Raw genomic sequence first — 71,896 nt, 5'->3', positions numbered from 1 at the left:
TTCTAAACTATAGGGATGTCAGCATGATGGATATGGCAGTTTGTGATACTGGTCTCTAGATGTGTAGGAAATCATTTTATGACCATGAGAAAGAAACTCTTAGGAAGGGGATGATATTCAATACAATGTCAGAGATGAAGCTCTTCCTTCAGGACTATGTTGTGTAACACCATAGGTCGTACACCGTCACTCATTTAGACCAGGAGTTGATGTACCACATGATATGTAAAAATGGTTATATGTGGAGGTTAAATGCATGAAAGAGACAGAGTGATGGCAAGTGGAGGATAAGTAAAGTTGTCGAACCCCACACTTGCCTATCAAATAGGGGGAAGGAAAATCATCATCAGCTCACTGCACGTTACCTTGTCCATTGTATATTGGGGCTTGTTGATGACAATAACAACATTTTGGTGTCTTCTTTACAAAAGTCCATATCTAGATTCGTTAAGTATGATGTGAAGTATGAAAAGGCTTGGCGTGCTAAGCAAATTGCCCTGGCGATTCGATGGGTAGTTGGGAGAAAGTGACCAACAAGTAAATATTTGTAATGCATTGCTACAACCCTGGTGTCGGTGCAATGCATTACTACAACCCTGGTGTCCCGCATCTTATGTGCAATACATTACTACAACCCTGGTGTCCCGCATCTTATGTGCAATGCATTACTACAACCCTAGTGTCGGTGTAGAAAGTGACCAACAAGTAAATATTTGTAGTTTTGCCTTACGTTGTGATTAGAGGTGGCCTAGCACTCAATGACATAGGGTTTATACTAGTTCAGACAACGTGCCCTATGTCCAGTTTGAGTCAGTCGGTGACTTTATTCTTGAGCCTAGGTGCTCGAAGTTTGCAGTGGGGTTATAAACAGGAAGAAGAAAGATGGGCATACAAGAGGTCCAGCTAGGCTTCGGTCGGAAGGGCTGAGAGCGGCAGGAGCTCCGCTATGAGCTAAGTGTTCAAGCGTGTGCTTGAGGATCAAACATGGCGGTTTTGTGATTGTGTACTAGGGAACTTGATCGATCTAGTGAAAATGGAATGACTTGAATGTTGGGAGACAACACATCCCCTTTTATAGATGAAGGGGATGGCCTTACAAGTGAGGGAGAGAGTACATATGCTTCTAAGTCTTGTTGCCCATGCTGGCGGGTATAGGATGATGGTAGGCGCCCACACCACTGTTGGATGCCGATTGCAAGTGGGAGGTTCCGTTGTTTTGTTCGGGTATGGCAAATGTCGGTACCTGCAATACTGTTGATGCCTAGAAGCATGCGAGGAGTTTCACCATGTTTACTTGGTACGGTAAATTCTGGTGCCCACAACACTATAGATGCCTAGAGGCATGTGAGGAGTTTCACCATGTTCACTCGGTACGGTAAATTTTGGCGCCCACAACACTGTTGATGCCTAGAGGCATGTGGGGGGGCCTTTCCATATGGGAGTTTAATGGCACCCACAAGAATGTAGGGAAAATTTTGATGCCTACAACACTGTGTGTCAAGGAGGTTGCAGAGTACTGTTTTTGTAGGCATACAGGGTATGGTCCCTAGTATCGTGGTTTGACTTGTGTGCCCTGCCTTGCTTTCTTTGTTTGTTCCCTGGTCCTTTCCGAGCGGGCGTCCCGAGTCGGTTGGTCCCAGTCGGCTCTGATTGCGCCAGTCGGAGAAGAACAATGAGCGGGTTCTTTGCATACCCCTGGTCAGAGACATGGGGTCAGAGTTGGAACTAGAGCTTCGGACAGGCCTTCCAATCAAAGAGGCCATCTGAAGGCGCTGGAGACCAAAGTGAGTGCTCCGGTCGGAGAGGTGGACCGAAGTCAGAAAACAGGCATTGCTCCTCCTCGGCTAGACCTTCCGGTCGGTGATTGGATCACCTTTTTGGCCTGCTGTTTTGACTCTTGGGCCGGCCCATGAGTTGCGTGCTGCCTGTTTGGGTCGAGCCATTGTGAGGAAATCGGTCCACGAGGGACCCAGGGTTTATGAACCCAACAGGAGACCCCGAGCCCCTAGGCGATTCAGGCAGAATCATCTGGGGGGTTTTGTCTCAATGGCGGGTGCGCACAAGCGCACCCATGGGTGTAGCCCCCAAGCCCTCGGGTAGTTCAGGCAGAGCCGTTTGGTGGGTTTTTTGTGTTGCCAGCGGGGGAAGTTTTTGTTTTGTCAGCGGGTGCGTGTGAGCGCATCCGCGGGTGTAGCCCTCGAGCCCCCGGGTGATTCAGGAAGACTCATCTAGGGGGTGTTTTCTAGTGGGCATGCGTGCATGTTTTTTAGTCGAGATGAAGTCATTTAACCAAGGCGTCATTGCACAGCCAAGGCGGTTAGCTTTCAGGGATCGGGTGAGACAGAGCTCGTGGATCCTAGCATCGATGCGCACCATGGGATCGGGCGAGGTAGTTAGTCAAGGGATTGGATGAGATAGAGCTCACGGGTCCTGGCGTCAGTGCCCACCGTGGGATCGGGCGAGTTGGAGTCGTGGATCCAAGCCTTGGTGTAACACCCTAGGTGTTTAGCTTCCACATTTGCACTTGCATTTCATGAACATGAGCATCACTCATTCATTCATAAGCTTATATCACATGAAACATGATTTCAAAACATTCCAACATGTTGCATATTTCATGTGTGTTGTTTCTTTTATGAAATGATTAGTGTGCAATACTTAAGTGCAACATGTGCAACTCACTTTAGTGAAACATGGTTAGTTAGTACCATGCAACAAGATCATGAAACATGTGAAACATGACTATGAAACAATTGTAACATTTCATGTGTTTTTCATTATTTTAGTACATACAATGCTTGATTCTTGTGTGACCAAGGTGTGGTGTGGCTAATAATTCTCTTAAACAACTTAGTGACACCTAGAATGCCATTTGGAACATTGTTCATATTGATCATGTTGCCTAAATAGGATTTCAAAAGTGGTTTGACTTGTTTTGACCCCTAAACCCTTTTTGTTTGACTGTTTAAAAAGTGTAGCTTAGAGTGTTTGCATGTCTGAGCAACCTAAAACAAAGTTGTAGCAAATTTGATAAGGAACAAACTTTGTTTAGAAGCCAAGTCATGAAGATGTGCACAACATGTTCAAAAAGGACCCACAAGTCAGTATTGAAGGCTGATTCAACACTTGAAAATATTTCTAAGTCCTAAATGCAATTTCAGTTTTATTGAGCCAACTTTGGCTTGATACAACTCGTGATCCTTTGAGAATTAGCTGTTGATTTCTCAAGCATTGTTGGAGCCCTATCTTAGCTCTACAACTTTCATGTACATTGCTCCCACTGATTCGCCATGAATTGAGAGATCAAACACCATCAAGTAACGCTGTCAGTCATCGATGGTTAACTGAATCGCTATTTCAGACACGCTACAGTGCCGACCGATTTTAGAAAACCACCGCCGCGTGGTGGACACCTGTCATCGGCCGTCTGACCATGCTACCACGCGTCGTGGCCGTCTTGGCGTTGCTGGCCACAACATGAACACCCCCATGTGCCTGCCGACCGGTTCGCAGGTCATTTTCTCCATTCCAGTCGCCTCCAGCGCGCGCTGCAACAGAGCTCAGCCACCCCGCCATTATCGACCAAGCCTCGCCATCGCCTAGCTTGCTTGCCGTAGCAAAAACGCAAACTACATCTTCACCATAGCTTCGTCATGTCCTCCTCTACCTCCTCCACCTCTTAGCCGAGCCGATTGGGTCTTGGTAAGGGCGCATTGGCCGTTTCCACCACCGCCCGCCATGACGGGGTCTCGCCAGAGTTGGAGCTCTACGCGGCCAACTACCATCGAGGCTTTCTCGTCCTCTTTTCTTTGCTTGGGTAGCACAATAGTGACCTCCTAAAGCTCGTACCGAGCTCGGTTGAGGTAGCCATCGCTCGCCGTCACCAGTGCCTCGCGCTAGAGCTTTGCCATGCTGCCATCACCAGCGACGAACCACCTCCACTAGGTCTTAGGTCTTGCCACCTGCACCAATCAGTTCCTCTCATCACGTAGAGCACGTAGGTGGCCTTGGTGTCACCGGAGTCCTCGCCATCGGCGAGCAAGACCACTGCCATGCCGTCGCGTGCGCCTCCCCTATTTCGCTGTCGCTGACCAGTGGGTCCGGCTGACAGGTAGGTCCCACGCGTCAGTGACTGTTTGAGTCAAAAGCTAGTTCAAATTTCTAGTTTTGAATGCTGTTTTGTGAATTTTGTATCTCCAAATGTATAGATCCAAATGGTGTGATTCAAATTTTGGTAGGTTCACAGTAAAGTCTAGTAATTGAGAAAAATATGACATGAGCACATGATGTAGAAATTTTGGGTGAATTAAATAGGAACTTGAAATGTGTTTTTGAATGCACGAAAACTTGTTTAAATCATATCTTGCGTTTCTGTGATCCAAAAATTATGAAATTTTGTGGGTAAGCTAGTCTTGCTTAGTAGAAGCTTTGATTAAAATTTGAGAGTCATTGCATGTATGGTTTTTGAGTTATAGATTTTCCTTTTATCATTGATTGATACTTGAGTGAATTTTTGTAAATTATCTAGGAATCCTATGACCATGAAACTTTGTGAGTAGTATCCTAGTACCTTAAGGATGCTAGGAAAAATATGAAATCTATTGCTTGACACTTCTCACTAAGGTTTCCTAATTATGTCATTTTAAGCCATTATGTCCTATCATTTTTGTGTAGGCTGTCATACTTGCTCAAATGGTGTGAAATTTTTATGGTAGTCTACTTAGAGCATGTAGTATCTACTGTAATTTTTGTAGATTTAATGGTGTAGTTTTCATATATGTTGACCATTTCCTCTAATTAATTAAATAAATTAAGAAAGGTATTAAAAGAAATGTTTTGGTGATGAACACCCTACTTTCTGGGGTTCTTGTGAGATGAGTAATAAGTGAGTAGAGTTAGTTTTGTCCAATTGTGTGTTTACATCATAAGTTAGTAATTATTTGTTTGCATTATGTCCTTCTAGACAGATCTGGGGACTTTATAAAGTTCCCCATGATATTTTGGTTTGCTGTGAATGTGATGAATACAAAAGTTGTGGATAATTTATGTATATAGCTCCTGTCAAAATTTGAGGGCATTTGGCCAAGTAGTTTAGGAACTACAGCTGTTTAAAGTTAGGTTCCAATTTTGCCTACTCTCTGCCTTGGGAAGACAGAGTTCTGTTGATTGAGGAATTCAACCCAGTAAAGGTTGGAATCATGCTTTGAGGTCTAAAAATGAATTGTAGACAATTTCATAAGATTTCCAAATTGTCTTGTTTCATGTCATTTGGATTTATAAATCTCTAGTTATGGCTAGTTTACTGTACCGCTACATAGTCTTCATTTTGCTGAAATACAAATGCTTGAGTGTATGCTTGTTGCAATGTTCTCGTTGATTGCTTAGGGGTTAGCCTAACTTGAGAATATGCTTAGGTGCAGGTGCTAGGTCATTAACTGAAGATGAGCAATTATACATTAGGTTGTATAAACTTGGTAAGTAAAGTGATTTGAATAGGGCTTAAGTTGGAATATGCAGACTACAGCGAACATGTGCATTCCCCGAGCATCCCTGACATTCGTCATGTGCATCCATGATATTTATCTTGCGCAATCATGCAATAGGTGTGCCAGAGGGAGTGAAGTTGCTGGAATTCAAGGGAGCCAACCAGGAGGAGGAGCCCGAGGTGCAGGAAACCAACAAAGCAGCCACCGCGGAGGAGTTGCCCAAGTGCCCTGACCACCAGCCTTCCTCTTTCCTAAAAGGCAAGCCCCGGAGCATATTAAGCCTCCTATGTTTTTACAAATACATTGAGTATCTTTTATTAGTTGATGATGCATTAAGTATAGGAATTGGTTGGAACCAATTGTTGCATTATATATCCCTCCTTGTCCAGATATCGCACTGGAATCCTATTTAAGTTCAGGAACGGGTTAAATGCTTAGCCATGCTTAGTGCGGTAGAAGTCAGGTGATTTCCTATCACCTGTGAGCTTTAGGATGAGGTGGATCACGGTTGGCTATATTTGCTATCGTGGAAAAGAACCAAGTTAATAATGAATTAAGACCGGGCAGAGTCTTGTGAAGGTTTGGACATAGTGACTCCATCTGAGTCGTTTAAGGACCAATACGATGTACGTCCTCATGTCATGTTGAACACAGCCTAACACTTAGCTAGCCGGATAAGTCGTTCTGACCATGAAGCCTAGTAGCTCGGTTTAGGCCGGGGACGTGAGCAGGGGTCTATAATCTGGATGGAAGTAAGGATGTGCAGGGAACCATTGGAGTAAGCCCAAGGGCAGGTTAAGTCACCGAGCACTCATGGCAGAGTGGTTCTTTGATTTTGCGGCACTGTTCGGACTCGCAATTTCTGAATTGTACCAACGGTGACTTGTTTGCGACCCTGACGGGGGAAGCAGGGTTTGTATTTAGGAATACCCCTCCAGCTGGATAGGAATCGATTCGAATCGCCGTCTCTCTCGGATAGTGAGAACTTGACTGAGCAGCGGCAACGTAGATTCAATTAATTTAATGATATGGTTAAATGGATGATGATGATAAGGTTGCCACAAAGTATACCAGATATGGTTATTAACGTTTGCACCCTAATAAAATGATTGCTTAGTACAGGTGCAAATCTAGATGACAGGTTAATGGCTAAAAGTCACTGCTAGTTTAGGTTAAGAGTTGATCATTATTACTTATGCTTTTTCGCAAAAAGAAAGTGTCAGCTAGATCCACTAAATTAAGCTATGCATAATCCTTGGTGTCATTTGTTTTGGTTTCCGATGGGTAAGTCTAGCTGAGTACATTCTCGTACTCAGGGTTTATTCTCTCTTGTTGCAGATGACCTTCTATATCAGGGATTCTGTAAGTATTGTCTCCACCCGGCGGGTGATGAAGACTAGATCATGGGCATGATCTCCGTTTCCCTTATCCGAATGCTTTTGTGGGTTGTGATTAGCGAACCAGTATTTGTATTTGAACTCGGGTGTGTAAGTCAAACTATTTGCTTCTGCATGTTTTACAAGACTTGTTTTGTAATAACGATGACTCTGTGATGATGTAATCTATTTGCAAACATTTGCGAAATGTTGTAACATATGATATGTTATGTTGAATTACTGTGATCTTGGCTGTATGCAAGTTGGTTTGAAATCCTTCGAGATTTCAGTTGACTACGGGGTTTATATGGGCTCAAGTTCGAGAATTTGATCGTTTCGGCGATTGTTTTTGTACTTGTGCTCTTATAAATTGGTCGGTTCTATGACACTTGGTGCTGCATGTGCAGCCAAGGTGGATAGTTAGTTAGTTTAGGGATCAGTTGAGACGAAGCCGCTGATCCTTGTGTCGGTGCGCGCTATGGGATCGGACGAGTTAGAGTCATGGATCCTGATGGGGCGAGTTTAGGGTCACAGACCTAGGCATTTTGGAGTGTAGTTGAAGCATAGCCGGATAGGGCGAGTTCGGGGTCCCAGACCTAGGTAGTTTTGGAGTGCAGTTGAAGCGCAACTGGATGCGGCGAGTTTAGGGTTGTAGACCTAGGTGTTTGGTGTCTTGAGCCCCCAAGCCTCGTTGGGCTTTAGTAGGGGTCGGTTTGAGTTGTGTGTGTTACCCCATCCTCGGTTCCTCACAACCGAAGGGCTGAGTTTTGTTGCTTGTCCTGATCACTTGGGCTCGAGTGAGGCGCTCGGTGAGTTCACTACCGGGTATGATCGAGTGGAATCTGGGTCTATCATTCATGACAGGGTCAGCATAGTCCTCTTCTGACATTCCATTTCTCCTTTACCTACAACCCGACAGATGCCTGGGTCATTCTGGAGACCAACCCGGGTGGCCTAATGGCCTCCCCTTGATGGATATTCTGTGGGCTTGGCAAGAGGTTTAGGATCGAACGAGAAGGTTGAGATGACCCTATCTGCCAGACTGGGTGAGGGCCACATGGGGCTCATCTATGTTTTTCTCCCCTGGCTCTGTTGTTGCTCATGTTGGATGAGGCAACTACCGCTTCATGACGCGACATGGAGCATTGTGATGCATTTTGCTGCACGTGCGATGCTTAGTTCCTGAGCCCTCAGGTAGTTCAGGGCTCGAATCATCTAGGAGGCATGGGCGTATAAAATGAATGCACATATGGATGTATGAAATGATTATAAAGAAATAGAGGGGGTCAGTAGTGTTACCTTGATGACTTGAGTGACTGGGTTTAAAGAGCTCCAATCAGAAATGTCCGACTAGGACCCGTGCTTGTCGTTCATGATGGAGTCCGCATGGCCTACATGGGGTGTCCCTTTGCTCCCTCCCTGTCTCTCGGTGTGTTTTTCTGAGCCATTCGATCAACTTAGGAAGCCCGATGGTCTCTCCTAGTGGAGATCCCATTTTAGGTTTTTCCAACTCCCGCCTGGGGGTGCAGAGAGCTGCCTACTTGTGGTGACGCTTTAGTTTTCATGCCTGGTCGTGCAATAGTGGTGGGCCATACCCAGGCCGTGTCTTGTCTCACCAAGCGGCATTCTGTCTAACCAAGCGGCGTTCCGTCGGTCAGTGTGCGTCCCATCGGTCAGGATGTGTCCCATTGTTTCCCATCCACATTGAATAGGGGAAGGGAGAGAGTTTTTCACTCTGATCTTTTGCCCCTCTTTAGCTATCGTGTTTCTTCCTTAAATAGGGGGAGGGAGAGGGCTCTCCGTCGCAGTTCTTTGCCTGTTCTCCGACTATTGTCTCTCCTCCTTCTTCCTCCCCACCGAGAGTGCATGTATGCCATGGCGGTTCCTAAGTGAGAGAGGGGGAGGACTTATAGATCCTTTCATGAATCTAGAGCATGATGTCGAGCTAGAGGCTGCCTAGGGCGGTGCTGGCCATCTTTGCCTGAGAGGGGACGGCTTCCACCGAAGGGGGTGGCGTGCTGGATTTATCTATTATGCCTTCTTTGGGATGGAGCCATGTGTGGCCTTTCTCCAGTGGATCTTCACCGGGCGGGCCTTGTCGGAGGGGAGGTTGCTCCGGATCGTGCCGGTGGAGGGTTCTATGCCTACAGCTGCTCAGGGTGGCCAGTTCATAAAGTTTGATGAGATCTCTTCTAGCCATGGCAGCCATACCTTGGTAGCAGCGTCTCTGCCCAGGAGTTGCCTCGACTGCATGAGAAGGTCAGGAGCTCCATGTTCCTCTACTGAGCATCTATGGGTGCGATGCCCTTGAGGTACCCATTGCGCTCGCTGAAGTCGAGGGGACAGAATCAGGCGGGGCCCACGTAGCGGTGGTTACGTTTGGCGATGTGTGACGTAGTCTCTCCTTTAGCGTCAGTCGATGTCGTCGAGGGGCCACAAGAGTATTTGGATTAGAAGTAGTTTAGAAAAAAATGTAATAGTTGTGGGTGAGCCCTCATGTGAATAGTTTTTGTATTGATGAATGCATCAGTTCTATTTTTGTGAAAGAACCACACTATTCGTTCCTTGTTTTTTATCCTGGCATAACTTTATTTTTATCCTTTTCTTTTTCGCACCTACCCATTAGTTCCGTAGGTTGTAGTTGTTAAGAGCCTAGGCGTGGCCTATGGGGCTCGGCTGTCTATAACCATAGGTCATGGCGGGTGCATTTGGTTGGGAGTAAGAATAGAGTTACGTAGGGCAATCAAAGGAATGGAATGTGCTTCCATTCGGGGACAAAGTTGTTTACCATATGATAGTAAAAAAGAGAGGTAATATTTAGTTTTGTACCCTCATGGTGCCCCCGAGCGACCTAGGCTAAAAATGTTTGGGCTGGGATGCTTTTATAGTAGCAAGTGTTAACTAAAAAAGCGGTAAGACCAAATTTAGGGGAAAAACGACGTAGCTGTTCAATGTTCCAAGTGTTGGTGAGAACGTTGCCGTTGTTGTCCTCTAGTTTGTAGGTGCCCAATTGGATTACTTCGGTCACCATATAGGGCCCTTCCGATGGTAGAGAGAGTTTGTGTTTTTCCTTCGTTGATTGGGTCCTCCGGAGTATGAGATCGCTGACTTTGAGTATCCTCCCCCTGATCTTCCTTTCGTGGTACCTACACAGGGTTTGTTGGTAGTGAGCGGAATGGATGACGGTCGTCTCACAGGCCTCTTTGAGCAGGTCAAGGTCGGAGGGTAGCACTGCCTCAACTCCATAGGCTAGGAAGAAGGGTGTGAACCCTATGTATCAGTTTGGGGTCATTATCAGGCTCTAGAGGATCGCTAGGATCTCTGCAACCCATCGTCCGGCGTAGTTGTTGAGTCGGTCGAAGATGCATGACTTAAGTCCTTGGACGACCATGCCATTGGCGTGCTTGACCTGACCATTAGTTCATGGATGTTTGATCGAGACCCAGTCGATCCTGATGCCATATCCATCACTAAAGTCTAGGAACTTCTTTCCAGTGAAGTTAGTCCCGTGGTCAGTGATGATACAGTTAGGAACACTGAACCGGTAGATGATGTCAAGGAAGAATTTGACTGCCTCATCCGAACGGATGTTGATGATGGGCTTGGCCTCTATCCACTTGGTGAACTTGTTGACTACTATGAGTAGGTGAGTGAAGCCGCCTAGGCCCTTTTTGAGGGGTCTCACCATGTCAAGGCTCCAGACCATGAATGGCTAGGTGATAGGGATGGTTTGGAGCTCCTATGCCAGCAAATGGGTTTGCCGAGCGTAGAACAGGCATCCTTCACACTTATGGACGACCTCCTCTGCTTCTCATAGCACACTGGGCAAGTAAAAACATTGGTGAAAAGCCTTCTTGACCAACGATCTTGGGGCCACATGGTGTCCAAAAATCCTAGCATGGACCTCGAGGAGGAGCTGCTTCCCCTAGTTGGTGGGGATGCACCTCATGAGTACCCCTAAAGGACTCTATTTGTAGAGCTCGTCACTGAGCATGGAGAAGGTCCTAGCGCATCGAGCGATCCATCGAGCTTTAGTCCTTTCAGGTGGGAGAACCTCCTCGAGGAGGTAGGCGAGTAGCGGCGCTCGCCAGTTGGTTTGATCGAGTGCCAATATGGTGATGTTTGTGGGTGACCGTCATGGGGGTACTGGGATTGGAGGCCCCAAGCACTGGCTAGATATTGGGGTGTGTCTGGATCGAACCTTCTAGGATGTGGGTGGATGGCTCATGGACGTCGTTGATGAAGACCCTACTCAGGGATGGATCTCGTCTGGCAGCCAATTTCGTAAGAAAATCGGCGACATCATTGTCCCTTCGAGGGACGTGATGTAGCTCGATCCCCAAGAATTTGTCCTCAAGCTTGCACACCTCTTGGTAGTATGCTGCCATGAAGGGGCTCTTACAAGAGGACTCCTTCATGACCTGATCAACGACTAGCTCTGAGTCACCGCGAACGTAGAGTCGAGTAGCACCAAGCTCGATAGCGATGCGTAGTTCGTTGATGAGGGCTTCGTACTCCATGGTGTTGTTTGAAGCCGAAAAGTGGAGGTAGATAGTGTAGCAGAGCCTGCTCCCGTCTGGGGAGATCAGAACCACTCTAGCCCCAAGCCGGGTGCCATTACGGACCCATCAAAGTACATTGTCTAGTACTCGTGGGTGACGTCCGGGGTCGGTAGCTGTACCTCTGTCCATTCGGCGACAAAATCCACGAGAGCCTAAGATTTAATGGTGGTACGGGGGATGTACCTCATGTCATGGCCCATGAGTTTGAGTGCCCACTTAGAGATCCATCTCGTGGCATCATGGTTGCGGATGATGTCCCCGAGTGGGTATGAAGTGATGACCACGACTTCATGGTCGATGAAGTAGTGTAGAAGCTTTTGGGTCACCATAAGCACGACATATAGGAGTTTCTACACCTAGGGGTACCGGACCTTGGGGTTGGTGAGTACTTCGCTGATGAAGTATATGGGCCGCTAGACCTTAAGTTGGTGTCCTGGCTCCTCGCTTTCGATGACCAGCGCGACGCTTATCGTGTGGTTGCTGGCCACGATGTAGAGGAGAAGGGGTTCTCCCCATTTAGGAGCAACAAGGATCGGTGCTGACATCAAGGATGCTTTGAGGCTCTCTAGGGCCTACTGAGCTTCCTCAGTCTAGACAAAAGTGTTCATCTTTTTGAGGAGCTTGTAGAGTGGCATCCCCCGTTCACCGAGCCAGGAGATGAACTAACTTAGGGTAGCTGGTGAGCCTCTGCACACCCTTGGCATTGCGTATGGGACCCATGTTGGAGATGGCCATGATTTTTTCGGGGTTGGCCTCGATGCCACACTCGGACACAATGTATCCTAGCAGCTTCCCCTTCGAAACCCTGAAAACACATTTTTCAGGATTCAGCCTGATGTTGAACCTTTAGAGGTTCGCAAACATTGCGGCCAAGTTTGTGATCAAGTCGCAAGCTTGAGTTGTTTTGACCACTATGTCATCAACATAGACGGCGATCGTTGGTCTTGGCTGCTCGGCTTGATTAGGATGATCGAACGGGTCGATTTGGTCGGCAAAGCATTGCTGCATGCACGTTTGGTAGGTGGCACCAGTGTTCTTCAAGCCAAATGGCATGGTTATGTAGCAGTATGAACCATACGAGGTGATGAACGAGGTTGTGAGCTGATCAAACTCTTTCATCGTGATCTGGTGATAGCCCGAGTAGACATCCAAAAAGGAGAGGATCTCATAACCCAAGGTGGAGTCGACTATCTGGTCTATGTGTGACAGAGGAAAGTGATCCTTTGGACACGCATTGTTGAGGACAGTATAATCAACACACATTCTCCACTTCCCAGTCTTCTTTTTAACAAGAACGAGATTGGCAAGCCAGTTAGAGTGGAATACCTCTCTGATGAATCTGGCTACCAGTAGTTTGGCGATCTCTTCACCTATGGCCCTACGCCTCTTGTTGTTGAAGTGACACAAGCACTGCTTGGTGGGCTTAGAGCCTAGGATGAGGTGCAGTGCATGCTCGGTGACCTTCCTTGGTATGTCTAGCATGTCATAAGGCTGCCATGTAAAGACATCGCGATTGTCACATAGGAAGTCGATGAACTCGCGTTCCTATTTGGCCGGGAGATGGGTCCTCATCCGAACCATCTTGGTTGGGTCAGTGGGGTTGATTCCCACCGCCTTGGTTTCCTCGAGCGGATGGAAGGTTGTCGAGGAGCTTGATTTGTTGCAGTCTGGGACTACCGGGATCGATGATTCCCTGAGCCACGGGAGCTCAGATGAGTTGATGACCGCAGTGGTGAGCTCATAGTGCTCATGGTCACATGTGAAGGTGTGCGAAAAGGCACTACTCATGGTGATGACGTTGTTTGGTCCTAGCATCTTTAGCTTGAGGTTGGTGTAGTTGGGGATTGCCATGAATTTTGCGTAGCATGACTACCCCAAGGTGGCATGGTAGGACCCTAGAAAATCCACCACTTTGAAGGTGAGGACCTCTGAGTGAAAGTTGGCCTAGTTGCCGAATGTGATGGGTAGGTTGATCTGCTCGAGCGGGTATGCCTGCGCTCCTAGGATCACCCTGTGGAAGGGAGAGTCTGCTAGGTAGAGCTCCAACCGAGGGATGTGCATGATGTCGAGGGTATCGATGTAGAGAATGTTGAGGCCGCTGCCTCCATCTATCAGCACCTTGTTGAGGTGCTTCTTGCGGATGATGGGGTCGATGATGAGCAGGCAGCATCCTAGTCTCACGACGTGGGAGGGATGGTCCCTCTGATCGAAAGTGATCAGGGATTCTGACCAGCTGAGGAAGGAGGGGATGGCCATCTCGATGGCATATGCCTCCCTATAGCGGACCTTGTGTTGGCGCTTGGACCAGATGGCATCGGACCCACTGAAGATCATGATGCATTTGTTAGTGTTGGGGAAACCATCCCCGTCCTTGCCCATCGTGCCTCTTGTTTTAGTTGCCACCTCCTTGCTGTCCCCTTCTTTTGGCCCACCGGCCTATCGTAGGAAACGTTTGAGGAGCTCACAGTCCTTGTAGAGGTGTTTGATGGGGTAGGCATGGTTGGTGCATGGATTGTCCATGAGCTTGTTGAAATGGTCAGGCAGTCCCTATTGGGGCTGCTTCCCCACGTGATCAGCCATGGCGACCAAGGTGGTACTGTCTGATCAGCGTCGATCCTTTTTGTTTTTCTTGCCCCTCTATGTGGAGGGGCCCTCATCTTGGTCTGTGCGCTTGGCCTTGCCTTTGTCCCAGCCCCCATTAAAGACTGCTCCGATGGCTTCCTTATCGGAGGCTTGGTTACTGGCGACGTCAAGCAGGTCATGGGTGGTACGGGGCTTTAGGCATCCAAGCTTGTGGATTAGGGACTCGTAGGTCGTCCTAGAGAGGAATACGCTGATGACATCCACATCGATGACATCAGGGAGGGAGTTGCATTATTGGGAGAACCTGTGGATGTAATTCCACAAGGACTCGCTGGACTCCTACTGGCAACTCTTGAGGTCCCAGGAGTTTCTAGGGCGGACATACGTCCCCTAGAAATTCCCGACGAAGATCCTCTTGAGGTCCACCTAGTCACGGATACTATCATGCTAGAGGAATTCAAGCCATGCCCGGACATGTTCCCCCACGCAGATGGGGAGATACTGAATGATGAAGAAGTTATCATCCACCCCTCTGACTCGGTAGGTGAGCCAAAAATCTTCAAGCCAAATACCGAGGTTTGTCTCCCTGGTGTACTTGGTGATGTTGGTGGATAGTTGGAAGCACTGTGGGAATGGCGCTCTCCGGATATGTCAGTCAAAGGCCCATGGTCCCAGGCCCTTAGGGCTAGGACTCTAGTCATCCAGTCGACGACCGTGTCTGGGGCGCGTTTCATCGCTCTCCTCGATGGTTCAGCGGGGATTCGTGTCGCCTGCTCTCACTGCCACCTAGTGGACGTCATCATCATGCCAGGCTCGATGCCGGTTGCTGATGATGCTATGAGCATCCTAGTGCGGACCGGACCGCTCATGTACTAGCGGTCGATGTGGAGCAGGCGCTAGGTCAGATCGCGACGCAGCAGCTACCTCCCAAGCCACACCTAGTGGCTGTACCGACGAGTGGATGGAGCGATCTATCTGGCGCATCCCTGCTCCCTCGGTGGGGAGAGAGGGCTCACGTTGGAGTCACGATGCAGAGCTTTCTGCCTATTGAATGGCGGTGGATTCTACTAGAACCAAGAGGTTCCGATAGACCTCCCGCTCCTAAGGGTCGACGGGCTCGGGAACGCCACACAGAAGCATTGCCGCAACAGCAATGTTCTAGCTAGCCTGAGCAAACTATGGGGGATTGTTCCCCTCGTTCATGATGACATGTTGGACCTAACAAGCATGACCCCGGGAGCCACCCACCGGGCCATGCGCTTGAGGCGCAACATACTATACCGAGAGCGCTGGGGCAGGTGGAGGCTGGTTCTGCTACCATTGTCATAGCCCCTCGGCGTGCACTCGCGCAGACATCAGGGCCCCCATGTGTGGGTCCATAGGGGTGTGGGTCGTGGCAGACTCTACAATGACTAACGGCTGTCCCAGAGCGTCTGCCGTAGCGCACACTCAGGACAGACGATGGCTAGGTGCCACGTTGTCGATGCTAGAGGCATCGCTCTCACCCTCATCATCTAGGAGTTCGTGGAAAGTGGTAGTAGCATAGCTTGCCATTCCCACGAATTTGGATATGGATGGTGGCAGTGTCCCTGGAGCCCCCGAGCGCACACGTCCGCGGGGGACGCGAGGCCATAGGGGAACCAATCGTATGGTGTCTGTGATGCGGTAAATACGGGCTCTCTGGATAATCGGCGGGAGATAGTAAATAGAGAGTAAATTATAGTATGCATATTACTCACAGCAAGGATTGAGCACAGAGTTTGCTCGGAATAAAGCGTAGATGTCATGTCATCGATGTCGTGCATCTCAGTCAATGGGGGGCACCCCTCCAACGGGTGCTAGAATGAGTGCCTCCTCACGGAGGTGTAGTGCGCTGAACCGGTCAGTGACAAAGTCCAGGCTTCTAAAGAGGAAGGCCTAGGATGGCTCGAAGATAGGTGGAACCCACATCCCAATAGGTGGGAGTGCGGGAAACTCTAGTGAGCCAAAGCAAATTGAATTGCCAGAGCCCGCCATGGCGAGGGTGGCGGAAAGGTGGGTCATTCGATGACTAAAAAGTGTTGAATGTACAACGTCTTCCTCATGGACGGTGCCAACTATCGGTGCAGAAAGTGACCAACAAGTAAATATTTGTAGTTTTGTCGTACGTTATGATCGAAGGTGGCCTAGCACTCAATGACACATGGTTTATACTGGTTCAAGCAATGTGCCCTACGTCCAATTTGAGTCAGTCAATGACTTTATTCCTGAGCCTAGGTGCTCAAAGTTTGTAGTGGGGTTACAAATAGAAAGGAGAAAGATGGGGGTACAGGAGGTCCGACCGGGCTCCAGTCGGAAGAGCCGAGAGCGGCCGAAGCTCCGCTATGACCTAAGTGTTCAAGCGTGTGCTTGGGGATTGAACCTAGCGGTTCTATGGTTGTGTACTAGGGAACTTGATCGATCTAGTGAAAATGAAATGACTTGAATGTTGGGAGAGAGCACATCCCCTTTTATAGATGAAGGGGATGGCCTTACAAGTGAGAGGGAGAGAGTACGTATGCTTCTAAGTCTTGCTGCCCATGCCGGCGGGTACAAGATGATGGTAGGCGCCCATAACACTATCGAATGTTGATTGCATGTGGGAGGTTCCATCATTTTGTTTGGGTATGGCAGATGTCGGTACCTGCAATACTGTTGATGCCTAGAGGCATGCGAGGAGTTTCACCATGTTCACTCAGTACGGTAAATTCTAGTGCCCACAACACTATTGATGCCTAGAGGCATACGAGGAGTTTCACCATGTTCACTCGGTACGGTAAATTCCGGCGCCCACAACACTGTTGATGCCTAGAGGCATGTGGGGAGAGCCTTTCCATATGGGAGTTTAATGACGCGCATAATACTGTAGGGAAAATGTCGGCGCCTACAATACTATGTCAGGGAGGTTGCAGAGTACTGTTTCTACAAGCATATAGGGTACAGTCCCTGGTATCGTGGTTTGACTTGTGCGCCCTACCTTGCTTTCTCCATTCATTCCTTGGTCCTTTCCAAGCGGGTGTCCCCGGTCGGTTGGTCCCAGTCGGCTCTGATTGCGCCAGTCGGAGAATAACAGTGAGCGGGTTCTTTGAGTACCCTCAGTCGAAGACGTGGGGTTGGAGTCAAAAGTGGTGCTTTGGGCAGGCCTTCTGGTCGAAGAGGCCATCCAGAGGTGCTAAAGACTGAAGTGAGCGCTCCAGTTGGACAGGTGGGCCAGAGTCAAAAAACGGGCGTTGCTCCTCCTTGGCCAAACCTTTCGGTCGATGATTGGATTGCCTTTCTGGCCTACTGTTCTAACTCTTGGGCTAGCCCATGAGTTGCGTGCTGTCTACTTGGGCCAAGCCTTTGCGAGGAAACCAATCCACGAGGGACCCTAGGTTTATGAACCCGACACCTAGCTTGAAATGCTTTGTGGACACTAGAGGGATGTGTTTTTGGGACCTATTGAGGCATGTCCTCTATCGTGTATCCTGGTCGTTCATGCAAACGGAACATGTAGTCTAGTTTTGTCGACCAGTTTTGTCGAATAGGAAAGTACAGGGGCACCTTGATGACGGCTGTTGTTGTTGATCCTAAGGATCAGATAGTACCCATGGCTTTTGCTTTTACAGAGGGAGAGAACAATGAATCGTGGTCATGGTTCACGCGGCTTCTACGTGTACAAGTGCTTGGCCCATTTTGCACTATATGTTTGATCTCGGAACCGTCACCTAGGGCTACTTAATGCTGTAGCTGAGCATATAGATGGGTTCCCACCTCTAGTGCATAGATGGTGCATGAGACACTTTGCTGCTAATTTCTAGTGGCAGCGGCGGAAGCAGAAGGTATGTGACAAGGTAAAGGCTCTATGTTGTGTACGTATAGAGCACTAGTTCAAGGAGATAAAGAGAGAACTAGATAAGATGGTAAATGAAGCAGGAAAGGCCTGGTTAGAGGCGTAGATGAAGCAGAAGGCTCAGTGGGCATTAGCATATGATGAGGGGGGTTTTAGGTATGACATCATGACCACTAACTCCTCTGAGTCCTTCAATCATGTATTCACCAGAGTTCGATCATTGCTTGTGTCTGGAATTGTTGAGTTCTCCTTTCATAAGTGCAATGAATATTTTGTGAAGAGGTGGGAACTTGTGCAGAGGAATATAGCTAAGCAGGGGCGTTTTAGAAAGGTCAAAGCTGAACATTTGAAGGAGGCCGAGGATTTGGCCAAGCAGCACACCGTCGAGCCATATGGACCCCGCTGCCATATCTTTAGTGTATGGGGCAAGGGTGGCACAAGCTTGGGCAGTGAACATTATGGTGGATGAAGCTACCGAGTTGATCTTGAAAAGGTAGAGTGCAGTTGCAACGTCCCTCAGATCATGCATGCCCCTTGCTCTCATATGGTCATGGCCTACATGGTTCGTGGGTACAACTATGAGGATCTGCCATATATGTCACCCTTGTATCTCCATTTGAACACCGTTATTATTTGGGAGATACCTTGACCCGACACAGTGGCCACCTTATAATGGTTATGACTACGTGCCGCATCTGGATCTAATGAAGGTAGGGAAGGGTAGGAGCAAGAAGAAGTGACTCAAGGGGGACATGGACGCTATGAGAGGGTACGACAAAGACATGTATGGTGAGGGAGACTTCAACGAGACCCGTGGTAGGAATCTTTGCTCCATTTGCAAAGAATCTGGTCACAAGGCTAGCAGGAATAGAAGACAAGAGAAGTAGGTGCTTTCATATTGTGTTTGTATTGCATAACAAGTAGTTCAAATTTTGCAATGCTACATAATGTTAATTTGAATACTCTAACCCTTTGTTTATCAATTTGTAACAGGATGGCCCCTCCCACGCCACACCAGATGTACCCCCTTTTTGAGGTGGAGTACGATGGCCCCCTTCTTCCACCGGACGATGAGGTTTCCAAGAGGCGTTTGAGGGATCCTTACATTCCTAGGACTTAGTTTGTTACGTCGAACTTATGTCAAACGAATATTGTCGTCCAAAACTTGTAGACTCATAAATCAATGAAAATATTATGTGTCAACTTGTTGTCTATTTATTTGCTTCATATTCATTTCAACTTGCACACAGTCGCGACAGCACTTGTAGTTGTTTACAACACCAACAACAACTCAATTGAGGCTGGTCGGTTTCTATCCGTGTCACTACCACGCGTGGACTATGGCATGGTAGAACCTGAGCTATGGCGCGGCAGAACTAGTAGGTTATGGCGCCGTATTCGAGATAATTTCACTTGATTATGTTTGTTTTAGAAATTCTCAACGCATGATACAAATGGATGGGATCACTTAAGATCGACCATGGGTAATCCGAGTACATGATACATGGGTACAATACATCAATAGTTCAAATGGAATATAAGACAACACAATGGAATTTCTAGTACATAGCTACATTGATCATTAATAAAGCATGGAACTAACAGACGGCGCAATCAAAAACCCTTAGTCAGAAACATATTGTCGATGAAATATGGTTGGCAGTCTACCTAGGGGTATGCCCAAGGTAGTAGATTGTCGGTAGACAGATGCGCAAGCCACAAACAAGACAGTGACGCAAGACAGACACGAGGTTTTATCCAGGTTAGGCCGCCAAGAAGGCGTAATACCTATGTCCTGCGTCTGATTTGTATTGCTGTATGTCAATGAGAGATGTTTTTTAGAGGGATCCCCTGCCCGCCTTATATAGTCCGGGGGATAGGGTTACAGATCTGGAAACTAATCCTAGTCAGTTACAATTGCCATATGTGGCCGGATAAGGATTCCTATTCTAACCGACCAGGATCCTGCTTGATCGCCAAATCCGCCTTGACTCCTTGTGTGGGACTCCAATCAGGTTGGCTGGGCCGCACGTCGTCTTTTGGGTGGACCAGACCCATCGATCTGGGCCGGCCCAAGCTTAGCCATAAGGGTATAGGGGTTAATACCCCCACAGCTAGTCCCCGAGCACCATGTATTATGCTGCAACACGCCATTTTAACCTTCTCCGACAAGTAAGGCTTGAGTTCTTGACATTTCTGACCACCGTCATCGCCGGAGAAGTAAGTTGTCCGAAGAATGTATGGTGCTCTTAAGAAAAAAGAAAAAGATTTCTGTCCTAAGAAGTGTGCCCACTTGTATTTCTGGAAAGAAATGTAAGTGGTCTTGAAGCATAGCGTCCTTGAACATCAGAGTTGTAGGGGTCAAAAAAAACCAACACATTCACCGCAAGGTGAAGTGTGCCCACTTAGTCCCTGAGCTTGGTAGTAGGTGATGTAGGCATGTGGTGCTAGGGTCTAAAAAGAATTCCTAGTTAAGTTGAGAACCCAATTGTGGTACAAACAAAAACGAGATGCACCGGCAGGTGCATCGTACCGACGTAGTCCCCGAGCTTGCTGGAAGGCAAGGTATGAACCTTGTAGTAAGGTCTAAATAAATGTCTCTCAACTATATGTGAGTACAACTCACATGTAGTCGAGGAGAACCATTCTCCGAGCAGTGATCGGGACAGTCCCCAAGCACATTGATAATCCTTACAATCATTCAAAGCATAGGGGTCGATTAAAACACATTCACCGCAAGGTGAAGTGTGCCCACTTAGTCCCCGAGCCTGGTAGTAGGTGACACAGGCACGTGGTGCCAGGGTCTAAAAAAGAATTTCCACCAAAGTTAAGAATCCAATCGTTGTACAGGCGATATGAGATGCACCGGCAGGTGCATCGTACCGACGTAGTCCCCGAGCTTGCTGGAAGGTGAGGTATGAGCCTTGTAGCAAGGTCTAAATAAATGTCTCTCAACTGTATGTGAGTACAAATCACATGTAGCCGAGGAGAACCATTCTCCGAGCAGTGGTCGGGACAGTCCCCGAGCACATTAGTTGTCGGAGCAGTCCTCGAGCACTACGGTGGTCGGAGCAATCCCCGAGCACGGTAGTGGTCTTGGCAGTCCACGAGCACAGCCATGGTCTAGGTAGTCCCCAAGCATAGCCCTGGTCTAGGCAGTCCCTGAGCATTGTAGTAGTCTGATCCATCCTTGAGAACAAGACATGCAACGAAAATACAAACACCACTTGTATATTATTTGGTGTATTTATTGATCTCCTTTCTCTGCCAAGTCAAGTCTGGCACGTTTGGTCAAAAAAGCAGACGGGTATAGTACATCACTCTGTCTTCTTGCTCTTTTCTGGCAAATAGTCGATTGACACCTGTATGAAGGTGCGTCAGTGTGGGCCCTCCTACACTATCAATGAAGAGTCACGTACACTGGTAACAAAGGGGCGCGTTTATTAGCGTAGATCTTAAGGTTGTGTGAACAACCATCTACGACATGTGCGCACATCTCCCAATAATCTTGGGTGGACAAAACAATGGAGCTCTTTGTTATTTATAATGTAGATCTAGTAAGTTACTCAAACCGTTCCCCATTGTCATTCGCCACCGCAACCTTCTTCTTCCTCTTGTCGAACCCTATTCCCCCAAAAATCATCATCAATCCCCCCTCCACCGCATCCACTCCCTTAACAAGGGCAGATTAATGGCGAAGAGAGACGCCCAGAAGAAAGGTGGAGTCATGGCGAAGGAGTGGTGGAAGTCAAGGAGCAATGAGCAGACCATTGAAGACCTCGTCACCAAGGGAGTGCTTCACAACAAGGTGCTCGTGGGATGGCGTGCGTTGGAAGGAGAAAGCTTCCCCGACCCACATCCAGGTGAGATTCTGGTGTTCGAGGATTTCTTCAAATAGGGTTTTGGGGTTCTAGTGCACCCTTTCCTTCAGGGTCTCTGCTTGTATTACAAGATTGGGATTTGCAATCTGCATCCCAACTTGATTCTTCTTGTCTCCACCTTCATCCATCTCTGCGAGACCTATGGTGGCTTCTAGCCCCATTTCGACCTCTTTCGCCACCTGTTTTGTCTATGGAAGAAAGGGAGCGGTGGCTCAAAGATAGCCAGAGGAGTCCACCTAAATCTGTGTGAAGGTATGAAAGCCCAATACTTGCACTGCCCCTGGAACACCTCATTGGACGAGTGGTACAAGAAGTGGTTCTACATCCGTGAAGAGCCGAACACAATCACCCTGTGCAACGTGGGGCTGATTCCGGAGAAGAAAAACAGCTGGTCGGAGAAGCTCAAGAACTTGGAGCAGATCGCAGAACTGCTCGGGATGATCTCATGGGGAAGGCTAGATGGCCCAAGTGTGGTCAGTAACTTCATCAACCGAAGGATCCAGCCTTGCCAGAAGAGGGTACATCCTAGCTTCGAGTACTAGGGGAGCGCAGATCCAACGAGGACCAAGAAAGAGGCACTCGACAAGATAGAAGTCAAGGTTAGGATTAGGGAGCTATTCAACCTAGCTGATCCCAATTACATCAGGATAAACGACATCGAGCACGCCTTCAAGCTAGCCCGACCTCCCCCAATGGTAAATGATGCCTCCTTGTAACTATAGAATCATGTTGTAACAAGAAATTAGCTATTGTCCCCGTTATGTGTCTTAGAGTAATGGTCATGACCGGGCAGCAGTGTTTGTGTCTCCGCCCCCCGGTGTGGATTAGGCGCAAGTTGCCGGCCCAGCCACCCAGACTAGCGCTAGGACTGACGATGTCCACTGGGGGGCACTCGAGGCTATGGAGGATGCATCGACCAGAGCTACTGGCAAGCATCTGACTGCCAACAAATGACGCCAAGCCATCTTCCCCTTTCGGACGATGAAGCAGAGGATGCGGACATCTTCTGACTCGTCCCTCGAAAGAGGAGGAGACAAATGGGGTCGATGGAGCAGGGAGGCTCCTTTGTGCCAGCAGTGATCACATCACTGACCACTACAACACAAAGGACAAGCGAGGGAAGTGTCAAGCATCAAACCCCAACGCCTATACCGGTGGTGGAAAGAGGTCCGGTGGAACCTGCCAAGCACGCAGAGCAGGGGCGGTCGAAGAGACGCTCCTTTGCCACATCATTTCGAGCTTCAAAGCTGTAAGTATCTATAACTTTGATGTAAGCTTATAATTTGTATTGAATACTATTATCTTCTGAACTTTTCTCTGATATATTAGGTCGGCGTCCACCGAAAATCCCGACCAGCTAGCCGGGTGCGGCACGACTTCGCCAGCAATGGCGGGAAAAACTGCCCAGTAGCTAGCCATGGAGGAACCTATAGAAGGAACTTCGCTAGGACCTCAGCAGGCGGACGACCAGACATTAGTCCCTGAGCAGCTGGTCGAGAAGACAGCCGAGCAGAGTACAAGTGCTCCGAGCACAAACCCTGCGGAGGTGGATCAAGCCGAGGAGCAGCAGCCAGAGGTGGCATAGAGCACTCTTGCCGATGCAACAGCTCGTGGGAAAGCCATGGTGGTCGCGGAGACTGCAGACTCCAGACCAGCGCCGCCCCCTGAACAGGAGGCTGAAGAGGACGAAGTAGAAGAGGTCCTAGGCCGTCCCCAAGATAAGCGACAACATGTATATGTGTCACGCTGGTGGAACGACAAATGGGTTCTGCACGAAGAAATCCCAGAGGTCGAAGAGACCCTAAGAGTCAAACGGGCGGCGAAGCGTCTAGTGACAGAAGTCCAGGTATGTTTGGCTTGACCACTTGACCCTGTTATGTAGTCGATCTGACTAACTTAGCTTATTTATATGCAGGACTTGATGAAGACCGCGAAGTACCGAAAGAGGTGCTTCGACCAGATTGAGGGAATCACGACGAATAATAAAGAACTGGTGGCCGAGGTGGAACACTTGCGCTGCCAACTTGAAGCCGCCAATCAGAAGAGGGCAGAGCTAGAGGCACAGAACCAGAACCTGGTCGGCCAGCTTAATAACAAAGAGCGGGAAAGAATAAGTAAGTTGTCACTTTATCACAGCAGGTGTGTAACACATATTGTTGTGTTGTTGGTAGTGACAGCTATAATGCAGGCTTAGAAGCTAAAGTAACCTGCCTCCAAGAGGGGAATAGCCGCATGACTGTAGAGTGTCGTTGTTTGAAGGAGGACAATGTGAAACTAGCACACAGCCAGTCTCAACTCTAGGACCACAACACCAAAATGAAGGAGGAACTGAAAAGTAAGTATTCCAGACCACCTTTCTCATTCTATTGCCTGCCTTGTCTTGTCATGCCATAACATTTTGATGTCTTGTACGGTGTTCAGTTTTAAAAGTCAATGCCAAGAGGCATCTGGAGGCCGTGATCAAAGAGCGTGATGGCTGGAAAGCACGATGCCTCGAGGCCACCAAGGAGCAGGACACATGGAAGAAACGGTGCCAAGAAGTGGCAACTGGCATTGTCCCCGTCCTCGACCTTATCGACCCGGTGCTCACAGAGGAAGAGCCAAGGACGCCCCAGCTCAGACTAGTCGAGAGATGCAGACAAGCGTGGGGATGGTTCCAAGAGTTCGTGAAGGAGGCGGGTGAGTACATGGGTGCCCATGTACTAAGCATGGTACATGCTCACTACCCCCTGATCGATCTCAAGCGCCTAGAGGCTGGGTACCCGAAGGAGGTAGACCCAGACAAGGTGGAGGAGCTTCGGACGGCCTAGCTAGACTTGTCGTCAAAGATAATTGGTGACATTAACCTGTGTGGAGGTGGGACAGCACCTGTACAGGGTACGCCATTAACGAGTCAGCTGGAAATGCCATCAGTTGCAAACCAACCAATGAAGCCTACAGTCTCGACCAGCCAGGCATCGGTGGGGCCATCCCCTTTAGCTCAACTAGCACAAGAGTCCTTGAGACTCGAGTAGGATGTCAGAATCAGCGAGCAGTAAGTGCCACGTGCCCCAACCAGCCAATGTAATAGGCTTAGAGCTGTAGAAGGAGGACATAGTTGTGTTATTGTAAACTTGAGCCTCTTCAGGCAAGCTTGTAATAACGTAACTGTATATTATTATAAGCTTGTTTGCTTTGTATAAAACGTATTTAAGCTTGAAACTTTATATTGGTGTAACTAAGTGAGAACATGTTAACATTCTGTTTAGTTGTACCATTTTGCTCGACACATCATCCTGAAAAGTTTGTGCGGCCCTAGCTTGCCATGTGGTCGGAGTGTGAGGTACGGTGACCTATGCACACATAGACGCGGACAAGTCAAACCAAGGGGGACTTGCCGATCACCCATAATGTAGAGAGTGGATCCCATGCATGTGTTGGGAGGAACCGGAGACAGGGCCTGCTCTGAAAACCATAGAAGGAGTGGTGGTCGGCTTTTACTGGCTAAGTTAGAATAACCATAAAATTCGAAGTGACACATTAGAGTGGTCGGAGGAATCATAATTGCTTTATTGAAGTAAATCGAAAGTATAAGAGGAGTACATATCTCAGTAGTTAAGCATAGAAACATCTAAGCTTGTTGATGTGCCACAAGTTTGGTATGTCCGTACCGTCCAGGTGAGCTAACCTGTAAGACATTGGTCGTGTGACTTCCTTGATCATGAAGGGTCCCTCCCATGGGGTTGCGAGTTTGTGGACACCAGCCTGGTTCGTCTTCCACTTCAGGACTAAGTCCCCGACCATGAAGAACCGCTCTTTAACGTTCTTGTTGTAGTACCTGCGCAAAATAGCAAGGTATTTGGCCATACGTACACAAGAATCGAGCCTTTTCTCTTCTGCGCTGTTCACTTCTAGCTCCCGTACTTCATTGACCTTGCCTTCATCGAAGTTCTCTACCCATGCTGATCGGAAAGCTATATCTAGTGGGAGGACTACCTCAGCGCCGTAAACCATAAAGTATGGTGAGACGTTGGTGTTACGACTAGGCTACGTTCTGAGGCCCCAGACCACAACTGGTAACTCTTTGAGCCATCTTCTGAGAGCTTTGTCATTTTCTCTATACATCCTCTTCTTCAATGCATCCAAGATCATGCCATTTGCTCGCTCAACTTGTCCATTAGCTCTAGGGTGCGCCACCAAGACGTATTTTACTACTATGCTCCTTTCATCGCAGAAGTCCCAAAAAGCATTCTCGGTGAACTGAGTACCCAGATCGGTGATGATGCTGTTGGGTATGCTGAAATAGTGGATGACCTGGTCGAGGAACGTGACAGCCTTCTCTGAAGATGCCTGTACCAAAGGCATGCATTCTATCCACTTAGAAAATTTGTCGATCAGCACAAAGACGCATGTAAATTTCCCAGGAGCCGGCTTGAAGGGCCCGATCATATCCAGTCCCTAGCATGCGAAGGGCTAGGAGGCTGGTATTGTCTAGATCTCATGTGCTGGTACATAGATTCTCTTGGCGAAGAACTGACAACCCTCACAGTGGCGGACTAGCTTCTCTACATCGGCTACTACTGATGGCCAATAGAACCCTACTCGGAAAGCCTTGCCGACCAATGTTCTTGAGGCCACGTGGTTGCTGCAGGAGCTAGAGTGGATTTGGTCCAGGAGGTGTTTGCCTACTTCCTGGGTTATACACTTCATCAAGATTTCCTCCTTTGCGTTCTTACGCCATAACTTGCCATCGACGAGCAAATACTGCTTGTTGCGATGTGTCAGGCGCTCGTTTTTTGTCCGATTAGTATAACCACTGCCATCTGTTAAGTACTTGATGAAAGGTTTTCTCCAGTCGGGCTCATGAGTGGTCGAAGGTGGCTCGATGGTGCTCGACACTGGAACCATAGCCACCAATTGCTAGTCTAGAGGCTTGCCTGCCGTGGAATCTTCCTCTTCGATGGAAGGCGTGAGCAGGTCTTGGACGAATACGCCATGTGGGATTTTGGCTCGGGATGATCCTAACTTTGACAGTGCATCCGCTGCTTGATTCTTGTCCCAGACCACGTGTATGTACTCGATGCCATAGAACCTGCCTTCTAGCTTTCTGATCAATTTGCAGTATGCGTCCATCTTCTTGCTGGTTGTGTCTCAGTCCTTGTTGAGTTGGTTGATGACCAGAGCTGAGTCTCCGTAAACGTAGAGACGTTTAACACCAAGCTCAACTGCAATGCGTAAACCATGTAGGCATGCTTCAAATTCGGCGGCGTTATTAGATGCTGGGAAATAAATCCTGAGGACGTACCGGAGCTACTCCTTAGATGGTGACATGAAAAGAACTCCTGCTCCCACACCGTCAATGTTGAGAGAGCCGTCGAAGTACATCGTCCAATATTCATCGGATCCCGGAGAGGTAGGCGTGCTTAAGTCTGTCCACTCGACGATGAAATCGATGAGTGCCTGAGACTTGATTGTAGTACGGCTTGCAAATTCCAAGGAGAAGGGGCATAGCTCCATTGCCCATTTGACGATGCGCCCGTTCGCATCCTTATTGCGAATGATGTCCCCCAAAGGGTACTCGGTCATGAACACCACACGATATCCGTCGAAGTAATGTCTCAACTTTCGGGATGTTATCAATATGGCGTAGAGCAGTTTTCTGAATCTGTGGGTACCTGGTCTTGGATTCATTGAGTACTTCACTGATGAAATAAATTGGCCATTGTACCTTATAGGCGTGGCCCGGCTCGTCGCGCTCGACCACCATGGTAGTGGAGACCACCCGATTGGTTGCTGCAATGTAAAGTAGGAGAGTTTCATCTTCTCTAGGAGCAGTGAGGACTGGAGGTGATGTAAGGTATTGTTTTAGCTACGTGAAGGCAGCGTCTGCTTCCTCCGACCACTCAAACTTCTTGGATGCTTTGAGCAGTTTGAAAAATGGTAGTCCTTTATCTCCTAATCTTGATATGAAGCAGCTGAGAGCAGCCATGCATCCAGTAAGCTTCTGGACATCCTTCACCTTTTTGGGGGGCTTCATGTTTAAGACAGCTTTGACTTTCTCCAGATTAGGGCGTATGCCGTTGTAACTGACGACGTTGCCTAGCAGTATACTAGAAGGAACACCAAAGATGCACTTCTTTGGGCTTAACTTCCATTGGAATGTATTGAGGGCTGCGAAGGTGTGTTTTAGGTTGTCAACAAGGGTATGTGCTTCCTTGGTTTTGACAACTACATCATCCACATAGGCCTCTACAAGGTCGTCTTTTATCTCGTCTGTGAGGCAGGCCTGAATGGCGCGTTGGTATGTAGCCCCAGCGTTCTTGAGCCCGAACAACATAGTCGTGTAGCAGTAGGCGCCGAAAGGCATGATGAAAGACGTCTTGATATGATCGTCCTTTTTTAGAACGATCTGGTGATAACCAGAGTAGCAATCGAGAAAGGAAAGGAGCTCACAACTGGTGGTTGAATCTACGACCTCGTCTATGCGAGGTAAGCCGAAGGGGTCCTTAGGGCAGTATTTGTTGAGATTAGTGTAATCAACACACATTCTCCATTCATTATTCTTTTTGCATACAAGAACCAGGTTGGCTAACCACTCCGAATGATACACTTCTTTGATAAATCCGGCTACCAAAAGTCGTGTAACTTCTACCCTAATTGCCTCCTTTTTGTCGTGAGCGAACCATCGTAGCTTCTGCTTGATAGGTTTAGCCTTGCTGTTGACATTCAAGGAGTGCTCGATCAAGTTCCAAGGTACACTGGGCATGTCGGTAGGTTTCCATGCGAACACATCCACGTTGTTCCTCAAGAACCCGACGAGCGCGTCTTCCTATTTGGGATCTAGATTGGCCCCGATAAGGGCCGTTTTGCTGGAATCGCCATTGACTAGCTGGATCACCTTGTGCTCCTTTGACTTGATGTTCTTGCATGGAGCCTCGAGCTCTAGGATCTCTAGGTGGTTGGCTGAGGTCTTCTTAGCGTCGAGCATGGTCTCGGCCATGCAAATAGAGAGGTCATGGGCCTCTGCTATTTTGAAACTGTCGTCTTCATAGGTGTAAGCGGCGTACACGTTACCTCGAAGGGTTAGGACTCCTTTCTCGGTAGGCATCTTGAGCACTAGATACCTATAATGAGGTATGGCCATGAACTTGGTGAGCGACGGTCGACCAAGAATAGTATGGTAGGTGCCGTCGAAGTCAGCGACCACAAAGTTGACGTAGTCAGTGCGGAAGTGGTCCGGGGTCCCAAATTGTATAGGTAGCGTGATCTGCCCGAGAGGTGTAGAGCTCTGTCCGGGGAGAACACCCCAGAACTGTGCCTCGTATGGCTTAAGATCCGCCTGAGCTATCTTCAGGGCAGGCAGACTATTCTTGAACAGTATATCGATGGAGCTGCCGCTGTCGATCAGTACTCTATTGAACTAGACCTTGTTAATACAAGGATCAAGGACCAGGGGAAAACGTCCTGGCTCAGGTATTACGGCCCATTGGTCCTTTCTACTGAAAGAGATTTTGCGGTGAGACCACGGAGGGAGCCACGGATCGGTGAGGAGGTTGTCGGTGTTGGCCATGTTCAAGCAAGCATGGGTGAGCAGCTTGCATTCCCACTTGGTCTCGATGGACACTTTGCCTCCGATGATGGTGTGCACGTGATCGGTTGGCTTGACGTACTTGTGACGAGGGTCTACATCGTCATCATCGTTATCCTCATTGCGCTGTTCCCCTGCATCGTTAGGCTTGTCGGATGTATCCGGAGCCTGTTGACGCATATAGATAGACTTGAGAACGTGGTAATTCTCCATGGTATGGTTTGACTTAGGATGGAGCTGGTAGGGCCCCTTCAATGCTTTGGCATAGTCGTCTTTGTAATTATGATGTCTACCACCCTTTTTAACGGTATTGACCTCGCCGTCGTCTTCCCAAGCATGCTTGCTCCTGTAATCGTCACGGCAGTTACGCCACTGATTACGTTGGCCGCGGTGATTGCGGGAGTCGTTGCGCTGGTTGCGGTGGTCAAAATTGTCGTTCCAACCACGGTTGTCGCGGTAGTCGTCGCGGTGTGGGGGGTGGTCAGAGCGTGGAACCCTTGCTGCTTCTTCAATAATTATCTTCTTAGCGTCGTCGACGTCCGCATATTTCTTAGTGGTGGATAGGAGCGCTGTGACCGATTTAGGTCTCTTTTGAAGGAGCTTGTCTCTTAGGGCATCATGGAAGCGAAGGCCAGTGATGAAAGCCTCAATTGCCTCGTTGTCGAAGATTGATGGGACCTTGATGCGCATCTCTGAGAAACACCGGACGTACTCGCGCAGTGGCTCATCTTTCCGATCTTGGATCCATTACAGATCATACTTGTTGCCCGGTTGTTCACAAGTAGCGATGAAATTGTCGATGAAGGCTTGCTTAAGCTCCTACCAAGAATCAAAGTAGTTCACCGGCAAGCTGACCAGCCATTGGTGACCTGCATGGCCAACAGCGACTAGGAAGTAGTTAGACATAACGTGCTCATCAACCATGGCTGATCTACACGTGGTTTCATAGAGCATGACCCATAATTTGGGGTTTTCCTTACCGTCGTACTTCTGAAGTTTCTCAAGCTTGAAATTCTTGGGCCATATGACTTGGTGAAGGTGTGAAGTAAACTGCTTCAAACCCGGTGGACCATGGGTAGTGTCATACTCCATGTGGCGATAGCTTTCATAGGATGCTCGATCGTCGGCTCTCTAGTTGATGCGAGCGCGCAGATCGCGTCCACCGAGATAATGGCGGAGATCATTATTGCCATCACGGCGATCTTGATCGCCATCTGGATTAGCCCTGTGGCCGCAGTTATCACAGCGATTGTCACGGTTGCCATGGTGATTATCGTCCCGGACGTCGCGACGGTTGTCCTCCCGACGGCGGTTGTCATCCTGACCACCATCGTGGCCACCATTTCCGCCTTGACGGTTGTCTGATGGGTTGTTGTTGTGCGAGCCGCGTGGGTTGAGTGGCTATGAGTGACTTGGGAGCTGGCGGCTGTGGCTTGACTCGATTGAGACAGATGGAGCCCGGACTTGATTTACAATCTCTGTGGTCTAGGCCATGGCAGCCGTCAGATAGGCTTGTATTTCATCGTGAACTGCTTGGGTTTCCGGGGTGTTGGGTAGCCGTTGCATTATCGCCATGGCGATGGCTACGTTGGCACTTGGAGTCCTAAAGACCTGTTTGTCCCCCACCTTGTCGAACGCATCATTGAGGTCGCGTGGCTGGACCCTTATGCGTCGCGCCTCCTGGTCTACTTCGGCTTTGATTTACCGGCGATTAAACCGGTCAATATTGCGTGCTTCACGCGTAGTCCTTTCTTGTTCTGTTTTGCCAACCGCTGGCGGTTCATCATTACTGACAACATGGATCAAATCCCCTCGTCTTGGCAGGAAAGACAGGAATTGTGAAAACCCCAGGGCGTGGTCTGGCAGATCCAGATCGTACTTGGCACCGTCGTCTTCATGATGCTGAAGCTTGGTGTGGACAGATGCATTAGATGCGATGCCAGACAAGGAGCTAGAGTCGCCCTCTTGGACTATGTGGATGGATCCTTCTTGATAATCTTCAGTCCAGATCATGTTGATGAAGTTGCACGGCTTCGGCCGAGGTCGGTGCATAAAACACAGATCCAAGCGGCGTTGTAGGTTATATGCGTAGCTGGAGGCAGCGTTTTGCAGGCCATAGGGCTAGACCTGGTGGTTTTCCATCGAGGCTTCGTACTCGGAGAGCCGGAGACCCATCACGGAGGCTGGCCAGCGACAAGCGGAGCGCCCTTTAGGAGTAGATATGACCACGAGATTTGTACCAAGTCGTGCAGGATGACTGGTCTGAGCTGGTCGGGTAGATCTATTATGGGGAGTGGTTACCTGCTCGTTAGGTTGACTTTGAATTGTACTTACCAGAGCTAGGGTTTCAGTGAGTTTGGTGCCGACCTGATCGATGGAGTCGAGCAAGTCGGTGTTGTCGATCTGCTTCCCTTTGTAGCGGAGAAGCGGACGATGAGTCGTCGGCGTGGCTGAAGATAATGCAGGCGTGGTCAGAGCCAGATGTACCATGGTCGGAGCCAGGTCCATCGTGGTCAGAGCCATACCCATCGTGGTCAGAGCCATAGCTGACGCAGGTGAAGAAGTGGTCAGCGCAGACTGAATCCATGCCTCCTCCGTGGCCATGGCAATGAAGTCGTTGGAGCCGGTGGTCTAGGTGATCTAGCCGACGGTGAACGTGAGGCCGTTTGGTGTATCCATGGAGCCAGAGACGATGACCATCTTGTTTGCTTGGAGAGTAGTACACATACCCCCTACCTGGCGTGCCACTGTCGATGAAATATGGTCGGTAGTCTACCTAGGGGTATGCCCAAGGTAGTAGATTGTCGGCAGACAGATGCGCAAGCCACAAACAAGACGGTGACGCAAGATAGACATGAGGTTTTATCCAGGTTCGGCCGCCAAGAAGGCGTAATACCTATGTCCTGCGTCTGATTTGTATTGTTGTATGTCAATGAGAGATGTTTTTTAGAGGGATCCCCTGCCCGCCTTATATAGTCCGGGGGGTAGGGTTACAGATCTGGAAACTAATCCTAGTCAGTTACAATTGCCATATGTGGCCGGATAAGGATTCCTATTCTAACCGACTAGGATCCTGCTTGATCGCCAAATCCGCCTTGACTCCTTGTGCGGGACTCCGATCAGGTTGGCTAGGCCGCACGTCGTCTTTCGGGTGGACCGGACCCATCGATCCTGGCCAGCCCAAGCTTAGCCATAAGGGTATAGGGGTTAATACCCCCACACATACTGAGTAAGCAACTCATCGTCCGAGTACCAATCCTCAACCACAACCCTATTGCTGTGGCTAGGCTCACCTGCATTGCCCTGATCTACCTTTTGCCTATAGTAAGCGGCCTCCGCTTCATCTGTGGCATAAGACAAGAATGTGTTCTCTTCCTCCTCGTTCATGTGGCTAGGCTCACTTGCATTGCTCTGACCTCCATGTCGCCTATCATAAGTGGCCTCCACTTCATTTGCGGCCTGAGTGAAGAACACATCGTTATCCTCCTCCGCTTGCAAGCTCGCCTCTACTAGAGCTATGAGCTCGCTCAGTCTATCAGTGTCGTCCTCAACGTCCTCCGCCTACAAGCCCACCTCTGCTAGAGCGATGAGCTTGCTCAGTGTACCAGTGTCATCCTTAGCCTCCTCCGCCTGTAAGCCTACCTCTGCTAGAGCGATAAGCTCGCTGAGTCTAGCAGTGTCATCATCATCCTTGTCCCCCTCATCAGACAACACAATCGATGATTCAACAGTGCGACTAGCTCGCTTTCTGTGCTCATCAAACTTCTTTTCCTCGTACCTTGGATGAGCCACCTCTGTAGCATGTTCCTCACTGCATCCAATCCCTTCATGTATAAAATGCAATCAGTTAGCAACGTAATTATATTACATTTAAAATCAGGCAACGAAAAAAGGCTTTCAAGCACTCACTAGCACATAATGCAATAACATACTCGTTCAAGACCTGCATCTATACTCTTGTCACCTCCCTTGCCTCCTTCCTTGCCCTTTTCTCCTCTAACGTTATCCGTCTCTCCAATCCCCATTTGTCAAGCCCAACATCGATTAGGTTACAAATATTGCGCTGTCTAGCAAACTCACGCATCTTGTCTTTGTGATATTTAACAAATAGGTTGACGTAGTCAGGTCCATATTCCCTCTTTCATGCAATTACTTGCTTCCCCTTTAGTTCATCCAAAAACTTAGCTTGACCATCGTAACATTCCCACCTTCATTTCCTAGTGCTCTGTTCAAACAAAAACTATATCATATATGTCTTAGCAAAAGAAACAAAATACGATTTCATGGTTACCACAAAAGTAACCAACCTCATCATAGTCAACCATATGGCCGCAATAATGGCCTATTCCAAGCTTTGAAGGGACTAGACCGTAGTTGAATTTAACACCACATTCGCACTTGACTGGAGGTGCTTTATAAATTAACCTTTCTTTCTTCTTTTGCTTTGCCTTTGGAGGTCCTTCTGGCCATTGGTTCTTAGGACCATACAACCACTCCTTGAAACGACACTTCGCCATTGAATACACCTAGATAAAGATGACATTAGTACATAAACATATATAGCTCAACATTTCAACACATACACTTTGCACTTACTCCATGCTTGTTTGGACACACAAACTCCAACGTATTCTCAGGGTTTATCACAGCTCGATCTCCACAATCGCACAGAGGAGGCTCCTCGAGTCGTCTAACTGCGGCTAAGTGCTTCTCCTTAGCTGTCATTGGAGGAGGGTTAGGGGGAGGTGGAACCCACCGCTCAAAGTGCTCTCGTGGATGTCGCCCTCTCCACCAATGATCGAAAAGAAGGTACCTGGAGTCAAACTTGTCTACATCGTTGATCCACTGAAATAAAAAGCACCTCTCATGGGCCTACACAACAAAATTCCAAAAAAAATATTAGAAATCTAGTAATACAAATGAAGAAAAAAAAAACATACGGAAACAATTACTTATATTAAAACGACTGCATGTGTAGAAGCAATGAGCTGTTGTGTCCGGATATCTCGATTAAAACATGTCGGTCGGATGACCACAGTCACAGTTAGGGACAGGGAGTTCAGGAGGGACGGGGGCATCTTTGCTAGACTCATCGGGGTACAATTCTGTAGGACGACCCCGTTTTCACCGCAACTGCTCTCGAAACATGTCTTTCATCTAATAAAATGGTTCAAATTAAACATCAATCAAAACAACGCAAATTAATGTAAAATATAATCATTTATATTGCAACTAAAATAATATAACCAACACTTATAGCAACAAAAATATACATGGTAAACATACTTCTAACTAAATAATTAACCTTAACATTGACAAAATCAAACTAATATCTTCCTCCAAACCGTAGCTCATAGTTCTCAAACATAATTTTCCTCCTAACATTAACTCCCATTCATAATATTCCTATCCACCATTCAAACAAAAATAAAGTGTGTCATTACCTTGAACGAGGACGAGGAGGGAGGGAGGCGACAACGGAGGGCTGGGCGGGCGGCAGGCGCGGCGGCCAGGCGCGGGCAGGCGGGACTAGCCTCATGGCTTTTATTCGGCTCTGCCGCGCCACGGATCAGGGCGCGGCACTGTCGCGCCAAGATCGGTGGCGAGGCAGGCCCTGCCACGTCACCGGTCAGCATTTCCGGTCGTCGTCACGTCAGCCACCCGCCGCGCCACCATGCATGGCGCGCCCCAGCTTTTTGTCGCGCCATGGGAATAGGTGTGGCCAAAAGTGTTAGTTTTGAAGAAAAAACAGTGTTAGATTTAAAATTAATTTACAAAAGTGTTAAAATTAAAAAAAATCTCCTTCAGGACCCAAAAGCTTCACCTTTTGATTTTCCCCCGTGAACAGGTAGGCCAAGATATTTGTCATTCATTGTCTCTAGTAATTTGCAACTGATCACAGATCACCCTTTTCTACTGTGGTCTTGTATTCTTGCTGAATAGGACCGCTGACTTAGCCTTGTTGATAACCTGTCCAGAACAATTCTCGTACAAATCAAGAATCTCCTGTAACTGCTTAGCATCCCCTTCATTCGCACAAATCAAAATTAGAGAGTCATCGGCAAATTTGGTCATCACGGTTCTGGCTGAATTGTTGTAAGAGAAAAACACTGTTCCGACTGAAAAACAAGTCGAACAAGCTGAATATAGGGTAAGCCGAACATGGCATTGTTGTGAAATACTCAAGGAGCAGCATGGCAGATCTTCACTCTAGCTAAGTTCCCATCCCCTTCGGCTTTGTGTAAACATGAGAGAGGTAGACACAGCAACAGCGGCAGAAAAGAGCTGCCTAACATCTAAGTAACTTGCACTCTAATTCACCCTACACTGCACTGCCGTTTTAGTGTTCTACCCGTACTCCCTCTTGGCTAAGGTGATGTTTGGATGTTGGGATATGAGAGGTGGGAAAGGGAAATAAAAAGTAAGATAGGTCTAATACTATTTTTGATATTGAAAAGGAGAAATGATACTAGATTGGCAAAGAGAAATGGACAGCTCTATCTAAACCCGATCGTCTCAAAGAAAAAAAAAGGCTATTATAATAAACGACTAAACTCGACCGGAGGGGTGGGTTACCACTAGGAAATAACAAAATGGAGATCTAGTTCTTAAGATGTTATTCCAGGTAATACAAAATTGAGAAATCTAATTCTTAAGAAAATATTGGTTCGGAGAAATAGTTTGTTCACGCTATCATCGAGAACGAAAAACTGTTTTGTTTTCTTAAAAAATAAAGGGAATATATTATATGGTGCGATTATTTTTGTTTATGAGTCCAAAAGAAACACTCATTAAAAGTTGTATACTACGCTTTGCACCGAAACAAAAACAGTCCTAACACGATCTGATTATACGCATGAATGAAACGTGAGGGTTCGTCCAAATTGTAATCTACTAGTCTACTGCCACTGCCGTGTTACTGACCCTCGAACCGAAACGCCCACCGCGAGAGTTCGCATCGCAACCGGGCGGTGATGCTATCACCAACACCTAAGACTGTCTCCAGCAGGAGACGCATCACGTGATCTATACCCAAAATGCCTCTTCTGTGTGAAAGAAACGGCCTCCAACAGAGTACCAAAACACCCCACCCATTTTGCATACGACGCTCACCGAAACACAAAACTGCATCGTCGAGAGAGACCCGGCGCGCGGAGACGCAAAACTGTGGCGAACGAGCAGCCGGTCGGGGAGGGAATGGAGGAGCCGCCGCCGCTGGGAAGAAGCGCCACCAGGCGGCCAGGAATAGCGCCGCTGCTGCTGGGAAGACGCGGCGGAGGAGATCCGCCCGCGCTAGGAGCCATGGGGGAGGAGCCCGCGCTGGGAGTCGCAGCGGCGAGATCCACCGCGTCCTCGCCGGAGAAGGCTGTCGCGTCCTCGGCGGAGAAGGCCGCCGCGTCCTCACGGGAGCCGGCTTCAGGGATGGCGCCGCCGTGGAGATCTGGGGCTTCGGGGATGGCGCCGCCGCAGAGGCCCATGCTCGCTGGAGAGGCTCGCCGCGCTAGGGATCTCTGCCAGCGTCGAGGAGCCGCGGCGGAGGGGGGCCTGAGGTGACGAAGACCGACGGAGAGGCAGCGCCTAGGACCGTGCGGGGTTTCATGCGGCGCGGGGGAGAGAGTGAGTTGAGAGGGACGGGTTTTGGGTAGGCTGTTGGGGGATGGGAGTTTTAGGTCGGGAATTCTTCTATTGTGAGTGACCCATAGTATAGAATGGATCTCTTATTTGGGTACGCGCCGTTGGAGATAGCCTTAACAGGCTAACACGGTGTCCTTAAAATAAGCATAAATAAATCCACAGTGGAAATCTCAATTCGCTCGCCGCAAAACACGGCACAAGAAAACACGGTGTCAGAGAGAGCGAGGCAAAAAAAAAAAAAAAAAAAAAACAATCCACCCTCGCCGCGAGATCGCCGGGCGCCGCCATGTCGACTCCTGCCGCCGCCTACTACGCCGCCGCCGCGCGCAAGCAGTACTTTTGCTACCAATGCAACCGCACCGTCCTCATCGCGGCCTCTGCCGCCGCCGCCGGGGAGCTCTCGTGCCCCGAGTGCCACGGCGACTTCCTCGAGGAGGTCACCGTCCCTGCCCCGACCTTCATCCCGCTCCCCTTCCCGTTCCCCTTTGCCTCCACCACCACGATCCCCGCCGGCAGCACCGCCCCGGCCCCCGCCGCCGCCCCCGCCCCAGCAGCCGCCGGCTCCGGCGGGTCCCCTCCCTTCTCGTCCTCGTCCTCCTCCGCCGCGACCTCCCCGTCCCAGCCCAACGACATCTCCTCCATCCTCAACATCTTCCTCGGGCTCGGGGGCGAACAACCCCCCATCAGGTCTGGCGGCGGCTCCGGCTCGCGCGCAGCCGCCGGCACGGCCACCCCCGAGAACGAGCCGGAGCCCTTCGACCCGGTCATGTACTTCCAGAATTACATCCACAGCCTCATGGAGGGGGGCGCCAACATCCAGGTCCTCCTCGACGACCCCAGCGTCAACCTCGGCTCTGGACCCGGCCTCGGCCGCATCGGCGGGGCAAGCTTCGGGGATTACTTCGTCGGCCCAGGCCTCGAACAACTCATCGAGCAGCTCGCCGAGAACGACCCCAACCGCTATGGCACGCCGCCGGCTGCCAAGTCGGCCCTCTCCTCGCTCCCCGATGTTGTCGTGACTCACACCATGGTTGCAGCTGCGGAGGGTGCTGAGTGTGCCGTCTGCAAGGAGGATTTCTCGCCTGGGGAGGTGGCCAAGCAGATGCCCTGCAAGCACATCTACCACACCGACTGCATCGTGCCGTGGCTTGAGCTTCACAACTCGTGCCCCATCTGCCGCTTTGAGCTGCCCACTGACGATCCTGACTATGAGGGGCGGAAGGGCTCTAATCCTCAGCCGGCTGTTGGTATTGCTGCTGCTGCAGCTGCATCTGGGAGCTCGACTGCTGCTGAGGGACAAATGGAGGAGAGGCAGGAGAATCCAAGGGTGGTTGAGAGGAGGTTCAATGTCTCGCTGCCATGGCCATTCAGTGGATTGGGAGGCCAAACATCGCAGCAGGATGGGAACAGTGGGGGCAGCGGAAGCAACTCACAAGGCGGTGGCTCGCAAGATGGTGGCCCACCCAGCAGCAAGAAATGATCACAAATCAGCTGGAGGTATTTTTGCAAAATAGAATTGTGCTACCGTTGCTATCTATATAGTTTTTTTTTTGAAGTGGATTGAGATTTGATCACAAATCAGCTGGAAGTATTTGCAAAATAAAATTCTGCTGCAGTTACTAGCTATATAGTTTTTTTTCAAAAAGTGGATTGTAACCTGCTTGAAACTATTTATTCTCTCATCAAAGCTTATTTTATTTGTTCTGGCCCCATTTGCTTCGCTGGAAAAACAAGATGAAACATTGTTCCAGCTAATTTGTTGGGAGAGGAAAACACTGTTCCGGCTAAAAAAACAAGCTGAAAAGTAAGGATTATAAGAGAAGCGAACAGGGCCTCGGCAATGTCATTGACTGTGGAATTACTGTTTTCTTTTTAACCGAGGGAAGGAACCACCCAAATATAGTGAAAATGTCATAAAAGGCAATGTCATTTGTGCATGTTATAGGGGTATCATATCATACGTAGAGAAGTCTTTATAAGCCCTGGTAAAGCAGGAAAAGTTGGAGAAGTAGTACAATTAATTAGTTAATTAATCTGATATACTTGATGTTGTGACTTGAAATTTCATACAGCAACTGTGGCCTATGCTGTTCACTGTTACTCACAACAAGTTTCTATCATCTTAAAACAAAATGAACTCGATGCTTCTATCGTGTTTGCAGTGATAAGGCGAGTTTCTACCTGTAGACAGAGTGGCAGAGCTTCTTTAAGGCCAAGGTGGGCCATGGCCCCCCACTGACCTCCTAAACTTGTTTAAGCAATAGCTAATTTCACTATTTAATTGCTATATGCAATGCTAATCTGCACTCTCATTTGCCCTCTCTCAACTCCTTTGGGAAGTCTGCCACTGCCTGTAGAGATTATTGGTTCAATTGAAACCATGTCATGATGTTGACACAAAAATGTGGCGATGTGATCAACACATAGCAAGCCGGATGATCTCGACGGAGTGAGCCCGAAGATCTACTTAGCTTCAACACAAGAACGGTTAGTTTCGGGATCAAACGCGTGCCAGTCAATTTGATCCTGCAATTGACAAGGAGAGAATAGTCAGTACTTTAAGGTGGAACATGTCGGTGTTGCACCAGACAGTTCCAATATGTGGCCAAATAGCCGATTCAATGGGGCTATCGACTAAATAGTCGATATCCAGCGTATTCATGGAATGAAGACCTTTGAATCAAGGATTATCGGCTAATATTAAACGATAATGATACGAATCGAAATAAACGATGCTCATGGAACATCAGAAAACATCATCGGCTAAATAGAACATGATCGATATAAAACGTTGAGTTGATAAGTTTGATGAAAAGAGTATAACACGCGAACAAATCGACTGTCTAGTACAAATGAATCTACAAACGCTCTGAATCTAATCTGTTACCATCAACAGTGAGGTTCGATCGGATCGATACAGCTATGATAATAATAACAAACTAAAGCCAAAGAATCTATAAAACCATCTATGTATTGACAGGTTCATGAAAAACATGATATATGCGTGAAAGCACAGGCGAATCGGCTAAAATAGCCGATGCATGCATAGCAAACAAACAGAGTACATATCTCGATCGTGAACAAAACCACTAATCGATAATCTATAATCCAAAGTCTTACCAGTGAGGTTCGACCGGATCGATGCAGCTATAGTTGTGTCATTAGATTAGATCTTATTAACTAGTGAACTTACTCAAGATTGGAACATGTCTTTGAATGCATACTATGTTTAATTGGAATAGAGATAAAACAACCGATCTAGCAGAATTAAGCCATCAATTATAAGATTCAAAGTGTGACCAGACTAGAAGACGACCAATTAAGATGATGTGATGTTGATTCTATCTCTATCTCAATCAGGTGATTTGTATAATTAATAAAACATTAATTATAACAAGATCGATAATTGGTGAATCAACAAAAAAACAACAAGGAAAATCTTACTAATCTCAGTAGATTCGATGACTAGTGATATTATGTTAAACAACAAGTTATTTAACACAAGATTGATAACTTTGATCTATATTATGGTTCATAAAAGATCAATCAGCTGATGCAGCCTTACAAACAACAATATGAATCGATAACTAACTTTTACTACAACTCGTAAGAGATCAATCGGCTGATGCAGCCTTACAAGTAATAATAAAAGTTGTGATGGTACTTTCAGACAAGCCGGAGGTCGATCAGTCGATGCAGCCCTGCTTATTGAAGAACTCGCCTACACTACTACTCCTAAGGGTTGGCGTGAAGCCGAAAAAGTAATTGTATTGATTGATTGAGAGATGATCCCTTTACAATAGGTCGTACCCTTTATATTTATAGGTACGTGCCTGGCTTTGCATACAAGAATAGTCTAACTGAAAAAATCCTACGAAGTACAAGGACCCTTCGTTAATCCTAAACTGCCAAATAATATCCCCTTGACCGACATGTGCGAGGACTCCCCCTATGATGGACTTTCTCATAGCCTGCATGCGTATCTTCCTTCTGGCCATATGCAGGTTTCCTTCCTTACTTTACATCTCAGCAAGCAAACGTGGTGTACTTGGAGTCGTATTCTGTGATGCCTCACCATGCCTGTGAATCTCCATCTATCTGGCTCTCCTTGTTCGACGTGTCTTAAGTCTTTGTACGCAGACATGTTATTTTGCTGAGTATGTGTATGACCCCTAGCCGGCCTCGTATACGCATATACAAGATACACATCCTTGCTTCTCATCGTTGATGTGCACCTGGACGTCCGTATATGTGTATATTCCTTGATTTCTTTCTCTATTAGCTTGCAAGATCAAATTGACGATTTCAATTGGACTGATCAATCCTGCATGCATGTAACTTCTTTTGCTTGCAAGCAACCACCGACCTATTTCTTTTCCTGCTTTTCCTCACGTATAAATATCCAGGTCGGCAATAATACTTCTTTTGGACTTGTCCACGTAGGATCTCTGTAGTAGATTAATCAAACTCGAGTGCTGTCTCCTTGCCGAGTATTTGGAATATCAAATAACCTTTGTCTACCCGGCAATACATCGTAAATGACTCAGCTTAACTGAACCTGTGGCTGGCTTGCAAATATGATTTTCATGTCTTTGATATCATCGGTTGATACTTTCCTCTCCAAGGTAAGTTTACCAAATTTTGGTGTCAACACACGAGAAATTCCCTGGATCCAGTTGTAAATGTAGTGTTTGAACAATGGATGGTAGTACTCTGTGTTACCCTAATTGCTCCAGATCAATTGCCGTACATGCCAAATTTGTTGGCCAAGTTTTTTTTTTGGGTTTATGATCTTACAAGTGTACATGTTAAATGGAACACTGTCTTAGTTTTTGGCTGAATGTTCACTTCCTTTGCTAATCACAAGATTAGGGATCAATTCCTTATTTGAAGCAGAGGAAACTTCAGGAATCTAATGCAAAACCTATGCTTCTTTGCTTCCAACCCTCTCATGTCAACTATGATAATCACCTGCTTTCAGGAGTACATTGATATGTCCCTATAGAAAGCTATTTTCTATAGGAACAATATCTTTCTTCAGAAAGGCTCTATTTTCTTATGGAAAAGAAACCTTTTTGGTTATACACAATAACTTCTAATCCTATGTCTAGCATAACTGTAGGGATCAATTGTCTTGTTAGGAAGATAGGATTTGCAAACTGAGAAGCTTGCGATCAACATGATTGTATGTTCTTAAATTGCCTACCTAGAAGGCTATAGTTTCTGCATCAAAAATATATCTACGACAGTATGTGCTGTTTCATTGTTTTGGCATGCTTTTAGTCATAGTAAACATCTATCTATATAGTGGTTTTTTTTCTTTTTCCTAGTTGTTAACCATCCTGTGGAACTTGATAGATTCTACTTTCAACATTTTTCGTCCATCTCTTATTATGATTTCTGGAATGTTTTTAAGATGCAAGTATCATTTCTAGACTAGGACTAACAAAACCAGTATACATTATAAAAAATGCGCCCCCCCCCCCCCCCCCCCCCCCCCCCCTCAGGATGGGTAACAGAACAATCAGAAAAGTTTTTGCAAGGCTAGTGTGTTTGGTTTATACAGACATCTTTCTCAGTATAGCACTTCACAATTGGCTACCTACATGGTTCCCATGGGCTCTATATCAATGTTGGCGACTATGATATATCATTTTTGTTTACTTATATTGCATAGTTAACCAATACACAATGATAGATTGAAAGTAAATGATGACTTGGATTTTGTTTGTGTCCTCCCTTAATCCTGGTAACAAATGTCAATTTATCAACATTGGATTGGATGCATGAGTGCATCATAACAAAACATTCATATCACTGTATTTGCTCCTTGGAACTGCATTTCTGGTCTTTTAGTTGAATCCTAGGACGGCTCTAGTTTATTTCAATTGTTTTTTAGTTTGTTTCAATTGTTCTTTTTTTGTTTGCTTTAGTTTGTTATTATTCCGTAATGGTTGAATCAGAAATAAGTCAATCTACAGAACCATTGACCCAGCATAGAGTAGCTTTGCTCAGTATTTCAGTCTTTCTGCACTTTATAATCACTTAACCACCTTGCAAGTCAATAAAAAACATAGGATTTTTTTTCCCTTTTTCATTGTTAACGAAAACAGAGGATGAGGCACATCATCCTTAGCACTAGCGATAATATCTCAAGGCTTTCACAGTGAAATCCATAATTTTCTTGGGCACGTGTTATATTTTATATAAAATAAGAAAGGCGTGGAGAATCTGATATTATCTAGATGACAATGACTTGAACATAGAGAAAGTCAATAACTGGAACACTTCAGCTTGAATATATATTGTTTAAAGAACCACCTGCACAGATGACATTTGTAAACTGTCCCAGGAACATGCTAAATCATTCAGTGTGTAAGATTATTATACTAAAGAAATACCAGGCAGTCGTATGGTTCAGTCTATGTTAGCTTCAATTTGTTGACCTTTGTTTTTACCTTATTAATTGGCAAAACCTTTTGTGTGTCTGCGCTATGGCTCATGCTGCCCTTCTTTGCACCTCAACAAGTGTTAATTCTTTGATTTTGTGGTTTCGACCAACTGGTACTAACAAAGGTTTTTATCTGGTTGCAGGTTCACCTTTTGGCGATCTGTTGAAAAGTCTGCAGTATTTATGTGTCACCATGACTATACCTACAGGAATTTACAGTCTGTTATGGAACAATCGTTTGTTTTAGTTCTCTTGCTGTTCGTTAGGTCATGCAGACAAGGCGCAGAAAACTGGCTTACTGTTTATGTGCAAATGTGTTTGCGTGCTTGCTGTTGTACAATGCCGCAGGGGCGCACTGCGCGTGCGGTCTGCATTCTCTTCGTTAGCAACACACCACAGGGTGCATGCTACATCTAGAACATACTATTCTTGGGACTTGGAACACTGGTGGCCTGGTAGGCAGGAAGCCACCAACGTCCAAAAATAGAACGGACACGGCTTCCGCAGCGAGGGCACGGCGCGGTCGCTGGCGCGAACGCGCGAATCGGATCGCGGCCCGCCTCTCCCTTCCCATTTCCTTCGCCTCGTCTGGCGTCCGTGCAAGCCGAGCCTCGCTTCTGCCTCTCCCACTTCCCAAATCCCACCAGGCCACGGCACCACTCCGCCTGGCGCTCCCGATCGCGAGACGAGGGTAGCGAGATCGAGAGGCTCGTCGCCGGCAGCCGGGCGGCGGCGCCCCAGTTCCAGGTCGAGGCGAGGTACCTACCTCCCTTGTCGCGTCCATCCTATCTATTCAACTACTTTTAAAACGACAAATGCAATTTTTTTTTTGCTACGATAACTTTTCCTAACGGTTTGCTAGAGGAACTACACGTGTGAAGCGATATCAGCAATTCATTCATATGGCTGGGACCCATAAGAAGCGAATCGAACGATATATCACCTTTGATGAAGAATCTGAAAGGTACCGCATCAATCTCAGTTGCATTAGAATTTGAATTCTTTTTTTTTAGGGGAAATAGCGATTTCCATTACTCGTCAGCAATTACAAACTGTGAAACTGGATACATAAAGGGATTGAACCCATAATTGGTTCAGCATCCAAAGAACAGAGACTACCAAGAGTAGCTAGCTCGTGCGCCACCCTGTTGCTCGTCCGGGACCTGTGTTGGATTCGCCATGAAACGAAGTTCAAAGACAGGAGACTTCTCAGTTCCGCCACAATATGTGCCATTGCACTAAACTCATAGCCATTCGAGTAAACATGAACCACAGCCATGGCATCAGTCTCGATGATCACCTGACCTACACCTTCATCGATAGCAGCTTGCACCCCTTGAATATTTCTAATTTTGCCACCGCTGCACCATAACCTGCTTTTCATTGAACGATATATCACCAATCGTTTATGTTATATTCTGTATTATTATTCTAACAGCGAGGACATATCACTGGATGAGTTGGAGGAGGAACTTGAAGAGCACAAGGACTATGATGTCAGTCAAGGGCATTGACACTTCCCATTCTACATTTTAGATGAACTATTGATTTGCATGTTGTTTGATATTGCTCCCATGTGAGCCAGATAATTAAACTGCATAGTTAGCATTTTAACATACTGGACCATGTGTGTATTGTTCAGTTTTCCATTCACACATTGAGGATGCATTTTGGGCTACCAAATGCCATAATTCACATCTTCCAGATGATGTTTAGCATTCCAGCCCCAACATACCTCACCCAAGTTCTTAGAAGCTTGAGCCATATCTTTCCTCGTAAGTCATACCAGTCATACCAAAGCTTACATTACATGCTTCTCTCTGTTGTTTCCAGGTACTAGTAAGTATTTTAACCAATGGTGAAAAACAGCGAGGCATGGCAACATTGGTTGAGGGCGACCTAGGCCATATTGAAGCAGCTCTTATTCAAGTATGAGTTACTGAAACCTATAGCTGTGCCACTGCTAAAACCACAACATAAATTGCAGCATATTTGTTTTTTTTTCAGAACTGATGGCTAGCATATTATTTTATGGTACTCTGATGTTTTTTTTTGAATGGGATCCACCAAGGTAGATGTATAATTTCCTTTCTGAAACTACATTTCCTACATGGAAAAAATGGTGGTTATGTCAGGAAACTTCAAATAAATGACAACTTTTTCGTTTCGTGTCTATCATTATGATTTGTTTGTTCCCAATAATAAGTATAGACCCTGATGCCAAACCTCACTGATAAAGTATTGTGATGCTGTCTTATCTGGCGCAACAAGGTTTTCTGAAATCTTAGTTAGCATGGATGCTTTGATTGGACACTCGGCTTTTTCATGGATCACTGTACCATGTTGTTTAACTGCTAAATACAAGAAACTACTGTACCAAATATACGTGGACCTTGTAGTTGTAGAAGTCAAAATCAGACAGGGGTCAAGCGGTCAACACTCGACACCAGCGTCTGAGCTCACTGCGGTAGCAGTCTTCCCCCCAGATACCGCCGACATTCTCCAACCCAATCGTGCCAGCGATGGGGAGGACGGGGGTGGCCTCCGCTTCCAGTGGTGGAGGAGCAGGATGGCCGTGCGGTGGTGGCCTCAACCTCGGCGTGAAGCTGAACGTGCTGCTGCTGCTGTCGGTGGTGGCCACCAACCTGGTGTCCCTGTACCACCTCTCCCTCCGCGCCGCTACCGTGCCGCCGCCCCTTCTCCAGCAGCAGCAACGGGACGGCGACAAGGACCTGGTCCTCATCCGGCAGCTGGACGCCATCCGCGCGGGCGTGTCGCAGCTGAACCACCTCCGCTCGTCGTCCCCTCCCCCGCCGCCTCCCCCGGCGGAGCTGGTCCTCTACTCCCGCCTCGCCCCCGTCGCGTCCGCCTGCTCCGCGCACCCGGACCTCCTCCACCGCTACATGTCCTACACCCCCTTCGCGCCCTGCCCCGACGACGCCCTCTCCCTCGCCGAGCCCCTCCTCCTCCGCGGATGCCATCCGCTCCCGCGCCGCAGGTGCTTCTCCCCCACCGCATCCGCATCAGCATCCAAACTCCTCCCCACCGACCCCTTCGCCCCGCTTCCCGACGCCGCCGTCCGATGGCCCAAGGAGGGCAAGTGCAAATCGTTCTCCTGCCTGCCGCCGTCGCTGGGCTTCGACGTGGCGCGCACGGAGGCCGCACGGTTCCTCCGCGCGCGGGGGCCCTTGGACCTGACGGCGCCGCAGCTGCTGCGGCTGGCCTCGCTGAGCCGGGCGGGGCCCATCCGGCTCGGGCTCGACATCGGCGGCGGCACGGGCACGCTGGCGGCGCGGCTCAAGAAGCTCGCCAACGCCACGGTGCTGACGACCACAATGAACCTGGGCGCGCCCTACTCGGAAGCGACCGCGGCGCGTGGGGTGGTCCCGCTGCACGTGCCGCTGCAGCAGCGGTTCCCGGTGGGAGATGGGACCATGGACGTGGTGCGTGCGGGGCACGCCGTGAACCGTTGGATCCCAGAGGTGGCGCTGGAGTTCCTGTGGTACGACGCCGACCGTGTGCTGCGCCCCGGCGGGCTGCTCTGGGTGGACCACTTCTGGTGCCGGAGGAGCAACCTGGAGGGCGTCTATGCCGCCATGCTGCGGAGGCTCGGCTACAAGACCATCAAGTGGGTCGCCGCTGACAAGAGCGTCGCCGGAGGCGGCAACAGCGGCAAGGACGAGGTCTACCTCACCGCGCTGCTGCAGAAGCCTTTCAGTTAGGCAGTGAACACCATGTATTGGGGGGAAATCATGGCATGGGAATTCATCCATCAACCGAGTCTCTTCTTCGCTGAAGACTGAAGCAATGCAGTGCAATCTGCAATGGTTTCAGAACTTGCAGCAATCAGCTTGTGTTATACCACGTGTACAATTTCTGCCGCAATGTGTGCAGCAATGCAAGCAGTAGAACTGATGTGCAAGTTAAACCTTCACATTTTGGCAAAATTCATAATCAACAACCAATTCTAGTGCTTCAAGTCGCATATTCTGACACCCATTTTTTTATGTCAAAAACAATATATTGGTGCCTTATAATCTATACCTTTGTGTTGTAACTTATTTACAGGTAAGTTTTTCAATAGCTGCATTGTACGACTTATGGAACAGATCTGTATATTTTTCGTAGCCAGCAATGTCGTGTCCTATATTTTATCAACCAAATAAACATGCTCTGCTATTCTGCATATTTTTTATCTATGCATTCTGAATTTTTATGTGGAAATATTGCATCTAAACACCTGGGTCTTAGAGAATGTTTGTTTATATCCTCAGGATTATATTGAAGATAATGACAGCCTTGTTCTGTTGCATGATCAGATTCATGACTGTGACATTATTTTGTCACAAATAGGATCAATTCTTAGTGGATTCCAGGTATATACTCAACCAGTGTATGCATCACTTTTTTTTTTTTGGCATTTCCATGTTTTAGGTCAAATTCCTTCGATTGGTGTAGCTAAATAGATTGTAGGTCTGTTGTTCTGCACAAACGCAAAACAACTGCTGGAATGGTGGTGCAGTTCGTTAATGTGGATATACAAAACATGGGTGTGTTTGTATTTGTAGTTCGCAGTAGTTTTTTTTATCTTCTTCAAAGATCATGTGGATACCGGGTTGTGTTTACCTATGAAACTTGATGCTACTTTCATGTTCTCTTAAATTGGACTTTCAGTCTCTCTTGGCGTGATAAATTGGTTGGCTGCTTTACATGGTCATACAGGACTACAGGAGGCACATATTCATATATAATCTCCTTCTTAGCATTGTTGTAATCTTATGATTCCATGGAATTTGTCCCAGAATTTAACAAATCACCAACCCAGATGTCACTAAAATATTTTTTTTTTACATTCTATAGGTCAAACTACTACCTTTTTTACCAAGAGAGAAAATGCTCCCGTGTTCCTTTTTATTAAAAGGAAATCCATTACTAATGGATTTTGTCGATTGTAGTGTTGCTTTACAAGTTCACGATGGTTTATTTACTTTGTACTAAATTCGCACAAAGATGTTCTATAGCAGCTTTTGCTCAAATTAGCTTTTGATTATAATCAAATCACTGAAAATTAATTTTAATGATTCACTTGGCAGGTCCATATAGGTTTGATAAGCTCGGAAATTAGAAGCCTTCAGGAGAAATCCTGGGATATAAGCTTGAAACTGAAGAACCGCAAGGTCAGGGCAAGCCTGCATAGCACATACCATATGTTAACATCAATGGTTTCCTGTATTTTCACAAATTAGCTTACAAGTAACATTAATTTTCACAGCAATTTGATTGATCCTTCCACTAATATCTTGCAAGTGTAACATACAGTGCGTACACTCATGCATTTTAGCCTTTATTATCATTATGTGCTGACATGAAATCTTAAACATGCCCAGTTGGTTGAGACAAAGCTTGCTGGGTTTGTTGAAGAGATAGTTGCTCCTCCTGGTTTGGTAAATATTCTTATTAATGGAGAGGTAACTGTCCTAAAAAAGCTCAGATATTTGATGCTATGGTTTTGCATTTTGATTGTTTACTTCCTGTTTTATCATGTGCACTGCAAGTTGTCAGTTTTCAGGAACGGTGACTTGCTATTCTTTTTTTTTTCATATAGTTCATATGAGTTGCTATTCCAGTTTCTTTTGTTAGATAAATGATGGTTATGCCAGAAGTCTGGAGATCCTTAGCAGAAAGTTGAAATTTGTTCAAGATGATCCGTTGATTAATGCATCACAAGCTCTGAATGATATTAAGCAAGAATTGGAAAGGCTTCGACAAAAGGCACTATCCAAGGTTACATCATCTTGGTTATTCACTTTTTCTGGTTCTGATGGACGATGTGTTTGTTCCCTCTTAATTTCTGCTTATGTTAGTTCAGTAGTTAATATGTGATCTGGAGTGATGTTTCATGCCCATCTTTCACTGCATTTACCATTTCAGATTTCCAGACATATTATGGAGATTTTCTTTGCTATGAGAAAACCTGGGACTAATATACAGATATTGCAACAAAATTTGCTTCAGAAGCATAGGTATATGCCGTGCAAAACTAATTTCATACATGAAGTAATTTTTTCTCTCCTTACAACACTTATCTTCTAAGGTGTTAACTTCTAATGTGCATGTTCATGAGGAAAATCATATTCACACTCTTCCCATCCTTTGATTTACTCGGGTCTGCTGCACATGATAGTTTGATGCATAACTCTTCTTCGTTCTTCGTCTTTTTATTTTGCTCATGTCACCTACCCCATTTTACCTAAAAATTTTTTATACTGCCATGCACCAAACCTTTAGTGCATTTGTTGGAGTTAGTTTCATTCTCAGTAATGCTTCAAATTTAAACTATATGGGTAGTGCAGAAACTATTTCAATTTATTATATTATTACTGTTATTTTGGGGGATTGGGAGAACAATTTGACTAGTGAATTCCGAATTTAGGATATGAAAGAGTGTTGTTTCTGTTCTGATTGTATCTAGTACACATCGTACACTATATTTGTTAGCCATATCACCATATGTTGCATTAACTTATAATTAGATTAAAATAGCACACTTGCTTTCTTTATTTGTGTTGAGATTCATTCCACTGTTGCAAATGCAATAAAATGCAGACCACTTTCCATTAATTTGTTGCATGGAATAATTGTAGCTTACATGGTTTCTTAGGTATCTCGTTCTGTTTCTTAAAGAGCATGGTTCCGAGACGTATGGTGATTTGTGTGCATCATATGTTGATACAATGAATAAGGTAAGTCTGTTTGACGTTCTAGTTAGTTTCTCCATGACTAAATCTGTATGAACTGTTGGAAACTTGGAATCTGAACAGGGTTTCCAAGAGTGTGTGGAGGTATAAGCCTCAGTGTCTGAAAGTGATTTAACTAGATGGAGGAAGGATGAGACTTTGCTTTTGATGCTCGATCTTTTAAGTTTTGGTGATTCCGTTGACTATACAAAAAATGCCTACTTTGGGCATTGGTTTGCATAATGAAAACTGCATTTAGTCTGTTTTCACAATATTGAACTAGTCTCTAAGACTCAGGCAGTATGATTATGATTCCTTTATCTGGCATCAAGCTCTAGCCATCCTTCCACATAGTGGCCTTCAGCTGTTGCACCTTTGTTTCTCCTATGATATTGATGGAACATTGGAGCTGTCATTTCCAGATAACAGAAGCACATTGTTACCTAATGTTTTTACCAACATCCGAACTGGGTGTCATCCAACCTACTAATATGTCGTTGTGCAGCCAGTAGTGTACAGTACATGCTACCCATTAGTGATTTGGTTCTCAAATTGTAGGTCTCCATGAATTTTCTATTCATGAGGAAAGCTTATGAATTTAGAATATGACAGAATACTGCTTCTTTTAGTTAGAAAAAATTGCCTATGTATCTGCTTTTGTGGTGCCCATAGTCATGGTATCATAGTGACCTTCCACTATGAACATAGTAATTGTACTGGATAGTTATGTTCCTTGTGATCTTGATTTAGTTTGTTCTCACCTTCCCCTTTTGCAAACAGGTGCTGAGTGCATACTTTCATGTGTATGTAGAAGCATTGGAGAGGTTGAAGCTAGATATTGGTGTACTCAATGATTTTAGTGGACATGATACCAGTATCATTGATATTATAATAAGAGGAAGAGAGCATCTGAGAAATCATGGTTTCATGTTTTCATTAGGTGAACGTGCAAATATTCTGAAGGTACTTGTTGAACACATCAAAGAAGGTGCTTACTCTGTGAACATTCTTTTCCTGTTCAGAGCAACATGGAAACCTTGACTTCAAATGCAAAATGTTGCATTTTTTTTCTCGAACATGTAGGAGAGCTGCGCATCATTATAATAATAAGAAAAAAAGGGATAAGAACCCATACAAGGCACACCCACTCACACCACTATGTCCAAATTAAACAGACTAGCCCTTGACACACAAAGTAGGCGACCTTGACCCAAAATTAACTCTCATTCAGCCCCTGGGCAAGGAGGTTATTGATACCTTGTGCCCCTGCCAAGCTCCAATAGAGAAGCTCCTACTAGCGACCAACAGAGCTCTAGCTAGGTTTGGAGATTCAGCAATGTTACATTGTTTTTGGACCCTAGTCCTCCAAGGTGCAGCATTCAGCAAATGCTGCTTTAGTAAGTATTGTTGTATTTAATAATCCCGTTTACCTTTTCAGGAGATTCATCAACCTGGCTTGGTTCCGCATATATCTCAAGTCAACTCTCGTAAATACCCATATGAAGTTATTTTCAGGAGCCTTCAGAAGCTTCTGATGGACACTGCAAGCTCTGAGTATCTATCAATTTGATCTACAGTTAAGTGTAATAAGTGTGTATGCTAACATTATCAATAGTTTCTATTTTACTTTTCAGGTATCTTTTCATAGAATCATTCTTTGGAGAAGAGTCACTGTTTTATCAAGTTTTTGAAGGTACGTTCTTTTGTTGTTTTATGATTCGTTTGTCCTCTTTCCACTGTCTTCAGGGACACTCTTTATTTTGTTAGGGAAAAGATTTGATGTCACTCTGCCAACATCTAATATGCCTCATTTACCTTTCAAAAGAATAGATTGGACAACTACAACCATTCTTGCAGCTGTAGATTGACTGAAACATTAACAGGTCAAGCAAATGGAGTGAATCTGACTGGGATTAAGCAAATGTGATATAAAATTTGTTATGGGTCTGGCTATACCATGGGCGTTGCAGGATTAGTTGGGATCTTGTCATAAGCATATTTCCACTCAGTGTTTTTGGCCAAAAAACTGAGATAATACACCCTATTGAGTTGCATGCACCAACCAGTTCAAGCTTAAGCTGATGGGGAGAGGTGGGCAATTCACTTATACTCCAACACACCCAAAGTGGGAAATCCTGAGTGCACAAATAAAAAATTGGCAAATCATGTATTTCGTTACTATGGGCTGAAAATCCTGAAAGGAGAATCGCAAAAAAACTAGACCAACCTAGGGGGAAATAGGTGGAATTTTATAAGAAGAAAATAAGCACCCAAATTCGCCTCGAGAGGACTTGAACCTGGGTGAAAGGGGAATCCTCGCAATGGCAAAAATCATGATGGTCCCCAGAGTATCATCTATGATGCAGCATCAGCTTCAAATGTTGTGACAAAATCTCATATTCTCACCATTACTTTCAGGACCTTTTGCTGTTATTGATCAACATTTGGATATCACTCTTCCAAATTGTCATGATGCTGTATGCCTCATGCTCATAATCTGCATAACTAGGAAGCACCAGGTAGGAAGTTATAAACACAACGTATTAATTGTGTAATCAACAGAAGAAAATGTGTTATTGCTGATCACACATGCTGTAATTGCACCTAAGTTAATTTCTAAAACCATAAGATTATGGATCAATTGCTAAACTATTTTCTTTCTAATATAGCACATTTTGCTTGTTAGTTCACCATATTGTCCCTTTTTTGTTTCAGTTGGTTATGTGTGACAGACGGCTTCCTTGTCTTGATAACTATTTTGATAAGGTTCGTAAAGAGCCACAATTTTGTATGAGTGATAAATCACTTAGCTATCAACTTCCATTTGTTCTGTTTTTTAGTTTCTTATCTTGATCATGACCCTCTTGTATCTGCTTTAGGCTCTGATGTATCTCTGGCCACGTTTCAAGGTAGTGTTTGACATGTATCTTCAAAGCTTATATCAGTGCGATGCGCAAACAATATGGATAGATGGTACCCATCCACACCATATTGCAAGGTGCTACGTGGAGTTCACAGCATCCCTTGTTCAACTTAATGCTGAATGCGGAGATGGTCAGGTTTGTTTAATTACCTAATGCCACTGCCTTTTTAATATTGCAAGCAGCTGTATATATACTAAGATCCTATTGATAAAAACATTATTTTTTATATGGTCACTTAAATAGTACCTTGCTGACCTACTTGCATATATCTCACTTCTGAAGTTGTTCACTTGGTCATCGTTATGCAAGTAAATTGTCTATCTGCTCTCGTTGGATTTCTAATAGGACTGCTACACAGGTTTCGTAAAAAAAGATTCATAAAAGTGGACTACTACTGGAAATCTTTATTCAGAATAGGCAATTATAGTACCTCTTATACTACTAAAAATCAGATTTATATGGTGGAGGGATCAGAAATTTCAGTTCCAGATTCATTCCAAATTCAAATGTGGGGCAGGGATCTTCAATATACCTCTCTTTAGTACCAAACTCAAATACAAAATAGAGTTTCTGACCTTTCCCAAGAAAAATGTGGGGCAGGGATCAGAAATTCCAGTTCCAGATTCATTCCAAATCGTGATATTGTTCCATTCAGCTTTTGGTTCTGTGAATGCTGTAATTAGGTTGCCAGCTTATATGATAGTATGATTCATGATTTATGCAGCTTGATATGAACTTGGAACGCTTGCAGTCAGCTATTGATGTCCTACTTATTAGGCTTGCCCTAACTTTTACAACTACCAAGCTGCAGCACCTTTTTCTTTTGAATAATTATGACATGGCCATCTCTGTCCTCAAGGTCTGTTTCCTGCTTCAATTTATAATTTCTCATCTTATACTCATTACAATTCTTTTGAAAGTTACTGTAGCTTTTCTTTTCTCAGGAAGCTGGTGATGAAGCCAAAAAACTGCAAAGATATTTTGAAGAGAAGTTAGAAACTAACATGATGGCTTTTGTGGTAAAGCAATCCTCTCATGTCTTCAGTATCCGCTATGTACTATTACTGAGCCACGAAAACTAACAGGCTGGTTGCAGCTTGTGGGTTGTGCTGTTTTGGATTGCTGCTAGTGGGATCTAGTATTTTTTATTGAACTTATGCTAGGTTGAAACCGATCTTCACTACGACCATGCTGCAATAGGGGACTAATGGCAAGTTTTAGACCGCAAATGGGTGATTTTGACCCTTCACAATATTTCTGATAGGTTGACACATATATTGATAACTGTAAAAATATTTGGTATAAAAAACTAAGTATCTTTAGTCACATTGTTTATTGTTGGTAACTGGCGGATCACTGCCCATTTATTAAACTTTGGGAATGAGTAAAGATATGCACATTACACTTTGAAATATAATTTCTTAAATCTTAATTATTCTAAATTTTTTGGATAACATTCCATATGGCAAATGGAAATGAGAACATTAATATACGATTACAAGATAATATTTACAACCATTTATTTGGATTTACCAGTGTTGTGAGTTTCTTTCAAGCTTTTCTACATTTTCCTTTTTTTTTTTTCCTTTTAACCTTCTGCATGTTCGAGGAAAAAAGTCTTTTAACCAAACCAAATGCCCAGGAATCAAACTCAGGTGTCAGGGAGGTTAAATAGCCTCCCCACCACAAGAACACTGACCTGTTTCCAGTTTACTATCAAGATAAACTTACATATTATAGGCCCCTTTTTTATGAACTGAAATGATTTCGTTGTATCTTTTCAAACAAAGTTTTTCATGTCATCTTTGTTGGAGTACAGGATGATTTGCTCATGGAACATTTCAGTGACTTACTTCGGTTTGTGAGGAGTCATGTTTGTAAGTTGCAGAAAACTTCGTGCCAGTTGATGTGAATGCTATCACCCATGGGAATATGCAAAAAATGATCATTCTTATCCTCTTTTTAGCGGAAGACTTGGTATCTTACCACGAGGACACCAATATTGCTGATGTTGAGCCAGTTGTGAAGAACTTTGCCATGAAGTGGAGAACTGCTCTAGAGCTCATGCACAATGAAGTCATAACTTCTTGTAGTAACCTTTTGTCTGGGATGGCAATTCTAAAAGCAGCAATGGCTCAGTTGCTTAATGACTATAACAGGCTCTCAGAATGTGTGAAAAAAATCACAGGGGCTTCCACTTTGAACAGACATATGGTTTCCATCACCTCTATTTCATATGAAATCAGGAAATACTCAAGAACACTCTAGTTGCTTGTCATGGCGTCCAAGAAGTTCTGGACAAAAAGCTAAATCAAAATATCACCATCGAGACTTTTCTAAACCTTCCAACCAGAGAAGTGCCAGTTGACATTATTAGTTTGATTTTAAAAGTAGATAATGTAAATAGGACAGTTAAAACATCTTTTACTTTATGTTTGTTACTGTTATTGATATTTATTTATGTGCAATATAGCCTACCTCAATTTGCTTGAAACTATTAGGCTTTATTATTAGTGTTTGTCAATCAGACTATCATCGACAATAGTAACCTACTCATGGTTTCATCCTGACAAGTTACTAATTTCCTGACGTGTTACCTATTATTTTCCAAAGTTTATTGAATCACCCGAAACTGGGTAGTATGAGTGAACTGCCGTAAAATGGACCCCACAGAGTGCTTCTCTGTGTTAGCTTCATCCTCTAGCTATAGCTATCCTAGAGATACTGAGACAGGATATTATAGCAAGCTTGGACCTGACATTTTGATCGATTGGTTTCGGCTTGCATATCACTGTCAACTGTTGACGGTAAGTATGCTTTAAAATATCTTTTCCTCTTTATACCTCTGACAAATGAACACTTTTCTTTAATAATCCTGGATATAGATGAAGTTCTGAATAGGAAAAGGCGTTTTCTTGAAATTACTGTACTTGAAACTGGCCCGGCTGGAGAAAAAAGCTGTATTCGCAAAATCTTGTAAGTATTCCAAATTCGTTTGGTATTGATTGAATGTAATGCAACCAAGATTTTGAAGATTTCTCTTGTCAATTGTTGCAGATTTGCATAATTCGCTGCTGTTCCCTGAATGTTCCGATGAATCAACTCTTGCAGAGATGATTAAGTAAGCCGTAATAAGATGACTAATAAAGAGATAATGCTACTCCTTTTTTTCTTTGATGCTGGAATGTACAAGATGGCTATATATATTGTCCTGTCAGAAAGGCTATATTAGCTCAAGTACCTAAGAAAGATGACAAACCAACCCGAACCATGTTGTAGTTGTAGCAGTGTCCTTTTCTTGCTACACTGCAGGGTCTGCAGCCACTGGCCACTTCTGAGTTGTGATCGCTGCTGCTGTCCTCTTCAATCTGCATTCTGCAGGGGAAAAACATCCGTCGACCGTCATGTGCAAGCGGTAATGGAAACCAACCCATCCATCACTTCTCCGTCTTTTGATCAATCTTATCCCTTTGTCCTTTGCAAATCCTGCAAGATACCTCTGGATCAAAAATCGATTGTTCTGAACATTCTGTTCATAAAATCTCGAATGTGTGTGTGATCGATCTTCTGACTCTGAAGCTCACCGCCCACGAACGTAGCATCAAGTCCTGAGCTGTCAGGCAGGCTACCTGTTTTCGCCGACGCGACCTGTCCCTGTTCCCGTAAAACACATGGTTTCAGAAAGAGAAGCGTTGGTGCGGTGCATCTCTGCAGCAGCTAAAACGTCAGTCGGCGTCGGCGATACGTCCTGCGGGAATAAGCATCCTGGGGGGCAGCGGACCGCGGCGCGACCCCACCACGCAATCCACTGGCCCGAAAAGCGGCGGCCGGAGCATCCCCCTCGCCGCCGTCCATTGCGTCAGGTGCCTATCCGTCCGGTCTCCGTGACCACGACCGTACCGTGCTACCGGCTCTGTGGGAGAGCAGGGGTGTGGCTACGGCCTACGGCACCGTGCCAGAAGCCCAGAACGTTTGGTTGTTCGCGCGGCGAGGGTGATGCCGGCGTGGGGGCGTGTCATGTTGATGTCGCCCGCTTTTGGTGCTTAGCTGCCGTGCCTTTCATCCGTCCAAATCTGGTCGTGGGAAAATGGTCGTCGTCCGTCCAACATGTACGTATCACGAGTGGTGTCTATACTCTATAGGGGACTCTAGGGCTCTAGGCTTGCCTTGCTACCAGGCAAGCATCTGACAGAACAGAGAATGAAACCAAAAAAACATTAACTGTAATGTTTTGTATGGTTGATTTATTATTATTAGATGAAAATTTCTGTTGGTAACATAAGGTCCTAATAATTGCCTATATCTCTCTTAGGTCATCTCCAGTAGCCTTGGCAAACTGATTCATTGAATGAACAGGCAGCTCATGAGTCGGTGCAACGGTGCATCGACACTAGAGGACACTGGAGAAAGCGAACTTTGGTAGGATAGAGAAAGAGCCGTCTCTTGTTCCTGAATTGGTTCATAGCGAAATAAATGAAGCGACAACAAAAAAGCAAGTACACCACACGGCCTACTAGCCTGATCACAAGAGGAGAGCACAGTGCTTTTTTATTCGGTGTTGCGGCGGCCATAGTCCTATCTTCCTATGAAATGACTCAGCTATCGGAAAATAAATCTCAAGTCAAATGAACCAGAGCACTGTGGAAGTAAATTGAACCGTAGGAAGAGTGAAAGAGGCCGGGTCAGGTTTGTTTTACACATCGCAGCTATCAAACCGAGAGAAAAGATTCTAAACATCTCAAACTCAGTTCAACTGCCGGCCGAGAGCAAAATAAATAAAATAATCGAGAAGGACAACATGTACGCAGAGGGATGGGTGGTGAGAGTCCAAGTGAAAGATTTTCTTCTTATTATTTTACTCTACTACTATATATGGGACCTACAAATCGAACTCAACGTTACAACTGTGGAGCCTGATCTTAATCGATTATAGCAGTACGTACAGCTCGGATCGAACCCGCACTGGAGCCGTCCTAAGAGCTAGGTGAACCGGTTCACTGTTCACCACGTTCGTGCTAACACACAAGAAAAACGCACAAGGCTACAAAAGGAGAGAAAAAACATCACATACTCTCCTTCGTTCTAAAATAAAAGATCTTATAGCATTCAAAATCTATCACACAAAAGACACCAATAGTCCTATAAGCGAACCTCACCTATGACTCTACCGACCATTTTATCCTCGTCTATTCGGCCTGCCACTACATATAGTGCCACAGAGGTACTTCATTTGGCACATCTTGCAAAATCTTGATAGCGTTAGGTGGAGCTCCATTGAAAACATTGTCATTGTGGCACTTCCAAAATTCCCGAGCAAAATGGAGCATGTTAACACATGGCCCATCGTGCTATAGCAAGAGCCCACGATCCCACGCACCACCGCATGCAGCCATTGGCGACGTGCCAGCTCACCATACCGCCCGTCATTCGCCCCTGTTCACCCATCAACTGCGTCCTCCACTAATCTACCGTCAACGAGCCTCTCCATCCACTGCTCAGCACAACCGCCACCTCCACGCACCGTGGCCAACAGTGCCCCCCCCCCCCCCCCCCCCAGAGATGCAGGGCCAGGGGAAATAAGCAACCCCCTTTCTTGACCCCTTGGCAGAGGTTGGCGACAATAGATGGCGCTGACGTGGAGGTTGCGTGTTTGCTCTATCGTAGGTTAGACCGTGTTTTAGAATCATTTGAAAGGCTACTTCTCAAACCTATGGATTGTTTCGAACAAAGGAAAGGAAAACATAGGAATGGAAAAGGGATGTAGTGGCAAAATAGAGGATTAGAAAACACAGGAAAGGAAATGGAAGACATATGAATTCAGAATGGTAGAATCAAATAAATTATAGAAATAATGAACAAACTTTAGTACTTACTACAACATTGTTGTAGTATCTGTGTTGCTCGGTGCAAACTGCAGATCTAAGGACAAGTGGCTGTCTTATACTTCGTGGAATGAAAAGAAAACCTGAGCTCAGACTGGACTTTCGTTTTTCTTTGAAATAAGAAGCTTGCAACCCATGGAAAGGAACCGGAGAATCATTTGATCTAATTGCCATGTTCATAGAACTTTGCTCTAGCTATTTTTGTTACCTTTACTTTTTGTACGAAAATACTCCATTCCAAACGAGCCCTTAATAGGGTGTCATATAGAGATAATACTTTTTACGAGTCTAAACTTGACAAGGGTCTCTAAACTTGACTTCAAGCATTATTTGAGTCCAAAACGGCCTTGACCAGCTCCAATGACAATGAAGCTAAGGTGGAGGTCAAGCATAGTGGGAAAACGACCCGTCACAAGAAGAGATGAAGAAAGAGGAGAGGTGTCTCTAACATGTGAGCCTACATGACAGTCTATGTCAACGCACGGCTAGCTAATGGAAAATAGGTCAGGATCTGTTTGGACTCGATGACATATGGAGTCAAGTTTAAACATGAAAAATGACATTCCTTAATTTTAGAGACCTAGATGACACTCAGAACTAAGTTTAGCAGCGTAAAAATGATGTTTTTTTATGTCGAATCGAGGAAGGACCGTTCATGGATTTTTCTCATATAGAAGAATGACAATAATTGGAGTCCCTACTTTCAGCAGCTCAACTAAGGAAGCGCAAGCGCTACAAGTGGTCAGCAGTTACATCTGTACCACATCTTTTGTTAGGTACCTGCTCTGCCTCCTACAGGAGCTCTCGCTGGAATGCCAACATCTCTACATAAACAAATTGCTTTGCTTATCCTTTTGCCTATTAGTATGTGCCAATGTTTGGAAGACACACGTGACACGTCCCGCCTCCCATCCCACTAAGAAGCTCACACAATAACTATGGTTCCATAACATATAGGTTTTGTTTTGGGACATGCACAATATAGCAAAGCAATCTGAGGTCGTCAAGATTCCCTTTGCCACATTCTGTATGCGCTTGTGTAAGCAGACTCGAATCCAAACACACCAGTCGTTTGGGGTACAGCTAGCTCCAAAGACGCATAGTTTAGCAGGGACGCAGCAACAGACATCCCCTACCAACCGGTTGGGTATTGCTCTGATGAGTGTTGACGCACTGCGTGATTTCATGGGTTGATTACAGAATGCGAGGCGGTCGTCCGGTAGCGGGGCGGGGGCAGGTCGAGCCCATGTGCCGCGGAGCCAATCGGCTTCGGCGGCGTGGCAGTGGCCGTGCGTGATCGGTTGGCCCGTCCCGTCGCCGAGGAATATTATCTCTGCCAGACTCTCAGATGCGCTTTTCCTCGCTCGGTCGACGTCTCGCTTTGCTTTCTCGCCGAGACGCCGACGGTGCTGCCGGCGCACGGCGGTCGGGTCCCCAAACTCTGCATCATCTGGATATGCAGGCAGGCGGCCGGAGAGCATGCACGGGATGGCCGAAGGCGCCAAGACGGCGACTTTTCTGGTGTTGCACGAGCCATGCATGCTTTGCATTCGTTGCGCAAGCTGTATGTTGCTCTTCTAGTCTTCTTGGTTCCATTCATGCGTTGCCCAAGAGGATGTTAGTAAAAGCGAGCTTCCTTCGGCTTTGTTGAAAGCTAGCAACTTGTTTGGAACTTTGGATCAACTTTATATCGTATGTCGAGCTCTTAGAACTTTCCGAGCTGTTCGGCTAATGGTTTCTACGGCTGATAAGCCGACTGAAGCTGATTTGTTGTGAGAGAAAAATATTGTTTTATGACTGATAAGTTCTAGTAGTGTAAGCGAATAGGGCCGATAATTTCGACTATCACAAACAAGTCGTCGATAAAAGCTACGGAGTAGAAAGAGCCAGCTTGTGACATTATTGTTACAATACGAACAATCAGATTCTAAAAGACAATGCGCGTGCACATTTTTTTGCAGTCGCTATAGCTTTTGCATAGTGCGATCGTATAATATACTCTCGGCCTACTAGAATCGTAAGGATAGCCAATGGTTTTTATACTGTCGGCCATTATCTTACACTACCGAGCATTTGATACAAAGACCAACAAAAATTGGCAATGGCTCATCACCGAAATAGCCGAGTGTCCTAGCAACACGATTGAGAATCGTATAACTGTCGGCTATTATAACCATTTGCCACGTGCCTCACTAGGACTGTCGAGGATTAGTTTTCCCTGCACTACTAGAAAACTGTACTTTGCCGAGTGCTTGAGACTTTGCCGAGTGCTTTTTATCGGGGCACTCGGCAAAGCAATATTTTACCGAGTGCCGCACTCAGCAAAATAAAGCACTCGGCAAAGGTGGCTTTGCCGAGTGCCAGGCACTCGGTAAAGCTTGGCTCTCGGCAAAACTGGCTTTGCCGAGTGCCGCGGCACTCGGCAAAAGTCCCACTCGGCAAAAGGTGGCCGGGCCGTGACGGCGGCCACCTGCCGTCAGATTTTGCCGAGCGCCTAACGGTTGGCACTCGGCAAATTTTTTTTTATTCTTAAAAACTTATTTTGCCGAGTGCCAGACCAAGGCACTCGGCAATTTTTTTTATTTTTTAAAAAACATATTTTGCCGAGTGTAAGCCTTGGGCACTCGGTAAATTTTTTTTTAATTTTTTAAAACTTATTTTGCCGAGTGCCAGTGCCAGGCACTCGGCAAATTTTTTTTATTTTTGAAAATCAACTTTGCCGAGTGCCCCCTGGGCCGGCACTTGGCAATTTTTTTTAAACTTATTTTGCCGAGTGCCAGCGCCAGGCACTCGGCAAATTTTTTTTATTTTTGAAAATCAACTTCGCCGAGTGCCTTTCTGAGCGCCAGACATCTCTGGGTTTTTGGCATCCGACGTCACAACTTGCTCGAAACCTTCACAATTTTTTACCATAGCCTCCACATGCGATAACACAACGCCTCGACAAGTTTCGTGATTTTCGGACTTCGTTTGTATTTTATATAATTTAAAATCACATTTCCGGCAAGTACCTCGACATGTTATGTCAACGAGATGCTCGAGATTTCATGTAAGTTCCTGGATACGGCCTAAACATACCATAATATCATGAGTATCAATTTTTGGATGACCAAAGTCTATTATTCCATGTACCTGCAGTTCAAATTTGAAATATCCTGAAAAATTCGACGAAATGAAATAAACTAATGAAATATATCAAAAAAATCAAAATTGCCCCAAATTTTAAAATAGAGTTTGAAATACTGTCACAAGGCCCTAGAAAAAAATTTGGGCCCAAAATCAAAAAAAATTGCCAAGTGCCATCGGGGGCACTCGGTAAAGTGGGCTTTGCCGAGTGCCGGCCCAGGGGGCACTCGGCAAAGTTGATTTTCAAAAATAAAAAAAAAATTGCCGAGTGCCTCGCGCTGGCACTCGGCAAAATAAGTTTTAAAAAATTAAAAAAAAATTGTCGAGTGCCGACCCAGGGGGCACTCGGCAAAGTTGATTTTCAAAAAAAAAATTGCCAAGTGCCACGTGGCACTCGGCAAAGAATTAAAAAAAATAAAACAATTCTTTGCCGAGTGCCCCTTTCTAGAGCACTCGGCAAAGGCCCAATAGAAAATGGGCCGTCGGCCCAAACCCCCCCCCCCCACCACAGAACCCTATCTCTCCCTTGCGCCTGCCCGCCCACTCGGTCCCGACGCCGCCGCCGCCGCTCCGTCGCGCATCCTCGGCCTGCCGGCGCCGCCCGCCCGCACAGATCGCACACGTGCGCGCCCACGCCGGCGAGCCCCCGCCACCGCGCGCCCCCGCCCTTGCATCGCCCGCCCCCGAGCACCCCCTAGCCCGGCCGCGCTGCCCGGCCGCGCAGCTCCCAGGCGCGCGCCGCCACCGTCAGCGCTTCCCGCCGCTGTCAGCGTGGCCCACCATCGCCGTCCTCCCCTACACGCACTGGCCCCGCGCGCCCCCGTGCTCCCCTGGTCTTGCCATCGGCTTGGAAGGAGGAGGAAGCAGCAGTAAGAAGAAGAAGGGAGGAGAAGAAGGAAGAAGAAGGAAGAAAAAAGAGGAGAAAGAAAGAGAAGGAAAAGGAAGAAGAAGGAGAAGGAAAAAAGAGAAGAAAAAGGAAGAAGGAGGAGAAGGGGAGAGGGGGAGGAAGCCGAGGTGGAGGGGAGGAGGAGGTGCCTCGGCTGTCTTCTCCGCGTGCCCGTCCCACCGACGCCCCTACCGTCACCGAACCTCCTACGAGCGTGGGCAAGGTATATCCACCCTTTCTCCGCTTGTCGGCCTTCGTGCCATTGTGATGTCGGCCTTCATGCCACTGTGCTTATCGGCCTTCGTGCTGTTTGTGATTGTTGGCCTTCGTGCCGTTGTTTTTTGCAGGTTTTGGAAACCTCCCCGTGCAGGGGAGGTGCTGCCAAAATTTTGAACTTATAGTGTCGTGTTTCTTCTTTTGCAGAGCAGGACCTGTCAGAGGTGACCCAGAGTTCCCCGATCGTCTTCGTCGGCATCACAGGTCTGCCTACACTGCGTCGCCTCGCCACTGTGTCGAATCGCCACTGCCTCGCTAGCCTGACTTCACCGACACCCTAGGTATAAATCACCTCTTTTTCCTCTTATCTGTCGTCGTAGATCGGTGTAGCCCAGTTAGGCATCTCCCATCTGAAAGAGATATCTTTGGAGGTATGCAGATCTTTGCATATCTACGAGTGTTTCTGTTTCAGATTGTTCATGTTTTTTGGATAGCGCGCGGATGCGTAGATGGGTTAGTTTCCATGGTCCGCTCCGGTCCAAGACGGTGTTTCGGCATCACCCCCCTGTTGTTCTTCGGATACACACTCTCCCTTGTAGGACATCTATCGGGAGAACAGCAGGGAGGTGCTGCCGAAATTCAGTCTCGGATAGGAGCGGAGCATGGAAACTAACCTCATCTATGGATCCGCGGGTGGGATTAGGGCCTATCCTGACCTATTAGAGAGTAGGGACACCACGTAGATGCAATTGATAGTGACTCATATGTGCTGATACGTCTGTTAAAGGATGGAGGACTGTGAGTGGATGTACATGCTCCAGAGAGACGAGCACGATTACGACTTGTTGTTTATAGTCAAGGTCAAAGAATTCTTATAGCATGCATTTGGTGAGAGTGCTGGAGGCCATTCTCTAGTGGTTTGTCTATGCACCGGTTGTGACAACAGAAGAAGGAAAGATAGGTTAACCATGGGTAAACATATTGTGAAGTTTGGATTTACTCTAGGCTACCACCGGTGGATCCACCATGGTGAAGCCGATCGTATCAGGGAGGAGGTGGTGAGACCACGGCTCGAGGCTTTCGATGATGATGCCGGGGTAGCAGACATGCTGGATGACACGCACCAAGCTCAGTTCGCTAAAGGATGTGACAAGGAGGAGATGGAGGCTATCGTAGATGCCTTCTACCTGATGTTGGACTCGGTACAGAGACCCCTTCATGATCATACTAATGTTTCTCAGCTGGATGCCATTGGTCGCATAATGGGGTTGAAGGCCGAGTTAAACCTAAGTCGAGAAGGCTTCAACAAGATGGTGGCCGTGTGGAGCAATATGCTACCGAAGACACACATTATGCCAAAGAACTTGTACGAGTCAGAGAAGCTCCTTCTTGCACTTAAGATGCTGCATGACAAGATACATGTGTGTCCGAAGGGGTGCGTCCTATTTAGGAAAGAACACACGGATGCAAAGTACTGCCCGAAGTGTAAATCCTCCAGGTACGTGGAGGTAGACTCAGGCAATGGCCAGAAGAGGCAGCTTAAGATCCCCATGAGAGTCCTACGACACCTTCCATTCTTGCTAAGGTTCCAACGGCTATTCATGACCGAGGAATCTGCAAAACAGATGACATGGCACAAAAACGGCACATGATACAATCCTAAGAAGATGGTACATCCATCCGATGTTGATGCATGGAAGTACTTCAATTCGTGGCATCCTCTCAAAGCAGAGGAGGCTCGTAATGTATGTGTCGCGCTGGCAATAGATGGGTTCAATCCATATGGCATGATGGCTGCACCATACACATGTTGGCCTATGTTCGTCAACCCCCTAAATCTCCCCCTCCCCCCCGGCGTCTCCTTTCAACGACATACCATGTTCCTGTCATTGATAATCCCTAGACACCCGGGGAGTAATATGGGTGTCTTCATGGAGCCTGTGATAGATGAGTTGATCGATGCTTGGGTCAAAGGGGTGTGGACATACGACCGAGCTACGAAGACTAGCTTCAAAATGCACGTCTGGTACCACTACTCCCTGCATGACTTCCTGGCGTATGGGTTAATGTGCACCTGGTGTGTTCAGGGGAAGTTCCATGCCCAATATGCAAGGAAGCTATGAGGTTCATATGGTTGAAGAAGGGTGGCAAGTATTCATCGTTCGACAAACATCGTCAATTCCTCCCACTTGACCATCGATTCAGAGAAGACATCAAGAGCTTTACGAAAGGTGTCAAAGTGATGGACCCTAGACCGCGCTTGAGGACTGGGGCAGAGGTTCATGCTCAGATAGATGCTCTCGTGCCCAACGAAGATGGTGGTTTCGTGGGATATGGTGAGCAACATATGTGGACTCATAAGTCTAGCTTGACGAGGCTCCCCTATTTCGATGACCTCCTACTGCCCCATAATATTGATGTCATGCGCACTAAAAAGAATATTGCTGAGGCACTTTGGGCAACGCTCATGGACACTGGCAAGTCTAAGGACAACCCTAAGGCTAGAGTGGACCTGATGACATTGTGCGATAGGCCAAACCTAGAGATGCGGCCTCCTACAACAAGAAAGTAGTGGAGAAGGCCTAGGGCCCCCTATGTCTTGAAAATCAATCAAAGGAGGGAAGTACTTCGATGGATCAAGAATTTAATGTACCCTGATGGGTATGCAGCGAATCTGAGCAGGGGAGTGAACTTAGAGACTCTGCGAGTCAACGGGATGAAGAGTCATGACTACCACATATGGATTGAGCGGATACTTCCATCAATGGTTCGAGACTATGTCCCTGATCATGTCTGGCTAGTGCTGGTAAAGTTGAGCTACTTCTTTCGCCAGCTTTGTGCCAAGGAGCTATCTTCGACCGTCATTACAGAATTGGAAACTATGGCACCTGAGTTGGTCTGTGAGCTTGAGAAGATCTTTCCACCTGGCTTCTTCTTGCCGATGCAGTATCTGATTGTGCACCTCCTGACCGAGGCACGATTGGGGGGGCCCGTGCAGGCCCGTTGGTGCTATCCAATCGAGCGATGTCTAAAGACTCTTCGTAAGAAATGTACAAATAAAGCCAGAATTGAGGCTTCCATTGCAGAGGCAAGCATTCGAGAGGAGGTTGCAAACTTCACGACATCCTACTACAAGCCGGACCTTCCTAGCAAGCATAATCCACCCCCTCGTTATAATGCTGGCGAAGTTGAATCGACCCTTAGCCTTTTCAAATGCCAACTAGGTAGCATAAGTGGATCGACCCCCAAGAGATTATATCCAGAAGAGTGGTGTAGAATCACACTATATGTGTTCACCAACCTTGTTGAGGTTGCGCCATTCATTAAGTAAGTTCTCAACGAACTTGTTTTAATACGACGTCACTATTCTGTATCGAACCCCATTGATTCTCTTTGGTATAGGGAATTTGTTCATCAAGAGTGGCATCAATCAAGGGATCCTACCCCGCACGAACATGATACCCTTCTTTCAGAGGGTGCGGGAGCTGGGAGGCCTGATTTCATTTCTTGGTTCAAACAAAAGGTCATACGTTCGTCGATATTCCTTAGTAGCTCGTACGTTCCAATAGTATAACGATGTATCATGCTTGAGCTTGTAGGCGCAAACCAATGCATCCATGAGTGATGAGTTGAGACAGGTTGCAAATGGCTTCAAGTTAAGGGTGAAGTCATATACCGGTTATGATGTGAACGGATATTGCTTCCACACATCAAGACACGAGCAGACTCGGCCCGGTCGGAAAACCACCAACAACCAAGTTTTTACACCGGGCACTAATGGCATCGAATACTACGAAATAATTGAGGAGATCTATGAACTTGAATATGAGGGCCGGGTACCTCTTACTCCTATCATATTCAAGTGCCACTGGTTTGATCCTAGACGAACGAGACGGACCCCTCATCTTGGGCTAGTCGAGATTAGGCATTATTCCGTCTATAAAGGAAAAGATGTCTATATTGTGGCTCAACAGGCCATGCAGGTGTATCATACGCCATACATGTGCCAAGACAAAGACCATCTTAAGGGTTGGTCTATTGTGCACCAGGTATCTTCGCACAGTAAACTACCTGTTCTAAACGATGAAGATTACACCTTCGACACAAACACATATGATGGAGAGTTCTATCAAGTAGATGGGCTACAAGGGAGCTTTGAGATAGTCTTACCTGGTGTGACGATCGCCATGGAAGTAGACAATGAAACGGTTGATGACGAGGACCCTGGAGATGTAGTGCTAAATCCGAAGGACATTCAAATGCTTGAGCGATTCCATTTAGGCAAAGACAATGAAGAAGACACAGAACCTTCAGATGGTGTTGCCCATTTAGACAATTTTGACAGTGATGATGAGACCTATGACCCCAATCATGAAGATTATTCCTAAACCATGTAATACTATGTTTTTATTAAATTTTGTTATGTTTATTCCTAAACCTATTAAATTTTGACAGTGATGATGAGACCTATTCTTTGTACATTGCAGGTGACAAAACAAAGATGGTGGGCAACCGTTCACCGAGGCAGGTGCTCTCGGTGTACCAGAGGCTACGCCCTCCTGATGGAGGTGAGGGGACGTCTTTGCCCCCAGCGGCGAGAGCAGGCCCGGGTCGCCCCAGCATGAGGAGGGGGAGGGGGAGGGGCCGAGGTCGCCCTAGGAGGGACCCGCCTCCTCCCTCGGCTCTCAACCAGCCGGAGGACCCATCTCCTACCCCGAAGGACCACGTGGCGGCCACGGGCACGACCACAGACACTCCGTCGGGGGACAAGGGGACTCAGTAGATGGAGGACAGTTCTACTTAGTCGACTCCCTACCTGCGAGGTCCCACAAGCCTTCCTCCGGTTCCACTTCCTAACCGACGCCCACTGGTTCATTTTGTGGGAAGAAGGTAAGTAACTATAGATGCTATCACTAGTACTTCATATGATACGTTGAAAATCAAAAGAGAAACTGATAATTTTTCTTAATCACTTATGCAGGGGCTAGCTAGTTCTGTCGGGTGCTCTTGACCCCCACGCACCCCTACTACCGTCTTGGGATGTCTATGCATGAAACACTTCCCCGGCCTTGTGGACTTGAAAGAGGGGAGGTGGGAGCCGGCCTGGTCGTGGGACAGGTACAAGCTCGGCTCGGATGACGAGTAGGACAACAAGCAGGAGCGGGTTTTGGCGGACTTTTGGGTAAGTGTCTCACAACATAGCTCAATACACCTCCTCCATTGCTTAAGTCTTTTATTGAAATAATGAATGGATACATCGTGTTTGTATGCAGAGGTACTTCAAGACCGAAGAAGGTAGAGAGACCCTGGCGGATCAGACGGCACACAGAGCCTGTAAGAAGTACGTCGGCGACATGATTCACGAGACGCGACTCTAGGCCCACATCGACTACTACAGGTCCATCAAGAAAGAGCCCCTCAACAAAACCGGTGCAAGAAAGGTGGCGCTGACCAAGGAGCAGTACCTTTAGGTAGGTGAATAATATTGATTCGTTTTGAGATTTAGTAGGTCCAGAATTGATCTTCTTATATGTCAAACACTTGATGATGTGTAGGTGTCGGCCTCGTGGTGCATGTCGCATAGATCGGCATGGTCGAGGATCGTGGACAGGTACCTTGACCCGGCGTACATCACAAAGCACGAGGAAGGCAAGCGGAAGCGGGCACTGAGGACCGCTCCAACTCACCACCAAGGCAGCCGCAACCTCCCCGCATTCAAGCGGGCACTTGTATGAGATGTCATTTATCTATTCTAATGCTCAATTTTGCCTGATTTCTAATCATCTTGCCGTCTTTCTCACAGGAGGTGGCACACCCGGATGTGCCGGTGTCAGAGTTTGGGGCATGGGCTATGTCCCACATGGGCCCGGTGAAATCCGATGTCGTCTTCAACCTGGATGCCACTGCCTAGGCTTACTCTAACCCGAGCGTCCACGCTAAGGTCAGAGACTACACGGAGGCGGTTAGGGCGCTCCGTGGCTAAGATCACAATCTGAGCACTGAGCCCCTTGAGACAGAGGTGATTGTGAGGCTGGGGCAAGGCAGGAAGCACGGGCGGTTGTGGATTGCAGACGGCGTTGACTCCTCGAGCTCTGCACCCTCTCTCTCCGACGTGAGGGCACGGAGCACGCCCAGAAGCCTTCCCATACGTGCACGGCCTACTCCAACACTGTCACGGGTCGACGAACTTCAGGTAATTCTAGTTTCACTCGTCGTACATTGAACGTTATACACATTGATCAGATTTGCAATACTGAAACATATGATTGAAACACTGCAGGCCGAGCTGGTAGAGACAAGGGAGACGCAAGCGCACCTGACCACAGAGCTGGAGGCCACGAAGAAGCAGATGGCGGACATGTATCAGATCATGCAAACCATCGGGCAAGCATCGGGTGTCCAAGTGCAGTTGCTAGCTCCAGCTCCGGTTCAACACTTCACTCCTATGAGTATGAAAGTTTAATGCGTTCGTGCCGTTGGGATTGTCGGCCTTCGTGCCGTTGTGATTGTCGGCCTTCGTGCCGTTGTTTCTTGCAGGTTGGAAACCTCCCCATGCAGGGGAGGTGCTGCCGAAATTTTCAATTTTGAGTCTAACACATGCAATCTCTTCTCTTTTGTGCAGCCTCCGTCGGTGGGTTCAAACAATCCCGCTAGCGTGTCACCGGTGGCTGATCGCGTCAATCCTTCGTCGCAGTCCGGTCCTTCACCGTTGTCCAGGTGGCCACACCTGCAGTCTCCGTCGCCGCAGTAGGGATGTTGAACTTTGTGATGTTGAACTTGTAATAATAAACTTGTGATGTTGAACTTTGGTGCATTTGTGATGGATTTTCAATGGATTTATTAAATATGCGTGTGCTTGTGATATATAATGCATGTTGGTGATATAGATGTGATGATTGATATATATATATATATATATATATATATATTGTCTGTTACAATGGAATGTAAAAAAATTACAATTTTTTGGGTCTTTGCCGAGTGCCATGGGCAAGGCACTCGGCAAAGATTTTTCAAAAAAAAAATTCAGAAATTCTTTGCTGAGTGCCTAAACAGGGGCACTCGGCAAAGTAATTTTTAAAAAAAAATAAAAAACTTTGCCGAGTGCCTGGACAGAAGCACTCGGCAAAGTACTTTTAAAAAAAAATAAAAAAAAAATTTGCCAAGTGCCTGGGCTGAGGCACTCGGCAAAGAAATTTAAAAAAAATAATTTTTTTTTTTGCCAAGCGCTGGGTCGGGCACTCGGCAAAATAACCGTTAACGGCCGGCGCCGCAACGGCCGAAAATATTTTGCCGAGTGCCGCCCCAAGCACTCGGCAAAATTGTTTTTTATTTTGCCGAGTGCCCCGATAAAAAGCACTTGGCAAAGACCCTTTTGCCGAGAAAAAATTTGCCGAGCGGACTTTGCCGAGTGCTACACTCGGCAAAGCCTTTGCCGAGTGCAAAGGGCTCTTTGCCGAGTGTAAAAACACTCGGCAAAGCCGCGGCCTCCAGTAGTGATGTCGGCCATCTAGTGTAATGTCCGACTGGTTAGCTTTCTAACCATCACGACTACACGGTTGGCTATTTGATACAAAGGTCCCGTTCGCTTCGCTGAAAAAACAAGTTGAAATATTATTCTGACTGATTTGTTGTGAGAGAAAAATAATGTTCCAGCTAAAAAAATAAGCTAAAAATTTATAAGAGAAACGAACAGGCGAAAGATCGGTAGGGCAGCTTGTAACCATTGGTAAACCCTTAACCGTTGGCCACTCACAATTTCACCGACTGCCCGTTGGCCATTATACTTAACTGTTCGCAAATGTTGTGTTTCTAGCAGTGTTAGTAGCGTGCACTTTTTTCTTCAAAGACAATGCGCGTAGCGCGTGGACACTTGGTCACCGCTAGTTATGTGACATTTGTGCTTTTCCTACTATATACTTTTCCATCGACGAGATAAGTTTGGACTGTTTCTTCTCTCCTATAATTAACGGCACCTAGCTCGCTGCTTAGAAATTACTTGTAAAAAAATGCAGCGAGCGACGACGACGACCTAGTACGTAGCTATCATTGAATTTTTCTCAGCAGAATACACAGTGTAGTGTAGCTAGGTGCGCGTACTCATCACTTGCAGATGGTGGTGTCCCCTGAGAAATTTCACGGGCAACAGCATCATGCTGTCGGAATTAAAGATGGCAACGGGCCCCGATAGCCGATACCCGATGGGTATTTGATCCATTAGAGAATGGGGATGAGATCATATCTTTACCCGCGGGGTATCTAAATGGGCAAGAATCCATCCCTGACAGATATAGCGGGTACGGGAACGTTTCATGTTTACCCGTCCCCGTTACCCGTTGGGGAACCCGACTATTTAAGATGTCATGCGAGTATTAGGCCCAAAGAAGCTCAACATAGGTATTTTGACCCAAATCTGAACCATCATATATATAGTTTGTGTGTTCTAGAAACCCTAGTTTAATTTTTCCTCACCATCTCCGCCAGTAGCACAAGCACGCCTGCCTCACGAGTGCTCGTGCCTCTCGCTTCCTCAGTTCGATCTCTCTGCCACCTTTGTTCGTCCTCCTTGCAACCTCGCTCCTTCTCCTCGGCATCTCCGAGACTCCGACACTTATACCCGGGTGAAGAAAAAACGTCTCCGATTGTAAAGTTGCGACCCCAAGTGTTCTTGTTTATCGGGTATGCAGTACCCGTCGGGTATCTGTTACCCGACCGATGCCCGACGGGTACGGGG

At 46.7% G+C, this 71,896-nt stretch overlaps 2 protein-coding genes and 1 pseudogene across 2 annotated transcripts; 2 read left to right on the top strand and 1 right to left on the bottom strand.

Annotated features, from left to right (window-relative positions):
• Window positions 1-33,515: 33,515 nt before the first annotated feature.
• LOC136536605 (uncharacterized) lies at window positions 33,516-36,783 on the bottom strand (annotated as a pseudogene).
• A 354-nt stretch (window positions 36,784-37,137) lies between these two features.
• LOC136524733 (E3 ubiquitin-protein ligase RING1-like) lies at window positions 37,138-43,696 on the top strand. The gene is made up of 2 exons (XM_066517994.1): window positions 37,138-38,437; window positions 43,535-43,696. Exon 1 carries the CDS (start codon window positions 37,227-37,229, stop codon window positions 38,418-38,420), a length of 1,194 nt encoding a protein of 397 aa, XP_066374091.1. The 5' UTR covers window positions 37,138-37,226; the 3' UTR covers window positions 38,421-38,437; window positions 43,535-43,696.
• Window positions 43,697-45,718: 2,022 nt separating this feature from the next.
• LOC136524723 (vacuolar protein sorting-associated protein 52 A-like) lies at window positions 45,719-55,546 on the top strand. Its single transcript, XM_066517988.1, has 17 exons — window positions 45,719-47,074; window positions 47,666-47,767; window positions 48,485-48,568; window positions 48,779-48,859; window positions 49,032-49,175; window positions 49,323-49,414; window positions 50,053-50,134; window positions 50,909-51,091; window positions 51,567-51,682; window positions 51,763-51,821; window positions 52,547-52,647; window positions 52,844-52,894; window positions 53,008-53,187; window positions 53,777-53,911; window positions 53,997-54,071; window positions 54,872-54,929; window positions 55,019-55,546. The coding sequence occupies exons 1-17, from the start codon at window positions 45,914-45,916 to the stop codon at window positions 55,318-55,320; spliced, it is 3,006 nt and encodes a 1,001-aa protein (XP_066374085.1). The 5' UTR covers window positions 45,719-45,913; the 3' UTR covers window positions 55,321-55,546.
• The last annotated feature ends 16,350 nt before the right edge of the window (window positions 55,547-71,896 follow it).

Source organism: Miscanthus floridulus, chromosome 2 (genome assembly GCF_019320115.1).
Source record: "Miscanthus floridulus cultivar M001 chromosome 2, ASM1932011v1, whole genome shotgun sequence".
Lineage (NCBI taxonomy): Eukaryota > Viridiplantae > Streptophyta > Magnoliopsida > Poales > Poaceae > Miscanthus > Miscanthus floridulus.
This window is presented reverse-complemented; position numbering and strand designations above follow the sequence as displayed.

Bases quoted from the DNA above. Each gene is read 5' to 3' on its own strand.
- LOC136524733 (XM_066517994.1), top strand. From the start codon at position 37,227: ATGTCGACTCCTGCCGCCGCCTACTACGCCGCCGCCGCGCGCAAGCAG.
- LOC136524723 (XM_066517988.1), top strand. From the start codon at position 45,914: ATGGGGAGGACGGGGGTGGCCTCCGCTTCCAGTGGTGGAGGAGCAGGA. The intron at 51,092-51,566 runs GTACTTGTTGAA...TTACCTTTTCAG, and splicing joins AACGTGCAAATATTCTGAAG to GAGATTCATCAACCTGGCTT. The intron at 52,648-52,843 runs GTAGGAAGTTAT...TTTTTGTTTCAG, and splicing joins GCATAACTAGGAAGCACCAG to TTGGTTATGTGTGACAGACG.